At 33.7% G+C, this 53,385-nt stretch overlaps 4 protein-coding genes across 7 annotated transcripts; 3 read left to right on the forward strand and 1 right to left on the reverse strand.

Annotated features, from left to right (window-relative positions):
- The first annotated feature begins 24,462 nt into the window (after positions 1-24,462).
- LOC123913393 (60S ribosomal protein L10-like) lies at positions 24,463-26,095 on the forward strand. The gene is made up of 4 exons (XM_045964116.1): positions 24,463-24,599; positions 24,908-25,409; positions 25,607-25,688; positions 25,865-26,095. The coding sequence occupies exons 1-4, from the start codon at positions 24,590-24,592 to the stop codon at positions 25,940-25,942; spliced, it is 672 nt and encodes a 223-aa protein (XP_045820072.1). The 5' UTR covers positions 24,463-24,589; the 3' UTR covers positions 25,943-26,095.
- Positions 26,096-29,214: 3,119 nt separating this feature from the next.
- On the forward strand, positions 29,215-33,627 carry LOC123913395. The gene is made up of 3 exons (XM_045964122.1): positions 29,215-29,914; positions 30,688-30,960; positions 33,047-33,627. The coding sequence occupies exons 1-3, from the start codon at positions 29,405-29,407 to the stop codon at positions 33,338-33,340; spliced, it is 1,077 nt and encodes a 358-aa protein (XP_045820078.1). The 5' UTR covers positions 29,215-29,404; the 3' UTR covers positions 33,341-33,627.
- A 400-nt stretch (positions 33,628-34,027) lies between these two features.
- LOC123913394 (probable inactive receptor kinase At5g58300) lies at positions 34,028-39,096 on the forward strand. Of its 4 annotated transcripts, XM_045964120.1 has the most exons (4): positions 34,779-35,286; positions 36,016-36,111; positions 36,486-37,850; positions 38,276-39,096. In XM_045964120.1, exons 3-4 carry the CDS (start codon positions 36,554-36,556, stop codon positions 38,893-38,895), a joined length of 1,917 nt encoding a protein of 638 aa, XP_045820076.1. In that variant the 5' UTR covers positions 34,779-35,286; positions 36,016-36,111; positions 36,486-36,553; the 3' UTR covers positions 38,896-39,096. The 4 variants fall into 4 exon arrangements, with proteins under 4 accessions (XP_045820074.1, XP_045820076.1, XP_045820073.1 ...); XM_045964118.1 differs by lacking the exon at positions 36,016-36,111 and having other exon boundaries at positions 34,028-35,286; XM_045964117.1 differs by lacking the exon at positions 34,779-35,286 and having other exon boundaries at positions 35,926-36,111.
- Positions 39,097-42,446: 3,350 nt separating this feature from the next.
- On the reverse strand, positions 42,447-46,232 carry LOC123913396 (methylesterase 17). The gene is made up of 4 exons (XM_045964123.1): positions 45,880-46,232; positions 45,486-45,626; positions 43,468-43,602; positions 42,447-43,011 (listed from the first exon to the last, which is right to left on the reverse strand). Exons 1-4 carry the CDS (start codon positions 46,156-46,158, stop codon positions 42,727-42,729), a joined length of 840 nt encoding a protein of 279 aa, XP_045820079.1. The 5' UTR covers positions 46,159-46,232; the 3' UTR covers positions 42,447-42,726.
- Between the last annotated feature and the right edge of the window lie 7,153 nt (positions 46,233-53,385).

The raw sequence follows: 53,385 nt of genomic DNA on the forward strand, positions 1-53,385 counted from the left end.
TAAAACCAAGTTACAATACAATAAGTTATCTTATGAATATATAGTAAAGCATAATTGACAAAACTACCCTTAGCCCAAATACATCCAGAAAGCCCAATTACATATTCCCTAACATCTCCCCTCAAACTCACATTGCATTAACATGTAGCATTGAGAGTTTGTCAAAACAAGAAACAAATACGAAAATTTAAGAAATCAAACCAAAATTAACCAAATCAAATAATACCACAATCATCGGAGAGCAGAACTAAATCAAATTGATCCAATATCCAATCCAAAGCATCTGAAACCGAACCAATCGAACAACTCCAAGCTAAGCCAGACCAAATTGACCCAATACAAATCAAACATAATCCAAACTATCAGAAAGAAGAATCATACCACCAAACAGAAGAATCAGTCAATGGAGAGAAGAGCAACCAAGATAGAAGAACAAATAGAGGCGAGGAAGAAAACCGAAGAGAAATCGTTAGAGAGAAGAATCAAATCAGCATAGAGAAGAACCAAATCAAACAGAAGATGTCAACATAGAGAGGAGCAATCAAACAAAAGAAAATCAACACAGAGAAAGAGAATCAGCAGAGAGAAGCAATCAGACAGAATTAAGACAAAAGAATCATCAGGGAGAAGCAAACAGAAGAAATCAGCATGGAGAAACAATTAGACAAAAGAAATTAACAGGGAGAGGTAATCAAACAGGAGAATTGACAGAGAGAGAGTCAATCAACAGAACCAAATAGACTAATCTAAATGGAACCAAGCAGAATCAAATCAAACATATTCAAAAACAACCAAACTACAAAATCAAACCAACAACAAAGAGGAGATGAACTAAAGAAGAAACAATCAAAGAGAGAGACCACATGCCAACAAGAAATCCAAAATGCAATAAACAGAACTCTTCGGCACAACTAAAACATAAAGTCCCCAATCTACGGCATGTCCCAATCAGACTCCTGAATTTCGGCCATTGAGGAATTAGATAGAGTCAAACCTTTTACAGAGGAGGCAGACATAACATGTGGCTGAGTTGAAAGAAACTTTTGGAATTGCTCGATAAGGTCAGATGCTTGTGAAGTAGTCTGATCAGGAGAATGAGCAACAACATTGGATGATGGAGCCATAAAATTTGTTCTACTTGCCCACAACAATTTTGGACATTGTGCCTTCCAATGACCTTTCTCCTTGCAAAATGCACACTCATCAATACCAATCTCAGCCATCCTTCGAGGTTTACCTTTGTGAAAAGGAGCAGCAAAAACAGATGGAGGATTTGAGAGAATTCCTTTTCCTGAATGCATATTTGAATGAGACTTAAGTCTAGTTTCTTCTACCAACAACTCACTAACTACAGAATCAACTTTTGGAAGAGGAGTGTGATGCAAAATACTTCCACGAAGTCCCTCAATATCATCACGAAGAGCCATCAGAAGTTGAACCAAACGTTGTTCTTCTATATGATCAGTGTATGCTTTGACAACTTTTAATTCAGGTGATTCCATAAGAGCCAACTAATCCCATAAATTAGTCATGGCCGAATAGAATTCATGACGTGACGTCCTTGCAAGGACGCAAGGCTATTATAAGTTGGATTTTGATGAGATAGTTGTCATGTTTCACACGCATGGACGCAAGGACGCACGCGTGCACGCACGCACGTGCGCACGCACGCAGACATATATAGTACTATGATCGGAAAAGAGTAAATAAACAGTGATGGTAAATGAACATTAATTGGAATAACAACTTTGATAGTTCTGTTAATGTCGTCTCTAAATTATAAAAATTTGAAAAAACTTATTTTATACGGAATAAGTTCTAACTTATATAAATTTCAAATTAACTATCTGTACAAGATAAATTCTAAATGATAAAATTGAGAAATATTTATTAAATGTGAGACAAGTTATAAATTTTAATTTTTTTTAAAAAAAATACTTTATACGGGATAATTTCGAACTTATATAAATTTAAAATTAATTATCATATACGAGACAAATTCTAACTTATCTGACCACCCAAATTACTTTTGAACTTTTTTTAAAATAAAAACTTTTGACCTTTTGAGTTTATGTTATTCAAATAATATTTAAATTTGTTTTGGTTTGGTCTAAGTGAAAAGAAATATAAGCAAAAAGTGAGAAAGTTTGGGGGTTCAAAATAGGAAAAAGTAGATGTATGTATCGGAAACCACCATGCATCCATGTCTGTCTTAATTGTTCTAAAAACAGAGAAACAATTAAAATTAGTGGAATTCACTTTCCTCACCCAACTAAAATTTTATAGCCACTTCCTCTCTCTCACTCACCTCACCTTGTTAGGTAATCTCATAGCTATTTCTCCTTCTATAAGAAGGCTAAGCATCACAATAGCTATTTCTCCTTCTATACCAATACATAACATCTCTCTCCTCTCCCTTCATTTTTTTATCACCATTTCTCTAAAAAATTGTAAAAGAATTTTTTATGCATTCACAACAATTTTGATAACCATTTCTCTACTCATCCTTAGTCTTTATTTTATCATCAAATCTAAACCCAGATCATTCCATCCAACAAAGCCCGAATTCTCTCTTGAACACATTGACATCCGTAGAGTCTATAGTTGAATTAGAATGTAATTTTTATTTTATTTGTTCCTGCAAAACAAACATATGTATTGAGTTAGTTATTATTATTATTATTACTATTATTATTAATATTATTATTATTATTAGATTTATTCTAGTTACACCCAGGGACGGATCCAGACGTTTAATATCAGTGTGGCTAAACATAAAAGAAATTTTGCAAACTAGGTTACTTGTTTGTCCTGATTCCTAAAACAATTTTTTTCTCTTATTAGAAGACTTTATGAAATTAACAAGCATATTGATCTTACCAAAAAAACCACTAACATCTTTGTAATTCTTAGCACAAGCAATAGGTGTCAATTGAAGTTGATGGGAAAAACCATGCACATAATAAGATGGATTCTCATTTTGGATTAAAGTTCTAAAACCACCAAACTTACCTCGCATATTGCTAGCTCCGTCATACACTTGCCCCCTAATACTAGAGAAACTCAAGCCACTAATAAACAACAACTTCTCAAATGTCTCCTTAATAAGTGACTTAACACTTGTTTCTTTTAACACTTACAATGCCAATAAGCTAATTCAGTGAGGTCAGTGAGGTCTAGTGCAACTCATATCAATTCCTTAGAATTGTTCTATTCTCTATTCTTAACAAATTGGGGCTCTTTAGTTGTGATTTTAAATTGAGTAAAGTCAATTTATTTTCCCATTATTATTGTGATGCCTATGTTCTTTTATTGTTGAACTCATGCTAAGGAAACATTACAACACTTGCATAATATAGCAGGACACTATCCAAACAAATAACCATATCATCAAACACCAAGGCAGACTATCAAAGCTAGAGGAACAAATTCAAGGTATATTAATAATACAAAGTAATGCAATCATACAATAACCTACTGAACATAACAGATCAAAATCACAACTAAATAACTATTGTTCTTCACACCAATTGATTATAAAGGTACCCATTTATGAGAAATTGAGAAAATTGAAATTTTAACAAATTGAGGTTTTGGGATTCAGCTGATAAAGGAGAAAAGAATAGGAGAAAATTGGAATACTCACCTTTACCTTAGATTTTCAAACACTCCTAGAAGCTTACAATTGAGGATTTGAGGTAGAAACTTCTGATCTTGCTTATTTGAGAATTTGAAGAGGAAGAGAGAAAGAATATGTGATTGTTTGAGGTTAACAACTCTGTACTTTTTTATTTCTTTTCAGTATATAAAAAAAAATTGGAAAAATCTGGTGTGGCTAAAGCCACACTCAGCCCCTACATGTGTCCGTCCCTGGTTACACCCATAAACTTCCGGTTACACCCCAAGTTGACAAAAATACCCTTCAACTCTTTCCAAATTTTCAACAATTACAACTCGTCTTTCTCCTTCCTCCCAATCTCATATCTTCCTTTTAATCTCAAAAACATGAATCAACAACAACACAATCACCTTTCCTATTCTCCGAATCAAGGAATTACAGCAAAAAGTTGACATGTGTTGTTGTTGTTGTTGTTGTATCCTTTTCCCTTTATCAATATCTAATTATTGAGTTTTTGAACATATTCACTGCTCAATACAACTGTATTAATTTAACATCTCGCACGTGTGAATTCAACGAATACAAATACTGTTGTTTTTGTAGTTCTTGGTACTAAATATGGCTTTAAGATTGTTTGGATTTTAACTCCATCACTTTCATGGGAAAGAAGGAAGAAGATTAACTTCCAGAGAGTGAAGTAAATTCTTGGTGTGACATGTGAATTCAATTTGCTTAAAAAATAGCCATACGTGAATTCAAATTACAGTGGCATATGTGAATTGAATTTTGCGTATGAATTAATTTTTCTTGGACACAACACAAGTAAAATAAGTTCACACTTTTCAAATACAAAAACCACCAATAGGGTATTTTTGGTATTATGATTAATTTTTAAATGAATTTGGGTGTAACTAGATATTTTTGGGGTGCAATTAGAAAAAATCTTATTATTATTATTATTATTATTATTTATCCAACTTTTGTGTTTTTTCTTTTATTCGTTGTAATCTTTTGTTTTGTTTTCTATGTCACTGTGTGAATCAATGTTGCGATGCTAAAACTAAAAGCATAGTGACACATTATACTATTGATTATGCATTTAAGCTTTAAGAGTAAAATTGATAGTCTTTAAATCGTTCCTTGAATGTAAAACAAAGTTCAATTAGTTTAAGTCCTTTTTTTTTAATCAGCAAAACTTTATTATAAGCCAACATAGTACAAGAAGTACCATAAATTGGAGATGCTAAGTAGAACATGGAAAACAAGCAGGAGAGAACACCTAAAAACAAACCACAACCCACCAACACTCAAAAATCAGCTTTTATGCTCATCAGCGCTCAAAACAAATACCCGAAATATTCATTTTGTATGTCTCCATTCTTTTTCTATGTGTTGATCTAAGATGGAAAAATCTTTTTACTAAGCAGGCTCATATGGTTAGGTTATCCAAATACGAAAATCAATTAGTTAACCTAGAGATCCATATCCAAAACCAATTTTTTAAATGGCCTAATTTTTCAAAGAGAATTACTTTTGCAACCCTACTGATTCTGGGGCGCGCCATACGAAATTACCAATATACCCCTGACCGCGACTTAGGACGCACGCATGCATGCACGCACGTGCGCACGCACACATATATAGTACTATGATCGGAAAAGAGTAAATAAACAGTGATGGTAAATGAACATTAATTGGAATAACAACTTTAATAGTTCTGTTAATGTCGTATCTAAATTATAAAAATTTGAAAAAACTTATTTTATACGGGATAAGTTCTAACTTATATAAATTTTAAATTAACTATCTGTACAAGATAAATTCTAAATGATAAAATTGAGGAATATTTATTAAATGTGAGACAAGTTATAAATTTTAATTATTTTTTTAAAAAAATACTTTATACGGGATAATTTCGAACTTATATAAATTTAAAATTAATTATCATATACGAGACAAATTCTAACTTATAAAAATTTCAAAAACTTATTTTATGCGGGATAAATTCTAACTGATAAAATTGAGGAATATTTATTAAATGTGAGACAAGTTATAAATTGTAAATTATTTTTTAAAAAAAATACTTTATACGGGATAAGTTCGAAATATGATATTAGGAAAATTGGATTTTGAGTTATAAATTGTAATTTTTTTTTTAAGCTCCCTAATATCACTCTCCAGCAATTATATCATTTTGCAAAATTGGATTGCTCATACAAACATTTCAAATACTCCCAAACCTCCTGAGCAGTATCAAATTTTGCCAATTGCATACATATTGACTGAGAGACTGAATTGTTTATCCAAGTAATAACCTTTGAATTATTTTTATTCCATGTTTTCAAAAGCTCCTGCATATTTATCAGCATCCTTTTTATCTGTTGGCTTAACATAAGTTCCATCAATATAACTCCACATATCTTTTCCTATGAGAAAATTTTTCATTACATAACTCCAATAAGGATAATTTTCTCCATTCAATTGGACACTAATAGATTGAAGAGAATCATCTTTATCACTAGCCATTGCAAACAAACAAGAGCTAAAACACTACAATAGCACTTATAACCGAAATGAAATCAAATACGTAATCCCAAACTTCAAAGTTAATACACCTTTAATTTTGTTGAGAATCAGTGCAAACAAACAAGAGAACCAAACAAATTCTAAAACAACCTAACACAACAACAGGACAAAATTCTACCCACAAAATCCAAATATTGACTAATAGTTAGAAATAGCCAAGTAACAAAGGGGATAGGAAACTGATGAAGTATCAAAGTAAGTATATAATTATCGTATCCACAGGGATTGTTCCGAATCAAATAGGGGTAAATTGGTATCATACGAGAGTAATTTGCAATAAAATAAATAGGGGGAAGTGTTCAGATTTCAGACTTGAGAAAGTAAATGACAAGAAAATAAGGTTTTCTTTCAAGATGCTAAGGCGATTGGATCTTTTCGGTTCATCTGGTCACTATTGTCTCGGATATCTCATGCGTATTAACAAATTACAAACTTAGTTCCATGATTCGATTAAAATAAATAACTATGTCCAATGTCTTGGTACATAGTCCTCTCAATTGATTATCAATCCCTAATGTCTTAGGATGACCTATAATCAATTGAGGTTTGTTTCCCTTTAATCCTTGAATTCACAATTAACAAACCTATATGTCTAAAGAATAAGTTAATTGTACAATTATCTCTAGGTCAATCAATTCGTTTCTAATGTCTTAGTAAACAAACAATTATAATCATCAAACAATTCGCGACGTTGTATAAAGCATTAAGAACAAGAGATAAAAGAATGAAACTAACTTCGTAATTATATTAAAACATCATATGAAATTCATGGTTCAAGACAATAATAACTAGAATCCCCTAGGATCCAATCATAGAGTTTAGTTACTCATAATCATAGAAACAACAATAATTAGAGTGAAAGAATTCATTACAATGAAGAACAATGAAGAAATTCGTGCTCTGATCTTGATCTCAAAAGTGCCTCTGTCGCCGTCAAAACTGTCCAACCCTAATTCTGAACAGAAAAAGTATATATATGATGTAATCTGCGTACCGGCGCCCCGCGCCAGCCCGTCTGCGCTGCGCGTAGACTTACAGAATCTTCAGACAATTCCAGCATCATTTCTGCGCGGCGCGCCAGCTTGGCAGAATCTACAGACACTTCTAGCAGCTTCTGGGCGCGGCGCGTGATGCTTCCTGGTCTAGGCGCAGTATACTTCTATTCCTTCACTTTTTAGCCTCAAATCCTTGTGTTCCGAGCATTCTTGTCATGATTCTTTTCCTCTTTATTCTTGCATGAAAACATACTAAATGCTATCTAGAAATGCCCTAAAATGTGGTTAAAACATAGTAATGACGTGAAGTCATCAGAAACCAACCAAACACATATGAGAGTGATCATGAGAACAACACCGATCCAAAATAAAATAAAATTGAGAGAGACAACAAACAGAACTAAAACTTACTGCATAGATCAAGGAGCAGTTGCCATCAAAATTCCAACACCCTAAAGGAATCGACCAAGCTCTGATACCATGTTAAGAGAAGAGATTATTCATAGAGAAAGAGAAAAAGGAGGCTAGGGTTTTTACATTAGGATAAAACCAAGTTACAATACAATAAGTTATCTTATGAATATATAGTAAAACACAATTGACAAGACTACCCTTAGCCCGAATACATCCAAAAAGCTCAATTACATATTCTCTAACATTTATAAGCACAGGTTATATATCGAATTTGTATCACTCGAAGTTCAAATTTCTTATCACTTTGACAAATTTAGTGTTGGGAGTTGTACATGTATTTATTTATTTTTTTGGTACATGTTGTACATGTATTTTCATTGTATAAAATACAATTTCAATGTATTTGGTATCCGAATGGGAAGACAAAAACAGTATAATAGTTTTTTTTTTTTACGCAAACAAACTTAAAGACATTTCATTTATAATAATAGTTACAATAATATAAAAAAAAACAACAAAATCAACGTGAGCGGTTAGGCTTATGTCTCTACACATCATCCACCACCATCTTACAATCCATTCAAATATTATCGTGTTGAAACCCATCAAAACAATCCATTCAAGGCCTTTGAGTAATCCCGATGATTTCGCCTCTGTTGCTGTAAATATTCCACTGTCATGGCACGAGAATGTTGTTATAGACTCACCATTTTCGTTTCTAAGACAAGTTCTCATGCTCACCTTTTTATCTATCGTGAAAATAGTTGCATCAGTATTGCACTTGAGGAAAGTTGTTGCTCACGGTGGTTGCCATGTTACTGGCTGAAACTGTTGCCTTGTTCCTTCATTATTTGCTATAGTCCGGTTAGCACATTTCCAGCTCTGCAACATGTTATTTGAGGGTCCTATTACCTCAATAACAATCTCAACTTTATTCTTCCACATATGCACATGTCTTCTTCCACAAACTCCACGTCCTCATTACGAAAGACACCAATTGATCCTCCACTACAAGAAAATATCAGATTAGCTACCACAATTTCGCTACAAATCATATTTGCGGTTAATTTCAAGTTACAGAAGTGACTTTTTACTACCAAAATAGTTGTAACAGTTATTACTTTACTATTATTTAGGAAAATTCTAAAACACCTTTTTCCAACAAAAAATATTAAATAAAAAAGAAAAGAAAAGAAAAGAAAGAATCACCCTCTCGACTCTCGAGAACTCTCTCCAACCCAACGATTTCGGAAACTCTCCCTCTCTCACTTCACTTCACTTCACACAGTTACAGAGAGCTTCCACCGCCGCAGATCGGAAATGTCTCCGCCGGAATCACAACGCAATCCAATTCCCTTCCTCCATGAATAATCCTGATACCTCTTATCACTACTACTCCATTTCGTCCATTTCGTTGCTTCGCTCTCTGATTCTCCTCTCTCCGTTAACAGTAACGGACTCCTAACTCCTTCCGTTACAACAATTTTCGCCATCGCTAGGTTTTTTCTCATTTCACTTCAACGATTCAACTCCATCTAACTCCGAAAACGCAATTCGATTTTTTCAATTACTGAAGGTACACGAATTTTCGGTTTAATTTAACTGTTTAATTATTTATTTTGATTTTGTGTGTTTTTCCGGTTGTTGATTTGAGATTTTGGTGATAGAAGGAAGAGATTCGAAACGACTTGCAATTTGTGATAAAGTTCCGGAAAATTTCGTCAAGGTATTGTTATTTATCATGCTGCTTTGGTGTTAAATTGAATGTTTATGAACTTAGTTTTTTTTTAAAAAAAAATTATACTGTGTTTAGTTGAATATTTTGTGTGTTATGCGCATAGAATCATATGAATTTGTTGTTGATTTTGAATGTTACTTGATTGATATATGACACTGATAGTGACAGTGCGTTACGGACCGCAGAATCACAGGTACATTCTTATGTTTATGTCAAAAACATTGGTTTCTCCTTTTGTATTTGATTTAAGGAATCAAAGCCACTGTATCTGTTGGATGGAAGCTTTTCAGCATTTTAAATTGAATATTTCCTCTAGGATTATAGTGAATTGTAATGCAGCCAATGAACTTAATTTGTTTATCATGCAGCCATTTAACTTGTTATTTGAAGCAGACACCAAATTTGTTTTAAGCAAATATGATGGTTAGAAAGTATGCTTATAGCCTCAGTTTCGATTTTTTAATAGACGATAAATAATTGATAATTAGCTTGGATTTTGGGCATGGATTCATAATTAGCATTTTATAATTATAATTTTTTTGAAAAGCTTGGATATTGTTGCGAAATTGCTAGGATATTTAGCTAGAGATTTATTGCGAAATCGTTGTGACAATATCCTAGCGATTTAGTTAGGAAACACAAACTTTTGAACACTATTTAACTAGGTATTAATTGGGAACTAGCTAGGATATTCTTTATATTAGTTGCAAATTAGCTAGGAAATATTTTGATAGGTGATTTGCCGCCCAATCCATGCTACGCCCTATATGACAGCTAATTCACAACAAATCGGTAGCTAACTCTGTTTTACTAGAGATTAGCTACGAATTAGCTAGAAACGCCGTCGTAGCTAATCCCGTATTTTCTTGTAGTGCTCATTGATTGCGAAAGACACCAATTGATTCTCATTGAATGTCTTCAACATGTTAATAAAAAAGTCCTTAAAGCATTCAACATTTGCAATTAGATTTTCTATATGAGGCCATATATATGTTGATGCTTCCAACATAATATAATTTCCGCACAACACAAAAAGAGATGCCATACAACACAATTTTCTTCACAATCAACTCCTTTTCTTGTTAGTTTTGTCTACTAGGAAGAAAATCTCTTCCAAGCCTTCGCATAAAATGTTTTACCTTGAGAGGAATAGATAGTGCCCACAATTTATTCCAATCACCTTACCTAAGCACTCCAATCTATCGATATATCAAAGTAACCAGAATACATATGCATCTGGATTTGCATTGTTGACGAACTTAGTCACTGTATGAATCACTAATTAACCGAAGCGGATATGTCAATTCAATCAAACAAACACCGCACGAAGACGAAAAATCAAACAACGTTGCACTGAAACGGCAAAATTACAAAAAAACACAAGAAAATCTTAATCTACGTGAAAATAACTTATTTAGATTAAAACAAATAAAAAAAATTCATAGGGATAATTTTAGGTAAAAAAACCCAAAATCACCATTTTTATTGAAATAAGATGGAAGAAAACTTGAAGAGAATGAGGAGCTTGTCTCTCTAAAAAATCAGGGCCGCCTCTGTAATCGTGAAACTTATTATATTTAGTTAAAATTATTATTTTAAATAAGAGTTAGGTTAGAAATCATGATAAGAAGATAAATTACTAATTTAGCCCTATAAATATAATTTAAAATATGAAAATTGAAATCTAATAAAAATAATAATTTATTTATGGGTATGTTTTTGGTACCTGAAATCATGATAAGAAGATAAATTACTAATTTATCCCTATAAATATAATTTAAAATATGAAAATTGAAATCTAATAAAAAATAATAATTTATTTATGGGTTAAATATGTTTTTGGTCCTATGGCTATGGTTTCCCAAAATTTTCATTTTAGTGCCTGAAGATTTTTTCACACTTTTTAGTCTCTGAAGTTTTTTCCGTCAATGTTTTTATTCCCTACTTTTCATTCAACTCGTGTATACTTTCACATTTTTTAATGATTTTTGGTATTCGTGTTTATAATATCATAAGAACATCTCCGATAAAATTTTTAATTTTTTTAACATAAGATTCAAATAATGTGCAAATTTTTTTTTGTATTCATGTTTATGAGTTTTTATGTGCAAAAAACTAAAAAATTCATATTTAATTCATCTTTTATTAAAAAAATTTAAACTTTTGTAACGAATATTCAAATAATGTACTAAACATGACCGCAGAAAAAAAATTTAAAATGATGTGCACAAGTTGAATGAAAATTAGAGACTAAAAACATTGACGAAAAAACTTCAGGGACTAAAAAGTGTGAAAAAAATCTTCCGGGACTAAAATGAAAAATTCAATGAAACTATAGGGATAAAAAACTTATTTAACCCTTTATTTATTTTTCGAAATTAGAATATTTAAAAATAAATTTCTTATTAAAAAACCATATTTCATATTTGCTTTCATGGTTGATAAATGGGATTTGAGCACTTCTTCTCATCTACTCATCTCTATTATTAAGCAAGTCACATACACATTCTTTCTCCCAGCTTGCCGAACTTGTGGAACTCACCATACAGCCTCCCATGTTGTTTAAGGGGGTGGTGATATAAGGATTAAGCTCATTCCTCAACCATGGAGTATTCAAAGTTGAGATTGAAGAACCATGGCATATTTTCCACCGGTAATCATGCTTCAATAATATTTGAGATGACCAGACGTTACGCCAACGACGCTCCTAGGAAGTCCCCATTTGGAAAATATTTAGCTTTGAATTTTTTTGACACCATAGCACCCGGGTTGGTTAAGAATGAAGAGGAGTTTGACACACACTCAGTTTCTAATCGACATATGCCAAACAATCAATTCATTCAGAGAGTGCATTTGATTTGCAAAAAAATAAGGGACAAAAGAGAACAAAAATAGTTATCCAACGTTTGATTTAAAAAAAAAAAAAAAAAAAAAAACAGCACAAAAAAATCATGAAGGACAGGACAACTGTCCACTTTTTTGTTACCCACTAAAGTGGGGGATGTAACGACCCATTTTTCATATTCGTATGTTTTATTAAATGTTATTTTATTTATTAATTGGCTTTTATTATTTTAGTGAGCGGCGAATAATTATTTAGCCGAACGTAAGTTATTAGGCGCGAGAACCTTGTTTTGGGCTTAGATGGGCGTGAGAGGCATGGGCCTAAGCCATTTGGGCTTGGTTCATGACAAATGAGAAGTAGTATAAGTATCAAGTCAAACATATGAATAGTTTCACAATTCATTTTCTTTGAACTTTGAGTGAGTAAGAGCAAGATAGAGCTAAGCTAGGGTTTGATCAAGAGAGAAAGCTTGAGCAAGAGAAGGCTTGAATCATCACCAAACTTAAGGTAAGAGATTAGAATTCATGATTCTTGAGTGGTAAGGAGAGGGGAGATTGTCTATGTCTCCGTTCCCGAACTCTCCCACTCAATTTCTTTTAGATTTTGATTAAGCTTTTGTATGTGAGTATGATGTTCTTCATCATCACTTTGTATGTGTTAATCACTAGCTTGATTCCATGATGAATATGTATGTGTTTGGATCATTTTTGGAAAGTTTATGAAAGTTACTTAAAACTCAAGTAATTGGCTTGATTTTGATTGTTAGAGGTATTTGGATGTTTGGAAGGGATGATTAATGTTCCTTGATACCATATATGTTTGAAATGACTGTTTATATGAATTTATAACATGTTTGGATGAATTTTTGAGTTGATTTAAGGTTAAACCGCCTTAGATAACTCAAGAACAGATATTCTGTTCTGGTGTGGTTCGCTAAGCGACCAGGAGTTCGCTGTAGCGAACAGGTTCGCTGGATCTCGCCGAAGCTCGCTATGAGCAGGTGGTTCCCGGGTGTAGTTCGCGTAGGCTCGCTAAGCCTTCGCTCAGCGAATAGTTCGTTGAAGCTCGCCAATGCTCGCCATGAGCAGGTGACTTCCTGGTGTGGTTCGCCATGTCTCGCTAAGGCTTCGCTTAGCGAAGGCCTCTGTGACAGCAATTCTTGTTGATGTTTGTAAGTGTGGTTAGGCACTTGTAACATGGTTTAAGAGTATCCTTACATGATTGTTGATACATGTTGATACTGTTAATGCTTATTGTTAATCGTTATATGATTGATAAACGTGTATGCAATAAGTTGTAGCTTAATGTGAGCAAATGTTATGTTTTGGCATTAATTTGCAATGTTAAGTGAATGTGTTAGGATTGTGTTCCCGCATTCATAAAAGAGTAGCTTCGAGCTAGAGAAATATCATATTGATGATATGTGTAAACATACATGCATTCATGTATATATATGTTGAATTGGAAACTAGGGTTCCAATAGATTTAAATGGATTTTTGAGTCCATAAGGAAGCCGAGGATCGGATTAGATGAATCCATAAGATCTAGAGCTGCTATCCAGCAGGATATAAAACTGTTTAACTTATCCATGAGGGATATGAAGGTTTGGTAAGTTCCGAACAATCCGGCAAGATGTAAAACTGTTTAACTTATCCATGAGGGGTAAAAGGCAATTGGTACCACATGCATTAGTCGTGTCTAGGGATGGCATGACATAGAATGATTGGCATTAGATACATTAGGGTAAATGCGCATATATTTGATAAATGGTATGTGACATTATCTGGTTGAACTGTGCTAAACTTTATTAATTGATAACTGTTTGGTGCGATGTTTTGACGTGAGTTAGAATATGTATGATGTAGTTTGAAAGTGTAAGACCTTTCTTATACTCGTATGATATGCGGTTATGTTTTCTAACTCTCTGCTTTGTGTTATTTGCTGGACCTTTGGGGGTTCAGATATTCAGGCTGAGGACGGTGCCGACGTTTAGACTGCGGTTTTAGCGTGGTGTTGAAGTACCTTTTGGTGAGGAGACTTAGAATAGATTACTCCTCTTAGTACTAGCTTTTGACTAGAGTATGTAAATAGTAAATGCTCTGGTAATGTAACATCGAGTCGGGGTTTACGCTTGGATTTCATCGTATATCGGTGTTACCTTTTGATATGCTAGTTCTTGTATAAGTGACATCCTTAGGGATGAATTTGGCTTATGTATATATATATGTATATATATGCATGCTTGGTTTGATTGGAATCCGCTGTTGCTTTTCATGTTAAATTTCATGATGCTCTGTGTGTATGCTTGTGTTTTAATTACCGCGTGGCACTCTGCCTTTACACTTGTTGAAAAGTTTTTAAAATTACGTTTTTAAGGGTAGTATGGGTTAGGGTGTTACAATAGTGGTATCAGAGCAGGTCGGTTCGTGTGAACCAATTAGGACTTTTCTTTTCCCCGTATGAGCATGTGTAGGGAACACTGTTAGTACTTTCTAACGTCTAGTTGTGATTCGTTCAGGAATCATGGCTGCTGCAAGAACGAATGCTCAGATTGCGGAGGCTTTGGCCGCACTCACCAACATAGTGGTTAGAGATCATCAACCTGGAAGAGAGGTAGAGATGAGGTTGGAACGGTTCATGAAGCAGAAACCGCCAACATTTACCGGAGGTTACAACCCGGATGGAGCTCACAAGTGGCTGGAGGAACTTGAAATAATTTTTGAAGCAATGGATTGTTCCGAGGAAGGGAAGACAACCCTTGGGACATATGTGTTGCGCGAGGAAGCGAATGTGTGGTGGAAGAACGCCAAGTTGAGGCTAGGACCCGGTGGTATGGCTATACCATGGGCAATGTTTAAAAGAGAATTTTTGGTTAAGTATTTTCCTGTGGATGTGAAGAATAAGAAGGTGGTGGAATTCATGGAGTTGAAACAGGGAAATATGACGGTAGCTGACTATGCCGTCAAGTTTGAGACTTTGTGTGCATTTAGCCCGCATTACAACACTATGGAAGCGGAGAACGACAAGTGTGTGAAGTTTGAAAGCGGTCTACGTCCAGACATTAAGCATATGATTGGATTTTCACAGATAAGGGATTTTGCGACCCTTGTGAACAAGAGTAGGATCTGTGATGAAGATGGTATGGCAAAGGTGAACTACTATAAGGTTGTGAACGACCGAAAAGGGAAAGGACAAGAGCGCGGAAAACCTTATGATAACCGCGGTAGGGGTAATACAAGTGGTGGTAAGAAGCCGGTGAATGGAAGTTGTTACAAATGTGGAGAGCGGGGTCATATGTCGTATGATTGCCCGAAGAAATTGGACAAGTGTTTGAATTGTGGGAAGTTAGGCCACAAAACCGAAGTATGTAGGACAAGAGTGTTTTGTTTCAACTGTGGTGAGGAGGGCCACAAGAGTATAATCTGCAAGAAGCCCAAGAAGGTGATGGGCAAGGTGTTTGCTTTGAGTGGAGAGGATGCTGGCCTTGAGGACAATCTCATTAGAGGTACGTGTTTCATCTATGACACTCCTTTAATTGCGATTATAGATACGGGAGCGACGCATTCTTTTATTTCTTTGGATTGTGCGAAGCGTCTTAGTATTCCTTTAACGGATATGATGGGTAGGATGGAAATAGAAACTCCTGCTAATGGTTCAGTGATTACCCGACAAGTATGTCGTAACTGCCCCGTAACCATTTTTGGTAGGCACTTTGGTATGGATTTAGTGTGTATTCCACTTAGTGGTATGGATGTGATTTTTGGTATGAATTGGTTAATCTTCAACCGGATTCATATCAACTGTCGTGAGAAGGCCGTTGTTTTTCCGAAGCCGGAGGAGAACTTGCATTTGATGAGCGGGAAGGAAGTATCGGAAGCGTTGAAAGAACATGCCGAGATGTTCATGATGTTTGCATCATTGAAACTCGAAGGAGGAGTTAAGATAGAAGAGTTACCGATCGTTTGTGAATTCCCAGATGTGTTTTCGGATGATATATCTGATGTGCCTCCAAAGCGAGAGGTAGAGTTTTCTATCGACCTAGTACCTGGAACTAGTCCGATATCGATGGCGCCGTATCGAATGTCAGCGTCTGAGTTGAATGAGTTGAAGAAGCAACTTGAAGAGCTGCTTGAGAAGAGGTTTGTTCGACCGAGTGTTTCGCCATGGGGAGCGCCGGTATTGCTTGTAAAGAAGAAAGATGGAAGCATGAGATTATGTATAGACTATCGTCAGTTGAACAAAGTGACGATCAAGAATAAATATCCACTCCCGAGGATAGATGATTTGATGGATCAACTAGTTGGAGCTTGTGTGTTTAGTAAGATAGATTTGAGATCTGGATACCATCAGATTAGAGTAAAGACGGAAGACATACCTAAGACTGCATTTAGGACGAGGTATGGGCACTACGAGTATTCAGTTATGCCGTTTGGTGTGACCAATGCACCTGGAGTTTTCATGGAGTATATGAACCGAATTTTCCATTCATTTTTGGATAGATTCGTGGTGGTGTTCATTGACGACATTTTGATTTACTCAAAATCCGAGGAAGAGCACGAGGAGCACTTGAGGATTGTTTTACAAGTCTTGAAGGAGAAGAAGTTGTATGCCAAGTTGTCAAAGTGTGAATTTTGGATGAAAGAGGTGAGTTTCCTGGGGCATATAATTTCAAGTGGAGGAATCGCGGTAGATCCTGCGAAGGTTGACGCTGTGTCACAGTGGGGAACGCCGGAATCTGTTTCAGAGATTAGAAGTTTTCTTGGTTTAGCCGGTTATTATAGAAGATTCATCGAAGGTTTTTCGAAGTTGGCTTTGCCGTTAACCAGGTTGACGAGGAAAGATCAAGCGTTTGTTTGGGACGGTAATTGTGAGGAGAGCTTCCAAGAGCTCAAGAGAAGATTGACTACTGCACCCGTGTTGATTTTACCTGATGCCAAAGAGTCGTTCGTCGTGTATTGCGATGCTTCGAAGTTAGGACTTGGTGGAGTGCTTATGCAAGGGGGTAATGTAGTAGCATATGCTTCAAGGCAACTGAAGGTTCACGAGAGGAACTATCCAACGCATGATTTGGAGTTAGCCGCAGTGGTGTTTGCTTTGAAAGTGTGGAGACACTACTTGTATGGATCGAGGTTTGAAGTGTTTAGTGATCACAAGAGTCTGAGATACTTATTCGACCAGAGGGAGTTGAATATGAGGCAACGAAGATGGCTCGAATTCTTAAAGGACTACGATTTTGAATTGAGTTATCACCCCGGAAAAGCCAATGTGGTGGCCGATGCATTAAGTAGGAAAACTTTGCATATGTCATCATTGATGGTGAAAGAGTTAGAGTTGATTGAAGAATTCCGAGACTTGAGTCTTGTGTGCGAGGTTACTTCTACGAGTGTGAAGCTTGGAATGTTAAGATTGACGAATCCTTTTCTTGAAGATATTAAAGAACGTCAGAAATCGGATAAGAGATTGATGGAGAAGATGGTACTCATCAATGAAGGCAAGGAGACCAATATCAAGATTGACGAAAGTGGAGTCATGAGATTTCACGGAAGAATTTGTGTACCGGATGTACCCGAATTGAAAAGAATGATCATGGAAGAAGGTCACAGAAGTGGTTTGAGTATTCATCCTGGAGTAACCAAGATGTATCAGGATTTGAGGAAGTTATTTTGGTGGCCGGGAATGAAGAGGCAAATTTCTGAATTTGTTTATTCATGCTTAACTTGTCAGAAATCGAAGATTGAGCATCAGAAGCCGTTTGGTTTGTTACAACCAATGTTTATACCCGAATGGAAATGGGATAGCATTGCAATGGATTTTGTGGGAGGTTTACCAAAGACCAAGAAAGGTCACGAAGTGATTTGGGTAGTGGTAGATCGTCTGACGAAGTGTGCTCACTTCATTGCTATCAGGAAAGGTACTTTGGTGCCTAAGTTGGCCGAGATTTATGTGGAGCAGATTGTGAGGCTACATGGTATTCCAACAAGTATTATTTCGGATAGAGATCCGAGATTTAGTTCTAGATTTTGGGAAAGCTTGCAAGAAGCTTTAGGAACGAAGTTGAGGTTGAGTTCAGCTTATCATCCTCAGACAGATGGTCAGTCGGAGAGAACGATACAATCCTTAGAGGATTTGTTGAGGGCTTGTGTTTTGGAGCAAAACGTGAATTGGGATTCTTGTTTGCCGTTGGTAGAGTTTACGTACAACAACAGTTACCATTCTAGTATCGGAATGGCACCGTTTGAGGCTTTGTATGGGAGAAGGTGTAGGACACCTCTGTGTTGGTATGAAACTGGAGAAGGTGCAATTCTTGGACCAGAGATTGTACAAGAAACAACAGAGAAGATTCGGATGATTCGTGAGAAGATGAAAGCGTCTCAGAGTCGACAGAAGAGTTATCATGATAAGAGGAGGAAGGACATTGAATTCCAAGAAGGGGATCATGTATTCCTACGAGTTAAATCGACTACTGGAGTAGGACGTGCATTGAAGTCAAGGAAGTTAACATCGAGGTTTATTGGGCCGTTTGAGATTTTGAAGCGAGTTGGGAAGGTTGCGTATAGGATTGCATTACCGCCATCATTGGCGAATTTGCACGACGTTTTTCATGTATCACAGTTGCGCAAGTATGTGTCTGATCCGACACACGTGATTGAATCGGACGATGTTCAAGTGAGGGATGACTTGACCATCGAGACTGTGCCTTTGAGAATCGAAGGGAGAGAAGTGAAGAGGTTGAGAAACAAAGAGATTGCATCCGTGAAAGTCGTGTGGGGAGGACCGGCTGGTGAGAATGCGACGTGGGAGTTGGAAAGCAAGATGAGAGATTCTTATCCCGATCTATTTCTAGGTAATTTCGAGGGCGAAATTCTTTTAAGGGGGGTAGGATTGTAACGACCCATTTTTCGTATTCGTATGTTTTATTAAATGTTATTTTATTTATTAATTGGCTTTTATTATTTTAGTGAGCGGCGAATAATTATTTAGCCGAACGTAAGTTATTAGGCGCGAGAACCTTGTTTTGGGCTTAGATGGGCGTGAGAGGCATGGGCCTAAGCCATTTGGGCTTGGTTCATGACAAATGAGAAGTAGTATAAGTATCAAGTCAAACATATGAATAGTTTCACAATTCATTTTCTTTGAACTTTGAGTGAGTAAGAGCAAGATAGAGCTAAGCTAGGGTTTGATCAAGAGAGAAAGCTTGAGCAAGAGAAGGCTTGAATCATCACCAAACTTAAGGTAAGAGATTAGAATTCATGATTCTTGAGTGGTAAGGAGAGGGGAGATTGTCTATGTCTCCGTTCCCGAACTCTCCCACTCAATTTCTTTTAGATTTTGATTAAGCTTTTGTATGTGAGTATGATGTTCTTCATCATCACTTTGTATGTGTTAATCACTAGCTTGATTCCATGATGAATATGTATGTGTTTGGATCATTTTTGGAAAATTTATGAAAGTTACTTAAAACTCAAGTAATTGGCTTGATTTTGATTGTTAGAGGTATTTGGATGTTTGGAAGGGATGATTAATGTTCCTTGATACCATATATGTTTGAAATGACTGTTTATATGAATTTATAACATGTTTGGATGAATTTTTGAGTTGATTTAAGGTTAAACCGCCTTAGATAACTCAAGAACAGATATTCTGTTCTGGTGTGGTTCGCTAAGCGACCAGGAGTTCGCTGTAGCGAACAGGTTCGCTGGATCTCGCCGAAGCTCGCTATGAGCAGGTGGTTCCCGGGTGTAGTTCGCGTAGGCTCGCTAAGCCTTCGCTCAGCGAATAGTTCGTTGAAGCTCGCCAATGCTCGCCATGAGCAGGTGACTTCCTGGTGTGGTTCGCCATGTCTCGCTAAGGCTTCGCTTAGCGAAGGCCTCTGTGACAGCAATTCTTGTTGATGTTTGTAAGTGTGGTTAGGCACTTGTAACATGGTTTAAGAGTATCCTTACATGATTGTTGATACATGTTGATACTGTTAATGCTTATTGTTAATCGTTATATGATTGATAAACGTGTATGCAATAAGTTGTAGCTTAATGTGAGCAAATGTTATGTTTTGGCATTAATTTGCAATGTTAAGTGAATGTGTTAGGATTGTGTTCCCGCATTCATAAAAGAGTAGCTTCGAGCTAGAGAAATATCATATTGATGATATGTGTAAACATACATGCATTCATGTATATATATGTTGAATTGGAAACTAGGGTTCCAATAGATTTAAATGGATTTTTGAGTCCATAAGGAAGCCGAGGATCGGATTAGATGAATCCATAAGATCTAGAGCTGCTATCCAGCAGGATATAAAACTGTTTAACTTATCCATGAGGGATATGAAGGTTTGGTAAGTTCCGAACAATCCGGCAAGATGTAAAACTGTTTAACTTATCCATGAGGGGTAAAAGGCAATTGGTACCACATGCATTAGTCGTGTCTAGGGATGGCATGACATAGAATGATTGGCATTAGATACATTAGGGTAAATGCGCATATATTTGATAAATGGTATGTGACATTATCTGGTTGAACTGTGCTAAACTTTATTAATTGATAACTGTTTGGTGCGATGTTTTGACGTGAGTTAGAATATGTATGATGTAGTTTGAAAGTGTAAGACCTTTCTTATACTCGTATGATATGCGGTTATGTTTTCTAACTCTCTGCTTTGTGTTATTTGCTGGACCTTTGGGGGTTCAGATATTCAGGCTGAGGACGGTGCCGACGTTTAGACTGCGGTTTTAGCGTGGTGTTGAAGTACCTTTTGGTGAGGAGACTTAGAATAGATTACTCCTCTTAGTACTAGCTTTTGACTAGAGTATGTAAATAGTAAATGCTCTGGTAATGTAACATCGAGTCGGGGTTTACGCTTGGATTTCATCGTATATCGGTGTTACCTTTTGATATGCTAGTTCTTGTATAAGTGACATCCTTAGGGATGAATTTGGCTTATGTATATATATATATATATGTATATATATGCATGCTTGGTTTGATTGGAATCCGCTGTTGCTTTTCATGTTAAATTTCATGATGCTCTGTGTGTATGCTTGTGTTTTAATTACCGCGTGGCACTCTGCCTTTACACTTGTTGAAAAGTTTTTAAAATTACGTTTTTAAGGGTAGTATGGGTTAGGGTGTTACAGGGGACAACTTTTTGTCCGGCGGACAAATAAATGAAAATACGCTTTTGTTCAGCAGATAATTGTCCTCTTCCTTCTTGTTATTCTCGAAACTTATCCGTTCCCTTTTTTCATTGCAATCTTATATGCTACCCAGTGCACTGCAATTCATGTCTATCACTATACACACAAATTCATGCAACAATATTCAAAAGATTAAAACTTTATGAAACTTAATTGATATAAAAGCATAAACTGGATAATGGGAAACTCCAAAACCCGTTTAAAAACATAATCAAAACCAAACATCAAACAAACGAGAAAAATCCTTGACCCAACTTTTCCAATATCTTTAAACCAACGCAACCTGAGTAAGTGGACGCGATAGCAAAGAGGAAGAAAGTGAGCGAGAGCTTGAGATTACGAGGGAGGAAAGGGTATTACAATAAATTTTGTATTTTTTTCTTGTCCTGTGCACTAATCATCAAACAGAGTACAATATAAAAAATTGTCCTGTAACTCAGTCACTTATCCAGTACTGTTCTGTCTAGTAACTATTCTTTTACAGATCAAACGCACCCAGAATGTCATACAATTCGGACGAGCTTGTGACACAACTTTTTGGATTAGAACAACGCCTAGGTCAAGTTTAAAGGCACCAATCTTAGACATATAATAATTTCCATCAAAATTTGGAAGAGCAAAAGATGGTGTTTCAATCACAACTCTCGTCAAAAAAATCGTAACTTAAGTTTGTCTAATTGTATACAAATAGTTTGGGTTGGGTTGTGTTGCGGTTATTCATACAAAGATTTTTTTCTTTAGAGGGGTAATCTTGACAAAAAAAATATTCTTTTTATTAAATCATTTTTTTAATAAAAAAACGTTTTTTATTCTTGAAAAAAAAAATAAAAAACAAAAAATCTCAATTATTAGAGAGATTTGATTGGTTAAAAAACGTTTTAAATTGGTAAATGAATTATTTTAAATTCATAGAACATTTTAAATTGTGAGAGAACATTTAAAAAAATTTTGTTTTTTTTTTCAAGAATAAAAAACATTTTTTTTTAAATGATTTAATAAAAAAAAAATTTGGTCAAGATTACCCGCTCACCTCCCTTTCGGCAAAAGTTAATATGCATAAGGGGATGTTTATGCATGGTGCATAAGCCCAGAATTTCTCGCGCGCCCCCCAGAAATTTCTCGCACGCCCCCCCCCCAGCCCCCCCAAAGGCTCGCTATCCCCACCCCCTTTCTGCTGATGCACACGTTTTGTTTTTATTTTTAGCCTACTAGGCCTGAAAGCCCATATTGCTACGCGCGCCCCCAATTGCTACGCGCCCCCCCATTTTCTAGCCCCCCAATTTCTAGCGCACCCCCAGGTTTTTTTTTTTTTTTTTTTTAGATTTCTAGGCGCACCCCTCAGAATCAAATTTGAACGGCAATGAAGAACGTATGAATTAGAATCGAATTGGGTAGCTTGGTTTTTCTTTTTGTGATGAGGTTTTTTTTAGTGATAAAATATTTGTGTTTTTGCTGAATGGAGACAAAGTAGAGTGATTAATTTTTTTATTTTTTTTTTATAATTGTTGAGTGATTATTGGTTAGAGAATCTTGAGATGTTAATTTGGTTCAGTAATAGTAATAATAATGAAGGAATATTATTTCAATAATACAATAAATTCAATATTAAAAACACAATATTGATTTCAATAAACACATAAAACCATTTTATAATACAAATGGTTTCACTTTTTAACTCTCTGAAACCATTTAACCAGCATAATGGTTTCCAGGATTTTTAAAACCATAAAAACACAATATTGATTTCAATAAACACATAAAACCATTTTATAATACAAATGGTTTCACTTTTTAACTCTCTGAAACCATTTAATCAGCATAATGGTTTCCAGGATTTTTAAAACCATAAAAACACAATATTGATTTCAATAAACACATAAAACCATTTTATAATACAAATGGTTTCACTTTTTAACTCTCTGAAACCATTTAACCAGCATAATGGTTTCCAGGATTTTTAAAACCATAAAAACACAATATTGATTTCAATAAACACATAAAACCATTTTATAATACAAATGGTTTAACTTTTTAACTCTCTGAAACCATTTAACCAACACAATGGTTTCCAGAATAATTGTAACGAAAATTCACTGTTCATCTTCTCTTACGCGAAACAGTGAAAACGTGATCACTGTTCATCCGCGATCACTGTTCATCTTCTTCACCTTCTCTCACGAACTCACACATTCTCTCACGAACTCCGATTCCAATTCATCTCAGAAATTGCAAAACTCCGATTCCGATTCCGATTCATCTCAGAAATTGCAATTCGTTCTCGTTTTCGTTCGATTCAAGAGAATCGATTTGTAAGATTCCGATTGGAAAACGAAGATAGCGAGAGCGAAGAAGATTGAAGAGCTTGCAGCGGTTACATCGATGATGGTTTGACATGATTTTAGTTTAAAACTAACTACTAAAATAATTAACCATACATAATACTCTGAAATTTATCCCTAATCAATAAAATAAAATAAAATTCAATCAATCAAAATTAAAAGCGTGATAAAAAAAATTTGAGGGGTGCGCTAGAAATCTAAAAAAAAAAAAAAAACCTGGGGGGTGCGCTAGAAATTGGGGGGCTGGAAATTGGGGGGCTAGAAAATGGGGGGGGCGCGTAGCAATTGGGGGCTAGAAAATGGGGGGGGGCGCGTAGCAGTTGGGGGACGCGCATAGCAATTATGCATGGTGCATAAGCTTGGGCTTATGCACCTTAACCGGACCCCTCCCTTTCCTCCTCTCCATCTACTTCGAACCAAACACACCCTAAACCACTTAAACTTAATTACATTCCTCTTGGACATTAATTAATTTTTTTTTTTGGGCGATAATAATAGTGTTTGATATCATATAGGATTCACATTTTAACAGTATAAAATTATAGAATGTTTAGTAAAAAAAAAGAAAAGAAAAACAAGATGAAGATTATAGAGGTTGTGTGATTGATGGTACTTGTTGTTGCAAAGGGGTAAATTTGTAAAAGAACATCAAAACAACGAGAAGTAGTGTATGTTAAGAAATACCGGGAGGTCCAGATAGTAATATTTTAGTAAGCCCAATAAGCTTAAACCTCACTGTCGAATTTGCACCCAAACAAAAACCCGAAAGCCTCAAAGAAAGACTATATATACACATAATCGTTTTAGGGTTTGGGTCTCGGTTCCTGGGTCATACGCGCTGCTCGAAGACTCGCAGCTATGGGGAGAAGTAAGCATTTCCCAATCAAACCCTAAAAATCAATGTTATCTCAATTTCTCGTCTCTGATTTTATCTTATATATGATTTTTTTTTCATGAATTTTCCTCTTTCAATCGATTATTTTCTGTTGTTAAGTTTTCAGTTGAAATGATTCATATATCGTTATTAAAAATGCTTAGATTTGTTATGTCATGTTGTTTATCAATCCATGTATGAGTTGTTATAATAGTATTATTGATTTCAATTTGGAAGTTTATTATAATTTTCATTGAATTTGCATGATAGTAATAATGAATGATGTATGATGTATGATTTAGGACCTGCAAGATGTTATCGTCAGATCAAGAACAAGCCATACCCAAAATCACGGTTTTGCCGTGGTGTTCCTGATCCTAAGATCAGGATTTATGATGTGGGTATGAAGAAGAAAGGTGTTGATGAGTTTCCTTTCTGTGTCCATCTTGTTAGTTGGGAGAAGGAGAATGTTTCCAGTGAAGCATTGGAAGCTGCTCGTATCGCATGTAACAAGTACATGTCGAAATTTGCTGGAAAGGATGCTTTCCACTTGAGGGTTAGAGTTCATCCTTTCCATGTTCTTAGGATTAACAAGATGCTTTCGTGTGCTGGAGCTGATAGGCTTCAGACTGGTATGAGAGGAGCTTTCGGAAAGCCACTTGGTACTTGTGCTAGGGTTGCTATTGGTCAGGTTCTTCTTTCTGTCCGTTGTAAGGACACCAATAGCCATCATGCACAGGAGGCTCTCCGTCGTGCTAAGTTTAAGTTCCCTGGTCGTCAAAAGATCATTGTTAGCAGGAAGTGGTAAGTATTACTTCTGTTGATTCTGTTTTTTTAATTGAACCCAACTAACATGACTTGATTTTAAGAATTTTATATTATAGTATATAGTTTTGGTCTGCCTCCATTGTATTTGAGTATTTGAATAGATTTTGTTCTGTTTTTATCATAGGATATCTATATTTGCATTGGTTTTACATTCATTTTATATGTTTGTTCAGGGGTTTCACCAAGTTTAACCGTGTTGATTACCTCAAGTACAAGTCTGAGAACAGGATTTTGCCTGATGGTGTGAATGCCAAGGTAATTGATGCCCCTGTGGATCTACTTATACATGTTTGAAATTTCATGGCACAGTTGTTTTCTTGATGGAGACATTTATTTATTTTTAAAAGTTTGGATCTGTAGTAATGTGAAACTCTTTGCAATTGACCTATTTTTTGAGTCATCAAATTTACAAGTTTCTCGTGGTTTTGCAGCTTCTTGGGTGCCATGGACCATTGGCTAACCGTCAACCTGGAAGAGCTTTCATTGATGCTAGTACTCCTACTGCTTAGGTGGTCTGTTATTTGGAAACAATTGTCTTTCATCAGAATAGTTTTGGATGATTAATTTTAAGTTTCTTTTTGTTTTGTCTGTAATATTAAACCATGTGAGATTGTTTCCGGTTTTGCGAATTACTTTGAATGAATGGTTTTTAATTGTTTTAATCTGTTGCCTTTGATAGGTGTTTGTTTGTCGTTTGATGATGGTTGTTAAGTTGCTTCTTTGTTGTTCAGCTAACTTTGAGCTAGGCATATATCTGTTTAATCTTCCTTTTACACCTTGAAATTTTAACCATATATAAAGAGGTGGCCAATTCCAGTTAACGTGCTGGTCTTGGTTGTTTGTGATGTATCAAAAAAAGCATACAATTGAGTCCAGGGTTTCAAGAAAATGTTATTTTGAATAGTTTTTAGGTGACCCGATTGTAAAAACCTACCCAAAGCCTTCTCCTTTAGGCAAGCTGGTGACCCAGCCGAGACATCAACAAGGATGTCAAATTTTCGTAAAGCCTAGATCACGTTACTGAAAGTCTGAAACCCTTCTTTCTTCATCATCTCCCTCACTAACCTCTATTGTATGTAATTACAGCAATTTATCATCTTAAATGTGAGAAAATAATTTTGATAGTTATAACATTCAGCTAAGTAAGAGGCTCTTACTAAGAGCCATCAAAATTTAGGTAGGAGATTAATTGATAAGTTTTGTAGGATCTTTCAAACTCGTCATGCATTAATTTAGTTCTCAGGGCATCAGAGTATCTCAGTTGAATTGAAAACGAACTTTGAACTATTGTCTTACAAGCATCAATTTAGTTCTTATGTTATGGACTCTCCTATTGTATTTGAACTATTTCTAAAGTATATAAAACTTATCAATCCTTATTATATTTGACAGCTTAAAAAAAATTTGACAAAAAAAGAGACTACTTATTATATTTACTTTAGAGATTTTTAAATTGAAAAGAGAGTAATAATTTAAAGATTAAAATTGATAGTTTATTCTTGTGTGCCTCCTGTTAACACCATCTTTGTGACATTTTCATCATTGTTCCTCAATTAGACTGCGGAGAAATATTCTCTACATTTTATTTTTCCATGTTCTAGATTTGACCGAACTCTCTTTTCACTGAAGATGATCCAGTTTTAATATTTAGTGACATGCTAACATTAGACGTTAGGCACTTTAGAATCTTTAATCGACGAAGTTAGCTACAAATTCATATATGCCACAGAAATAGCTACATAAGTCAAGGCTGGCGACGAAATTTAAGAAACGGTGGATCAAAATGAGATGATAACTTTTTGGAAGATCAAAAGCAAATTTCACAATATTTTGAGGACATGAAGACATACTCAGTTTTAATCATTGAAATTGTTAAGTTTTTAGCTTGGTCTTGATTTGAAACAATTTTTTTTTATTTGAAACAATCATTGAAATACTTTTTTTTCGTTTGATTTTCTCCATTGAAATATTCAACTACTCATTTTAATGTTTCTTGATATTCATTTTATGCGTTTTGTATTGTTCATATCATGTATTATTATTATTATTATTTTTTTTTGGCACCACAAGTTGAATCTGGTTCGGGGGTCAGTTCTGGCATCAAGTGGTTCCAGCCCCTTCCGATCGCAGTTGCGGGGAATCGAACCGTGGTCCTCCATACCAAGTTCAACGCCAATCACCACTGAACCAACTAACGATTGATTATTGTTTTGGTGTCCTTTGTAATTTTTTTCCTTAGCATTTATTTCTTGTGATTTGGATCAATTTTGTTAAATATATTTCTTCTTTTAATTTTTTAGGTTGATTTATTGATTTTCATTTGGGTTAAGATGAAAAAAAAAAACTCATATTTTTATAAAATCACATGTTTCACAAAAATCACGAGTTTTAGTTAAAATAAAAAACAATATATTGATCTAATTGACAAAATAAACATATTAACCACATATTTGATAGAATTGGAAAAATAAATAGATTAACCACATATTGTTTCATTTTTGAGATAACCAAAACAAATTATAAAGACCTAAAATCGATTTTTTTGCATGTTGAAGCTCTATGGGAAGACCGACTCTAGGTACACATAAAGACCAAGCTAAACCAATTTCATATCGAAAACAGAGAAATTCCTATCGAGAAGACTAAGTCGGGACAAGCTCTTACTTAGGGTGTGTTTGGTTGTGAGAAGAAACTGAAAAGAGAGAAATAAGTGAGAAAGAATATGAAGAGAGAGAGAGATTGATGAGAAATATAGGTGATTTGATGTATTGTTTGGTATAAGAGAAATATATAAGAAATAGAGAAGAGAGAAATGTTGATTACATTTAAAAATACTAAAATACCCCTAATTGAAAAACCTTTTATCAAAGTTAATTTAATTTTTAATTTATTCAATTATTGTAGTTTAACTAATTAATTAAAATAGTAACACACAAACCCACCGCCATTAGTGCTACCCATTCCACCTCCATGTATTTATTACTAGTATTAATACTCCCTCCGGTCCTTATTATAAGGAACAATTTGGAAAAAACACACATACCAAGAAATCTTATCTTTCTTAATAAAAATTCTAAAATTTTACAATCTATTCCAAAACTAACCTTGGTGTATTAATTTATCCTTAGGGAATATATCACTCTAATTAATGCATAACTTTGGAATGGATACAATTTAATAAGGGTAAAAATGGAATTGTAAGAATAAATTTAATGATTGTTTCTTATAAAAAGGACCAAATTTTTTTTCCAAATTGTTCCTTATGAAAAGGACCGGAGGGAGTATTAACAAAAAAGAAAAAAAAGAGAAGCAAAATCCCAATATTACCATACATGATTTTGAAGAAACACAATAGAATTATAACTTATATTGGTAAATCGAACCAACACCTATCTTACACCAACAAAGAATCACTTTTGTTAAACAGTTCGAAAACTTAAGTCTTCCTACATATGTGGACCCATCAATTTAATGAGTCTTCTATCCGGACTCCCCCTAAACCTCTAGCCTAGAGAACTTTTATTGAAGCATATGGTTAAGATTGATTTTAAATTTTTTTGGTACATAAGATTTTAAATTGAAATTATGATTGTAGTTTTTTCTTCTAAATATAACTTTTATGTTCAAATTTATTTTTTAATTCATTTTCACTCTCCGAACATAAATTATTTATTAAAAATTCACTCTTAACTAAAGTTAATTTTAATAAAACCAAAAAAATAAATAAATTTTTAATAAAAAAAAAACCAGTTTTTTTATTTACATATTCTTCTCTTGTGACTCGTGAAATGTTGTTCCTGCGTAGCGTTGTATTACTAAAAATTCTCAATTCTCGCTCTTTTCTCTTCCGAAGATGACAATGACACAACATTCAAAATCAAATTAAACCATTTTTTGCAACAAACGGGTCGACCCGACCACAATTTCAATCAACGGTGGTCATAGCGGTGGTTTCCATCGCAGATCGGAAAATGCAAATGTCAAGAGCAAAATGCAGCAATTGTTCACAGAGAATCACCCAACTCCAACAACTTTTCCTCCGTCACCCATTCACTTCTTCATCACCACCACCACCACCACCACCACTTCACCACTCTTTACTATCCACACCTCACCCTAAATCCACCCTCACCTCCTTTCTCAACTCATCGCCGATTTTCTTCCCTACCGCCGGTCGTATCGGCGCTTCTAGATTCTTCTCTTCAAAGCCACCGAACATCGGATTCAATGCTAAGAAGGTTCTGGAAAAACCTACTGCTGCTTTGACATCTGCTTTCTCTCGTTATCGTGAGGCTATGGTTTTGCAACTTGAGGCTTTTTTCAAAAGGAATCAACTTTTTTTGTTTGGTGCTGCTGGGGTTGTTTTTTGTGCTGTTCTATGGAGGATTCTGTTTGGTATTGCTAATACTTTTGTTGTTCTTTCTGAAGGCATGGCTAAGTATGGTTTTCTTGCACTTTCATCTGCTATTGTTGCTTTTACTGTAAGTTCTTTTTCTTCATTTGTTGCTTTTCTAATTTCCAATTTGATTATTTCAATGCAAATTTGTAGATTATATACTACTTCTGATTATAGATTATGATCCTGTTTGGATAGATAGCTTAACAATGCTATACGCTAGTTCTGATTATAGATAATGATCTTGTTTAGATAAACAATTTGTAGTATAATGTATAAGCTATTTCAGTTTAAAAGATAAAATAAAGTTAAATTGTTTTCATATAAGCTGATTTCATAATCCACCAACAATATATATGGCACAAGTGGTAGATACTTGGCTCCCTTAACCATTTGGTCCAAGGTTCAATCTTGGCCGGTGCGTCTGAAAAACATTTGCTGGTAGAGGCTAACCCCTTAAATGGATCTCAATTAGCTCGAGGGATTATACATTGGTTTTTATCCAAAAAAAAAAAAACTATTTTCATAAGCTATTGTTGAGAACTTGTGGAAATAAGCTGAAAAGTGAAAACAACTTATGGACATGTCATGAGCTGTTTTCATAAGTTTTTCCAAACAGTCTTGCAAGTGTTTATGCCAATAGATTAGTTCAAATAAGACAATCCAAACCGGCTTTATGACTTTTTATGTGAATTGTGATAATATCTAGTTCAATAATGTTTTATTTGATTGGGATGAAAATTGTGAATTTTCCTTTTCAATTGTATGCAGACTGCTTCAGGTGGAACCTGTCATTAGTGAATTCTGCATTGATATATGTATAATTGTCTAATAATTTTATTTTGTAACATCTTTAAGGGTTTGTATATCCGCTCAAGGTTCACAATCAATCCTGATAAAGTTTATAGAATGGCAATGACAAGACTTAACACATCTGCTCAGATTCTTGAAGTCATGGGTGCCCCTCTTACAGGAACTGATTTAAGAGCATATGTGATGTCAGGGGGTGGCCTTACATTAAAGAAAATCAAGCCAAGTCTTAGGAGCCGACGTTGTTTTCTCATTTTTCCCATAAAAGGTTCCGAGAGAAAGGGTCTAGTCAATGTTGAAGTCAAGAAAAAGCAGGGCAAGGTAAATCAAGTCCCCTCTCGTTTATATCATTAATCACTTCATAGAATTTGTGTTATACATTGAAATTTGTTGCATCTCATATTCTGCCTCAACATCATCTTTTCATTCCGCGTCAAATTCTACTAACATTGTATAAACCATGTACATTTTGTTTTATCCATGTCATGGGATTTCTTAGCTATCCCCAAATTTGTTTTCTTGGAAGCATTCATTTCTGGTGAGTGGTTCTTCCAACTTTATCAGTATGATATGCCTTCCAGAGTTATGTCCTCCTAATTCTTAAAATAACAACAGATTGTGTTTAGTCTACAAATTGCAGTGAGTAATAAACCCCCTAACCCAGGATATATGTAAGCATTCAAATGGAAACATACCAAATATCATGATCTGACCATGTACGGTGTTTTACTTATGGTTGTATGCTACTTAAATTACGGTTTACCCCCATTGCAAAACTTGACTTGACTGGGTGGGGTGGGTTCTTCCTGTGATGGAAATATGCAATCCATGTTCCTTTTGGCACATTTCATTGAAACATAACGCTCACAATTGAAGGAGGTTTCTATGGCATTGCAGCTGATATGGCTAAATTAGAGGTTTAACTTCTATTTGGTGTAAAGCACATGGTTTTTGTAATTAACCATCTATGCCAAAAGCGTAGGTAAAAGCATGTAACGGTGCTCACACAAGGTTCATTTGAAATTGAAACATGGACATTCAATGCACATGCCTAGTCGCCTACAATGCCTAGTGTTGAAATTCACATTTTTATTTAAGGAATAGGGGGAAAAAGGGGGCAAACTCTTCACTACAGTCATTTTGAGGCTTTGGATACCATGCCATTCCCATGACCATGATACAACTATTGTTGGTGGAGACTTGAGAGCACATGAATGATTTATATCTTACAGTTTTGTTTAACAGCGTTTCCCTAACATATATGATGAGCGACTCGGTGGGGGTACTAGGTCAATGGGTCAATGGATCACTGGTCGAACTAGTGAGTCACATGAATTAGTAATTATTGTGATTTCATTGTTTAATATAGAACATTATTTATAAGTTTTAGTATTTAAGAGAATAAATAACCACCTAACAAAATTAATAATTCTTAATAACTTTTGTAATTTCATTGGAATAACATAATTTTGCTTGCAATTATATTATGATAATGCAAACTTGTAGAAATATTAAAAAAAACAAAATTTAAGCTGGTCTGGTCACTAACTCAACCACAAAAACCAGAGTCAAACTGGTTTTCCACTGGTTTAGAAGCATTTTCGATCCTAACAGTGGCTCAGATCAGTTATGTGACTGGTTTTCCAGGCGGTCTGGGCTGATTTATATAACACTTCCGAGGGATTGAGCTACTTTCCTTTGTTGATTTTTTTATATTAGTGGCTCATTTTCCTTGTTTGTCAAGGAGGATTCCTTTTCCAATAAATAGAACTAGAGGAATATTAAAGAAAATTGTTGGTAGAGTTAGTAGGAGAGATTTATTGTTAGGGTAAAGAATGAAAGTGACTTAAAGTAGTTAGGGTAGTTGGTTAATTAGAGGGGACGCCGTGTATGGAGAAAGAAGGATAACAAATATAATTCTGTACGTTTGATACTGCGAGTGAAAGGAGAGCCCAAGGGGAGACTTATATTCTTCCTTTTCTTTTAGTTTTTCAACAGTACACTTCCTATTCTTTTGATTGTTTATGTCTTTTCTCCACGTCAATTCTCTGGTTTCTGTATTTGACACTGGACTGATTTTGAGAAGGAAATCATTGGGTTGTTTGATCTATATAGCTGACCCCTCCTAGTAGGAAAAGGCTTTGGTGGTGGTTGTTATTAAGGAGAATCCACTTATCCTTGTAATTTCCTCCTCCTCTCTTCATCTCTTTCTGTGTGTGTAATATAACATTTAGGATAGGCAGAAGCTTCAGCTATGCAAAGAAATATTTGCAAGAGTTGTTATTTATTATGTGTGAAATATTAGCAAAATTTGATTCCCTAGAGGAAAATAAATGTATAATGCAGAGGGGAAATTTCTGCTTCAAAGTTTGCTTACTTAGCCTTTTCATGTTATTTTCATATGCAGTATGATATGAAACTGCTAGCTGTTGATGTTCCCATGGCTTCCGGCCCAGACCAGCGTTTGTATCTGATTGGAAATGAAGAAGAGTACAGAATTGGTGGGGGACTGATATCTGATCTAAGAGATCCTGTGGTGAAAGCAATGGCAGCAACCAAAGAATTTGATGATCTTGATGAGATTGAAGATGAGGAGGATGCTGAAAGAGAACGTCAAAATGCTGAAAGAGAACGTCAAGAGGCTGAAAGAAAGCACCGTGAAGAAATTGAAAAGATTGAAAATAGTGGTACCCAACAATAATTGATGATTACGGGAGTTGTTTTGTTGTTTTTAACACATTAGATTTTGTACCGATTTGAGTTTTTGCCAAGGCTTACAGTACCTTGTAACACAAACTGTGGAGTTTATCTGAACCAAAGTTGATAAAATAAAGATGACAGACATCGACATACATCGGGATGGACTCAGCATTTGTTGGTTTCGATGTTGCCTTGTCTTGAGTGTACAATCCTTATCTATGACATGGTTAAGCAGTGAGTAATAATAGACATGGGCAAATGCTGAATGTCAAGGACTGATTGGATAAATTGTTTTTTATGTCAATTAATTTTTTTTATAGCTTATAAAATGATAATTATCAGCTAACATGGTTTAATCTTTTCAAGTGTCTCATCATGAAATCAACTTTTTGAGACATCATCCTTACCAGGAAATATAAGCTAAGAGGAAAACAACTCCATGTTACATCTAATCACTAACAAGGTAAAACTAATGTTCTATTTACAAAATCCAAAAACAGAAAGTGTCAATGATGGTTAATCTTGTACATGATGAAATATAAGTGTGACATCCCACCTATATTATATGCCCAATTGATGACACTTGTGAGGAAGTATTTCTATTGGTTCTGTAACAGCCAAGCCAACTACCTTCTTCGTTCTTATATGAATAACTCATTATACAGTTGGCCCCATTATGGTCTGGTCCCTCACAAACCTAGCCAGTATGTCCAATTTTAAATGTCTAGTTTCTGTTTACACACACACACACATGACACACCCACACAGGCACACACACTTAATTCATGACCGGTCTCCGTCTTCGTATTCGTCTCTAGTCAAACCACATAGTTAACTTGATCACGAATATCCGAGTTTAAATTTTGAATGAAACAATTATAGACTAGACTTTATTTATCTCTCGGTTGAACATCAAGTTATTAGAATCTCTTACTTTTGAGAACAAGAGGGTTGATGACTACTAACTAAGCATCAAAATTTTGAAGTTAACCAATGGACTATGGTAAGTGTTGATAAATGATAGTAGTAGCTAGTTAACATAAATAGATCCGTTTTTATTGACTTTTGAGCTGAACTCAGTACTTTGTAAATACTAAATGACTATGGTTCTATAAGACGAGTATAGTCGGTACAATATGATCATCATGTTGAGTATGGGGGGGACCACTGTGATGAATTTTGATGTTGAATATGAAATGAAAACACAATCATTGTCCACTTTTTGAATCTGTAATTACTAGTAACTAGTAGTAATTACTCCTTCATGAAAGGTTTACAGCTACATTATGATTCATAACCATTGGTTGGGACAGTTGTAAGTTCTGACAGACTCACTAGCCAAAGACTGAGAGTTTTACCATATATAGAAATATAAGAGTTAAAATTTGAGTATTGTTGAATGCAATAATCATGGAGTGATAATAGGTTGGTTGGTGTTGGTGCCTCATTGACATGTCAATTCAAATCCTCATTCATGCGCCTGCACACTTAGTACTTCTTTCCATACTATGAGATTAGAGCCATGCACTGTTCCTTCCTTTTATGCTGGACTAGTTTCAACAGTAATAGGTGAATATTAATACACTGGTACTAGCAGTAAGTTAGATTAATGACTTTGATGTTAAACTCCCTCTTTTTTATTGCTGTCATTGTAGTTAAGAATGATTCTTTTTCTATGTGAATAATTTAGCCACCAACTTCAACGGTTCAATATCTTTTAGAGAAACCAACCTTAATCTTAATGTTAATGTTTTTCAAGTCATTCAAGTGTTCAATGCAATAAAAAGCTACAAGTCCTAATCTCCTATCATGACATTTTATTTAGATGCGAAAACGGTAGATAATTGTGCTTTTGAACTTCCTTTATTCTTGACCACAATGATATCTCCTTGCTCTTTTTTGTGATGTGATGCTTCACTCAATGATGTGTTCCAATTTCATACCAAGGTAATTTCTCTTACTGTTGTCAAATTTCCAATTTGATTACTAGCAGTCCCTAACTTGAAACATTTACTAGTAGTTTGGCTTTTCTTAAGAAGCTTAGTTACCTCTTTTGCTCATAATTGTTCTTGGATCTTGATCCCTAAGTTGTTATCTCTGTGCGCGTGCATTTATATCTCGTGGCATTGTAACTTTTAATGAATTCTCTGATATGGATGACAGATAAATATTAATCAACAAGTTGTCTTTGCTGAAATGCTTTTGATATGCTTTCTTTTAGTTGTTTAGTACAATAATTATCGTTTGTTTAGTTACGTGTCGAATAAATTTGGTTCATCAAATAGTTTTAAGTACTTCTAAATGATCTTTCTGCAGTATTCACTGACCAGGTATGGTAGCAAAATTGAGAAATCAACACCAATGATTTATATTGCTCTTTTTAAAATTATGAGAATATAGTCCACTTTTGTTAAAGAATGCTTTTTCTTTATAAAGTACAAAGGAGAATCAAACTTTAGCTTTTTCTTTTTTAGTTCTATTTTTCCTTGGATTCTCAATTATCACACTGCTACTTTTTTTTTGTTCTCCCTTCTTGGTTGTTTATGAAACATATAAGCACTATTTAAGAGATGATTTCTGTATTTTTAATAAAAAGTGCACTTTAGTCCCTCAGAATTTAAAGTTCACAGCTAAACCTTTGGCTTTTTTCTTTATCTTTTTAAATGGAAGAGTCAGCATAACACTTCAAGCATTGAAATAATGAAAATGCTTAAACTTATTATGCATCTGACAGAAGGAACTTCCTTTCCTTACTTCAAAACCATCTCAAAGGTAAGAATTAATAAGACTGTGTAATTTAATTTATTTTTGTTTCTATGCAAAGCTGCAATAAGTGATGTCATCTCATGATCAGAAACATTTCTTACTAAAATTCAAATTTTCAGAGAAAAAGTTGGTTTACATTGTTTGATACCAATTCTGTAAGACTACTAAATTCATGGTGTATATTGTTTGTTCCTATCACTTTCATCATGTAAACTTACAAAACCATCACTTTCAGTTTGAATTTTGTTTCACTAGGATATGATTCTAGGCCTGATTCATGCAATCATATGCTTAGATCATGAATTTTGTATATGTTAATGCTATACTTTTTCCTAGCTACATGACTAACTAACGGCTTGTATCTTTCGAAACCAAATCAGGAAAGGACGATGAAGAACAGTTAAGCTCAAAACTTGGAACAAAGCCTTGAGTTCTCACCAAACAAGACATGAAGTTGCAATTCTCAATTGTTGTTGCTCTTGCTCTATTAATCTCTCTACTCTCTCTCTTTGGCTTGATTGTAGCCGCTTCTGACTTGAACTCCGACCGTCAAGCTCTATTGGAGTTTGCTTCTGCTGTTCCGCACGCTCCAAGGCTAAGTTGGAATGACTCTTCTTCAATTTGTACCTCATGGATTGGCGTTACGTGCAATTCAAACGGAACACGTGTCATAGGTATCCATCTTCCAGGAATCGGATTAACCGGTTCGATTCCTGAGAATACTATAGGAAAACTAGATGCTCTAAGAGTTCTGAGCCTTCATTCCAATGGTCTTGTAGGGGATCTTCCTTCTAACATCCTCTCAATTCCATCACTTCAATTTGCACACCTGCAGAAAAACAACTTCTCAGGTCTAATTCCTTCTTCGGTTTCGCCTAAACTAACTGCATTGGATATTTCCTTTAACTCATTCTCTGGAAGTATACCACCTACATATCAGAATCTGAGAAGACTCACTTGGTTGTATCTCCAAAACAATTCTATATCAGGAACTATCCCTGACTTCAACCTTCCAAATCTCAAATACTTGAATTTTAGCAATAATAACTTCAATGGATCGATTCCAAATTCGATCAAAACATTCCCTTCTACTTCTTTTGTTGGAAACTCTCTTTTATGTGGTCCACCTCTTCTCAATAATTGCTCTTCAATCTCTCCTTCTCCTTCTCCATCTCCTTCTCCTGCATCCACACAAAACCAAAAAGCTAAGACCCCTCATAAGAAAAGCTTTGGCATAGCTTCTATACTTGCTTTAGTCATTGGAGGAATTGCATTCACCTCTTTACTAGTTTTAGTGTTCTTTGTATGCTTCTTGAAAAAGAAAAACAATAAGAGAAGTGGCATACTTAAAGGAAAGGCTTCTTCTTGTGCTGGAAAGGTCGAAGTTTCGAAGAGTTTTGGGAGCGGAGTGCAAGCTGCTGAAAAGAACAAGTTGTTTTTCTTTGAAGGTTCCTCTTATACCTTTGACCTAGAGGATTTACTAAAGGCTTCAGCTGAAGTTCTTGGGAAAGGGAGCTATGGCACAGCATACAAGGCTGTTTTGGAGGAGGGAGTGACAATGGTAGTTAAAAGGTTGAAGGAAGTTGTGGTAGGAAAGAAGGAATTTGAGCAACAGTTGGATATTGTTGGGAGAATCGGACGCCATCCCAATGTCATGCCTCTTCGAGCTTATTACTATTCAAAAGATGAGAAACTTTTGGTTTACAGTTACATGCCAGCAGGCAGCTTGTTCTTCTTGTTGCATGGTAAGTTTTTCTAACTTCTAAGCTAGATAGCCCGATTTTTTATTTTGTGTTCGCACATGCATGCATATTCACCAATGTCATTCGTAATGTATGCTACAATTAGCCTGTTTGAATTGACTTATTTGAGCTTATCTACTGGCATAAACATTTGTAACGTTGTTTGAGAGAGTTTATGGAAACAACTTATGGCATGTTCGTAATTTGTTCTCAGCTTATTTTCACAAGCTCTTCAGGATAGCTTATAAACATAATTTATAGTTTAAAAGAAACCAATCTGACTTTATTCCATCTTTTGTTATATAAATAGGTTATATATAAGCACTTATATGATAAACGCTTATGCTATAAGCTCTTTATTAAGTTGTTTATGCAAACAAGATCGATATTATCTTCGCCTAATTGTATTGTATCACTCCGAACAATAGGAAACAAAGGCGCAGGAAGAACACCATTTGATTGGGATTCAAGAGTGAAGATTGCACTTGGAACAGCTAAAGGAATTGCTTTCATTCACACCGAAGGTGGTCCAAAATTTACACATGGAAACATCAAATCAACCAATGTACTAATAACAGAAGAATTCGATAGCTGCATTTCTGATGTTGGATTACCTCCTTTGATGAATGCACCAGCAACAATGTCTAGAACAAATGGATATAGAGCTCCAGAAGTAACCGATTCCAAAAAGATCACACAAAAATCCGATATATACAGCTTCGGCGTACTGCTACTCGAAATGCTAACAGGCAAGATTCCACTGAGATATCCTGGTTATGAAGACGTTGTCGATCTTCCAAGATGGGTTAGGTCTGTTGTGAGAGAGGAATGGACAGCTGAAGTATTTGACGAGGAACTTCTTCGAGGACAATATGTTGAAGAGGAAATGGTGCAGATGCTTCAAATTGCACTTGCATGTGTGGCTAAGACGCCAGATACGAGGCCTAGAATGGACGAAGCTGTTAGAATGATTGAGGAAATCAAACATCCTGAGTTTAAGAACAGGACATCGTCCGAGTCTGAATATTCTAATGTGCAGACACCATAAGTTAACTCACTCTTTTGCTTCTGTCAACAAATATCTTCAACCAATAAGCACATTTCTTTGTAAAATAGTACTAATCTTTGTATTCATGTTGGTTGTTAAAGTTTTCATGTACCTTATTTGTTACCTTTTGAAATTTTTGGCTAATTGTTGTTTAGTCAATGCAAATAATTCAAGTTTTAGTGTGTATTGCAGACCACATAATCCTGTTGACTGACATTTTTGCACTCTTCAATCTATGGATATGTATGATCTTGTAATTGAGTAATATCTAGAACATGAATGAAAAAATTGAAAGTCATAACTGCAACATAGTACTCTCTCCGTTTTCGAATATAAGTAAAAAAAAAATGTTTGCGGTTCAAAATATAAGTAAAATTTATATGTTTTCACTATATTTAGCATATAGATATAATTTTTGAAATACATATTAATTAATTTAGATTTTTCAACAACACTTCTATTCTCTTAGACAAAATTCTTGTACAGGTTTGAATCGAAGTAGCTCGAACCTGCATAATACATTTTTTTTTTTTTTCTTTTTACTTATCTGCATTTTTTCGAAGAAAAAAGGTCTAACAAACACGATTGAGATATTGCGTATAAAAATACAAAAAATTCAATGAAAAAGCCTAAATTTGTCTTAAAACCAGAAGACTTAAGCACCATTTTGAGATTCATAATTAAGCTTGGATAAACACATCCGATAAAATGGTGTAAACATTATTCTGGATGTACACATTCGGAAAAAATACAAATTGTGTGCAATCCAAAAGTACAAACATATGTCGTTACAAAGTAAATTTTACAAATTTGTGTTGTTTCTTTTTTTTGGTTTACAATGAGTGGGAATCGAACACATGACCTATAACATACTACCCAAACCCATCACACCACTAGACAAAATCTAGTGACTTAATTTGTGTTGTTTCTTAGAGACGTGAGGGTGGAAAATAGCTACTATTAAAGTCAAGCTTCAAGAACAAAAACTCTTAATTTGTGTTAACTCTCCATCAAATTTGTGTTGTTACTTATATGCTCAAAACATTAATTTTGTGTTAACTCTCCAATATGTTCGGAAATTTTCTCATCCACCCCATATGTTTCTTTTCTATCCCTTGCGTTTTCATTTTTGCCCTTGTTAAAAATTTTGGAACACGTTTTTCGAAAGTTTTCTAGTTTAAATTCAGAAAAAATTCGGAAAACACATTCCGAAATTTTTTTCAAGGCAAAATAAAATCGGAAAACGCGTTTTGAAATATTTATCTGAGGACAAAAATAGAAATGCAGGGGGTAGAAAAGAAACATAGGAGGTGGGATTAGAAAATTTCATATTTGTCTTGTGAGCAGGGCCAGCCCAAAAAATCTAGAGGCCTAAAGCAAAATTTCAAGATGAGACCCCTTAAAACTAATAGATTTACTTTTGTCACTCTATCCATTTCCTCGCACGCTCTATGAATTTACCAAAATATTCTCTTCCACTACCTAGGTAGCAGACATCCCAAAAATACCATACCTTTATAACGCCACTAGCAGATGATATTTTTCAAAAAACCTCTTTTTTATAACGTCCGCTACTTAAGTAGCGGAAGAGTAAAATGAGAAATACGTAGGGCGCGAGAAACTGATATGGTGGTAAAAGTAAATCTCTAAAACTAAAAACAACAAAATTAGATAAATTTTTAAGCAGCACCTTAAACAAAGATGGTTTAAATCCTAAGATAAGAATTTTTTTCAATTTTGTTTTCAGGAACTAATGTGACATTGCATTACATTACACTTTTAAAATGAGGGCTGCATAGTGTGGCTCGTGTTGGGTTTCAAGTGTGAGTGTTTAAGTCTCACATCGACTTATAAGAGAGGTGACCTATTAACCTAACACTTTAAAGTTTTGGGTTGGGATGTGGCGTCTCCCTTTCTTGTGTGGTCTTGAAGCATTGACACATTGTTTCTCCCGAACTCTCCCGAACTCCCCAACAGCCTGTTCTCTGATTCGCTGGCCAACACACAACGTGGACTATGTATGTATGGATGTATTAGAGCAGAGGGCACTAAATTGAAGGAACATATCTTTTTTCGTCACAAATATAAAGCTGCAGGAAGTAACATAGCACCCCACCAAAATATAACTTTGGAACAGAAAAACAAAAATAAAACTGTACGAGTTTTTACTTATTTTTCATGTAAATATTAAAAATATAGCTTAATTGTACTTTTGGTCCCCTATTTTGCAAGATATATCTACGATTTAAGTTGAAATATCTCCTGATGACCTGATTGGTTCACCTAATTGAGAACTTAATTAAGCAGCTCTTTTCAAAAGATGAGAATGTAAATAAAAAACATCTCGGAAATAAGCTTCGCAACTTAATTAGTGCTCTTCGTAATAGAAGAGACACTTGGCGATAAGCCTGTGCTTATTTGGAGAGGTCATTATGAATAAGAGGATTGCTATCTATAGTGAAGGGAAGTATCACGGAATCATCCCGAATAAAAATTGATCAAATGAAAGTGCAGAATTCACAATGAAATTCGCGTGAATCTTTTCGCTGTAACTAGCATTTTTCTATGAATAAATGGTTAACGTGTGACGTTCACGTCCATAAAATATTCATCCAGAACTGCTCCTGTATAAGGCGTGAGGTATTGCAATGTAGCGAGATAATTTGCTTTTTCAACCACTATAATAGTATATTCCATTGCTCCTCTTTCTATAATAGATAAAATAAAAAACAAAACATATAAAATAGAACATATTCTCAAAGTGACAATTTTTTCTCTTTCGCTATCCTATACGTGTGATGTAGGAGAAGTACATGACAATGCTATCTTGCAATCCTCGTTTCATCATACTTCACTAAATTTGATAGGCATTACTTTTTTCACATGGTTAGTATGAGTGGTACGAGACTTTGACAACTCACGTAAATTGTCAATAGTTTGAGTCCATACAAGAAAATCTAGTTGAGAGAGAGCTATCTATTTGTGTCCAACATCTCCTTTGATGAAGATTAAATCACTCGAAGTGTTTTCATATGTTTAATTCAATTGGTAGGAATGTCACATTTTATATATAGGTTGAAGTTCAAATTTTGAACACTTTACTTATTCTCGATGAAAATTAGGCGGTGAAAAATTTGTACCTATAACTATAAACAAGCAAACAAATCTTTTTCCATGACCGGAGGATGCAGTAGTAATCTCAACCACTGATTTGACCGTAATAGGCTTGATCAAATTCAATAAAAATAATCGAATGTGGCGATTTTCACTATACCTTCTCCGATGAAAACCCATGGAGAGAATCTCAATCCATGGACACCCATTTTATTCCACAACTCTTTTGATCTTCACATGATAAAAGAAGAATAACATAGTGAATTAGTGATGGATAGGTTTTAGAACAACTTTTTTCCACAGCATCCTGTCAAATATGTCATATCCTATATGGATCTACTGGTTGCTTTTTCACTTGTTTGATGCCAATCATTTCAATTTATCCATGTGAGATTATCTTAACAAACCAAAAAATTTCGAAAAGATACTAAATGAGTTTGAGAGAATCATTTATTATTCTTTTATTCAGTGACAAATTAAATATTTAGCAAATCGATTACTATCTCAAACAACAAATTACAACCTCCTGTCTTTTTTATAAGAAACAATTGATTTTTAAGTTCATTTAATAACTAATGTATTTTGTCCATATTATAAATCATGATACATTAGTATATTTAATGAATCGTTTCTTATAAAAAGGAACGGGGAAATATTTTCTTAGAACAAAAGTGGGACAAAAATAAATGTGGTAACTGTTTCTGCTGTCTTCTATAGCTAGTTGCATCCAACATAAGAAATTGCAGCTTCCACAAGAAAACCAAAGAGTAGAAATGGGGCTGAGAAGAAGGGACTGTGATCACTGTCCAGTTCATAAACATTACTTGGTGGCCATCTATTTATCATGGCTTCCTGTTGCTTTGGTTTGACCACATTGTCATGACTTGTCCTTATGTACACACGTGGCACCTTCTCCACTTCAACATTATCTACTTTGAATTGTGCACTGATTATTGCTAGTAATGGTCCTGGCCTCAATAGCATTGCTGCCAGGGTTGAATCCTGATCAACCATTATCAACATTTCTAATTTTGTCATTGCAAAGCATTATAAGAAAGCACGAACACAAACATCTAACACATAAATATTAGTATATTTTTTTTTTAAAAGTTATATGTACTAGTGTTGTGTTAATGTCGAACACAGCACACCATCAAAGTGTTCGTGTTACATAGCTATAGCTACATGTGACAAAAGCAGAGGATGAAATGAAGCATAAACTAAAGTATGGGTGTGCATGGTCATGAGCCATGTGGGGTGTACCCTACGGTAGTACGGTTGAACAGTTTTATATATAGAGATTTCATGCACATAAAAAAAATCCTTTTTTTGGTACAAGTCATTTTCTTTTTATTAGAGATATAAATAAAAAACAAACTCTTAATTTAGCCTCTAAAATAATAATAATAATAATAATAATAATAATAATAATAATAGATATTGTTGATAAAAATGTACCTCATGAGGGCTCAAAGAATATAAGATTTTGCGTTGTAAGTCTTTCTTTATCAAAGCACTTGTTGGAGGCTTATCATGTCCCAATCCAAACCCCAGCTCATAGACATCACCAAACTCCGATAAATCAGGTACTCCCTATTTGCCACAAACCATAAACAATTCTAAAAAACATTAATATTATACATTTATTTATCCAAACAGAGTCACACCTAATACTAGTAGCTACAAGCTAGCTAGTAGTATTTTTGTTTTTACTTTTCAATCATTGGATTGTAGTCACATTGGTTTAGAGTAAATCTTTAATTTGATATTTAAAGTATAAAGTATATAAATAAAATAAATAGTTCTCAAGTTAAGTTTCTCAATTACGTTTATTAATATATATTTTATTTTGGCTTGTTAAAATAAAAAATAAAAATAGAAGTGTAATTTGATATGCTGTGAATAGTTTATTCACTATTGATTTTTATATTTCAAATTTGTTGAGAAATTCGGAGAAGCTCGAGAGAAATATCCACCCAAAACTTGAACACCTTAGGTTAATCATTGAGTCATATTTTTTTATAAATCTAATAGTTATCTTATTTATAGTCGATGTAAGATTTAACCAATAAATCATTAAGTGATTAGTTTAAGATGAAAAAGAAGGTTTAATCATTTAACATGAGTTTTTTTTTGCTATTGTAGGACAAAATGGAATGGTGGAAAAAAGACAGGGCTGTCGGATTGAATTGGATCCAGTTGAGGGAAAAGGGAGGAAAAAGAGTTATTATACTGTCTATAGCACAATTTTATGTCACTAAACAAGAAAACAAGATGTTACCAATGAATAATGATTAGTACAATGATTGATATTTTATAGGGGTTTGAATGGCACAAACAAATTATTGGTAACGAATAAGATTGGAAGGGAAATAATAGTAGTAAAACTTTACTCCATAGATTAGATTGAAGTTACTATAATATTAATATAATATTAATGATTGTGAAAAAAAAAAAAGGCAATTGGCTTTGCTCGTGCACATTATACTTCTAGGCTCTAAGAACTCGAAAGTTTGGGCTATAGTTAGATTCATTTTCATCATTTTTTAAGAACTACTAAAATCTAATTCTATAATCTATACTATAAAATACTAAGTTATTTGCACACATGGATCAGAAAGCATACCCATTTTATTGACTACTATATTAATAAATTATTGTCAAAGCCTGAAAATTGGTATGCGAAGACCATTGACTAAATTGAGAATTCTAATAATAAGCTAGAAAAATATTAACTACTGTTTCGTAAAGTCTGAAAATATGCAGCCAACTCTTTAAAAATTTAAATCAAAATTTTATTCTTTTGATTTCTTAACGGACTTATATCTTAAAAACATTTTTTAGCACGACTCAAACTATGTTACATAAAGAAAAAGAAGAAATTTCACATTTTTTGAAAAATCTTTTGGATAAACATACTCTTTTATTGCAAAACAACTACTAATTAATTTGTCAGGGTCGGTTCAAAGGTAAAACTACTAAAACCCTCGTTTTAGACCTCTAGTAAAAATATATTTTTATCAAACAAAAAAATCTTATATACATAAAAGAAACCTCATATACGTAAATAAAAAGATTTCATATAATAAAATTTGTTTTAGGTCTCGTTCACTTTAGAAATTATTGGGCAGGCCTTATAATTTGTATGTTTGTATATGACACAAACCTTAGGACAAATGTGAGATTAGGTAACATAACATAAGCACAACTCTAGTGAGACTGAGTTGCCTAAAAACTAGTAATATGTTTATTTGTGTGAAGACAGTTGGCAACCAAATTAATATGTCACCAACAACATCATCCTTGCTGGAAACCTTGAAGATTTTTTGAAGACAATAATACACATCACTATAATATTCTATTATGCCACTACTTGGCATTATGAATTCATATCAATCATAACATACTAAAATTAATTACAGAACAAGACATTCAAACAAATGAAAAACAGAACAGAATTTATGAAAAGGACTCACATCTTTAAGATCTTCATCAGTTGTGTATCCAAACTTAAGCATAGTTGCTGCCACATACACTGCTAAACTAACCTTATTAGGAAATTTGTGACAGGCCTGTGTAATACTCAACCCTCCTGCACTATGCCCCACCAATATAACCTATACAAACCAAACATAGTCATGTCAAATATTATTAAGGTGAACACTCCGGAACACATCTTAATATATATTGCTATACTGTTGAGGTGAATAATGCTGATAAGTCCATAAGTAGTGATTAATAAACACTAGATATGAATCTATCAGAATTGTCTAACTCAGTAGGTATACCGGTACATATTCACTTGATAGTAATTGATATATAGTATATGGTAGAGAAAGGGAATAAAAATAAAAATAATAATATACATACCTGTTCATTATCTGGTAAAGAAGATAAGAAATCAATGAGAGGTTTATTATAATCATCAAAAGTTAGAATAGAATCAGCATCAGATTGATCAATTCCACCACTTTTAAGGTCTATACATGAGACTTTATACCCAGAATTTTCCATAAGGCAACGAATTTTGTACCAACACCAACTTCCACCACTTATTCCATGTACAAGAACAAAGTGTTGTTTCAAAGGAAAAGTATTAATTTCTCTAGAATTAGAGTCAACTCCTTCTTCTATCTCTCTCACAACCATGGCTTCTTCCTCTGCAATATGGTTTTGTCAGCTTATTTGGTTTCAATGTTGTTGGTGAAAGGCATATATATAATTTATAAGATAAGTTTAATTTAAGGTGTGACGTTTACCTTTTTATTTGTCCTAGTCTCATATACTATATAGGAATAGGAATATTATAATTATTATTATTAAGGGGTTCATATAAAAAGATAATAATATAAATGTTTTTCCTTGAAAAAAATAATAATAAAAAAGGAATACTATAATTATTATGGGGTTCATATAAAAAGATAATAATATAAATGTTTTTTCTTGAAAAAAAAATAATAATAAAAAAGGAATATTATAATTATTATTAAGGGGTTCATATAAAAAGATAATAATATAAATGTTTTTTCTTGAAAAAAATAATAATAATAAAGGAATATTATAATTATTATTAAGGGGTTCATATAAAAAGATAATAATATAAATGTTTTTTCTTGAAAAAAATAATAATAAAAAAGGAATATTATAATTATTATTAAGGGGTTCAAATAAAAAGATAATAATATAAAAAAGTTTTCTTTAAAAAAATAATAATAAAAATGTTTTATTGCGTTTTGGGTCATTTGTATTCTATGCATAATGATCAGAACTTTGAAAATGTCAATATGAACAGTTTGTGATATTATAATAACTGAGTGTTGCATAATACTGGCGTAGGATGCACTCAGAAGACCAACGCCAATATAGCTCCAAAATTCCAAATTACTTCACTGTTCTGCTTTTCAGTATTGAGTAAGGTTGCAAAAATGGATGGGAATATGGATTTTTTTCCACAACCGGTATCCAACCTATTGAACCGTCTAATATAGTTTGCGGGTAAGTTCTGGGTGGTTCCAACCCCTACTGGTCAAAGTTACGAAAGATCGAACCGTAATCCTTCCTACCAAGTATAGCGCCAATTATCATTGAACCAATTAAAAGTAATGAGAATATGGATTTAAATGTTAATAATCCATTAATTTATTAGGTTCCATTAAAATTTCTTTTAAAAAAATGAAGTCAATTTATACGTGAAACAAAAAGTAATCCATCTATTGAGAATTCCATTAAAAATCACACTGATAAATATTACGTGGAGTAAAAGAACGACAACCAATATTAAGAGGAATAATAATAATAATAATAATAATAATAATAATAATAATAATAATAATAATAATCATAAATGGTAAAAACGATAAAGAAGAAAGGAAAGAACACACAATCATTTGTTTACTCAGTTCAATATAACAATGACCTACTCTGACGAGAGAGCAGCAATCGTTCCACTATATCAATATGTTTGGTTACGACAAACTTGCTTTAAAATAAAACAAAATCCAAGTAAGATATCCTTCGAGAAACTAATTTTTCCAAATAAATCAGCAATAACCAAACCCGCCTGGTCATAAGCGCGCCTCGCACCCAAAGTAACGTCTCGCGCACAGTCCAGTGGCCAGGCCTATGATTTGGACGCGCCCCGCGCCTAACGCAGATGCCTTGGCGCCCTGCGCCAACGACGGTGTGTCTTCTGATCTTGAGATTTCAAAACATACTTAACACAATCCCCTTATTATATTTTCAACGAATGACTATCCAATATGACATCTATTGTCTTATCGTTACAACCTAAAGGGATACGCTTTAATTCCCAATAACAACTGAATATTAATTTTATGATATTTAATTTTATACTACAAACACCCTAAAGGGACACAATTTAATTCCCAATAACGAAATATCAATTTTATAATATTTTAAATGTCTATTTTAACATATTTTAAGCTAGAAAAGCAGTAACTACTAATTCCTAAAGCTTGAAAATGTATAAGTCTTAAAATTATATTTTTCAACTCAAAATTTTGTCTTTTTATGTTTTAAGAGCATTAGCATGACTCAAACTATTTTACAAAATGAAAAAGAAAAAATTCTCTGTTTTTTAAATATCTTTTTTATAAACAAACTCTCTTATTGTAAAACAAACACATGACAAGGGAGTGGGCTTGGAGTTGTGATCTAACAACTACCGAAGAAGAGGAATTGCAAGCTTTGCAGCAAATTCTCTTGGACGTGTCGCTGAGGACAGCAAGCGAAGATAAATGGCGGTGGATACCGGAAAAATCTGGTATCTTTTTTTTGTCAAATCTGCTTATTCCCTTCTTTTGAATGCCAGAGTTATGCATGAAGTAAATCCAGGTGTGTTACCAGCTTTGAAGGCGCTTTGGGAAAATGATATTCCTTCAAAAGTTGGTGTGTTTGGTTGGAGATTACTTCTCGAGAAATTACCTACCAGAGCAACTCTCGCTTCTAGAGGTATTCTAACTAATTTACATGATTTACCCTGTGTTTTTTCTTCAATGAGGTGGAAGATTGCCCACGTATTTTCGTTAAATGTCTTTTTATGCAACAAGTTTGGAGAAGGATTTTTAGTTGGATGGGTTATGCTTTTAATCATTATGTTGAGGGGTGGCAGCATTTCAACTTTTTTGGAGATATTGTGAAATCTAAAAGGGGACCAAAAGTTAAACACTTGATTTGGCTTGCGACAACATGGTGTGCGTGGAACTTAAGAAACAACATTGTTTTTAGGGGTGCTATAGCTGATTTGGCTTTGTTGGTAATCAAATTAAACTCATTTCTTGGCTCTGGTTCATCGATCGATCAGGTAGATATTGTACTTATTTGTATTCCGATTGGTGTGTTAATCCGTTATTATGTATTCTTGGCATTTAAGGGATATTCATTGTATTGTAAGGATTTGAGTACTCCTTGTATACTCCTTATTAATACAATTTTGTATTATAAAAAAAAAAACATGACAAGGGAGTTTTTTTTATTTTAATTTTTTTAATAAAAAAACATGACAAGGGAGCAAAATTTCAAGTACATTATGGCCCCATTTGGATTAGCTTATTTTTTTAGTTTTTTCAAACAGCTTATTCAATATAAATTAGGTCTTATGCTATTTTATAAGTTCACACTGATGAAAATTGTATTTTTATAAACAATTTTATCATAAAATACCTTAACAAACTTATAATAATACATAAAAATTATATAAACTATTTGCATAAATTAAAAAATAAGCTAATCCAAACAAGGACTTAATTTAATCACTAGTACAAAAATACCTTTGTACAAAGGGACTTAAGTTAGTTGGATTAGCCATCCAACTTAACAAATCACGCATTGTCAATTTTATAAATATTTTTATATTTGTTTGGTTGGTCGCATGTATAACCGATTTAACAAAGATTAAATAAAAAATTATAATTTATATTAAATTTATTAAGTAGTCTGTATTAACTAAGCTATTTGTTAAGTCGGGTGTTGCCCACCTGATCTAACAAGTTTTGTTTACATTTAAAAAATAAAAACTTATTGCATAAGCTGTTTGCATGAGGGAATCGAACCCAGTACCCCTCAGAAGACTAACAAATTAGATTTGTCAAAAATAAAATATAAAGGTTAAATTGTAATTTTGGCCACCTAATTTTTAAAATAACACTTTTGACATCATATGTTTGTCCCATTTTGTAAAAGGTCAATTTTGACTTGTCAAAATTGATGTGACTAGTTACTTAAGTGACTCAGCTGCCATGTCAGCTTTTTTGCCAACTAATATATTTTTTTTTGACTAAATGTCTTGCTCTTACCCTTAAGAACGTCACTCCTTTTTCTTCATATTTTGTATGGTTTTATTAATTTTTACTGAGATCTGTTTCTGGGTTTTGATTTTCTTTGTCACTTGGTGAGGTTTGAATGAAAAAGTTGGTAGCTTTTGTTGTTTATTAGGTGGAAGTTGATGTGACAGCTGAGTCACTTAATTGATGACTTGTTACATTAGAGTTGACTTAGTCAAAACTGACCTTTTGTAAAAGGGGGCAAACATATAAGGCCAAAAATGTTATTTTGAAAACGTTTAACTACACATTTGGTCCCTTACGTTTATTTTAGATTTCAATTTGATTCCTATGTTTAAAAAATATCAATTTGGTCCCTTACGTTTATTTTAAGTTTCAAGTTAGTCTTTTCCGTCAATTTTGTCACATGTGGCAACCAATTTGCATATGTAGTCAGACACGTGGCACTTGAACACACTGACACGTGTACTGTTCAAACGGTGTTAGTGACAAAACTAATAGAAATGACTAACTTAAAACCTAAAATAAACGTAAAAGACCAAATTGATACTTTTTAAACGTAAGAGACCAAATTGAAACCTAAAATAAACGTAAGGGACAAAATGTATAGTTAAGCCTTTTGAAAATTAAGGAGTCAAGATTGCAAGTTTGTGAAATTCATGGGGCCAAAAGTGGTCCATACAATGTCATGTGTCCCAAATAAGGGTAATTGGTATCCCAAAATTTGATAACTGAACTAAAATTACACACCATTTCTAATGGAACCAAGTCATATGAGCCATTTTCTTAGTTTGTGAGTGAAAAAATGTTTTATCAAACCAGTTTTTACATTGTAACTAAGTCATCACTTGAACCATTTTGCACTTTTTGAATGAAAATTCAGTTTGGGGAACTAAGCCATCTAAGCCACATGAAGAAATCACTTTTCAAACTTTTTTTGGGTTCCAAATGTGTCAAATCAAATTTGAAATATCTTTTATTCAAATTTCTACTTTCCCTCTCAAACTCATTTGGTGATAAGTAAAACAATATTTTACATGGATAAATTTTAACTGATATATAAATTTTAATTATCGTATACGGGATAAATTGTCACCGATAAATAATTCAAAATAAATATCATTTGTGAGACAAGTTATAACTAATAAAAATTTCAAAAACACTAATTGACACGAGATAAATTTTAACTGATATATAAATTTAACTATTGTATACGAGATAAATTATCACTGATCAAGAATTCAAAATACTTATCATATATGACACAAGTTATTACTAATAATTTTTTTAAAAAAAAAACTATTTTATACGAGATAAATTCTAACTAATATAAATTTTAAATTAACTATGATATATGGGGCAATTCTAATTGATAAATTTTTTAAAATAATTATCAAATGTGAGAAACTTCTAACTGGTGCCAATTACAATTTGTATAAAAAAAACTATCTTATACGGGATAAGTTCTGACCTATAAAAATTTCAAATTAACTATCATATATGAAGCAATTTCTAACTGATAAAAATTTCAAAATGATATCAAATGTGAGACAAGTTCTAACTAATAAAAATTTATTTATTTTTTTTTAAAAAAACTATCGTATACACTAGATAAGTTCTAACCGATATAATTTTCAAAAAAAAAAAAATCTTATACGGGATAAGTTTCTATTATTGTTTTCACTTTTTCTTAATTAACACAATTTATTATTTTGTTTTTACATATTTAAACATACTATTATTTTTTAATTTATTGAAAACTTCTTTATTTCTTTGGGACTTTGACCATCTTTTGTACCCAAAAAAAATAAAATAATTATTTAACATTCATGCTACTTTAAATATCAAAATTTATTTAAATTTATACCAGAATAAGTTATAACTGACAAAATTTCCAAAAATAACCATCATATACGGGATAAATCGTCACCGATAAAAATAGCAAAAAATTATCATATGTAAGACAAATTTTAACTAATGAAATTTTCAAAAAAACTATTCCACACTGGATAAATTATAATTGACATAAATTTTAACTATCTTATACGTGATAAACTATCACGGATAAAAATTTCAAAATAATGATCATGTATGAGACAAATTTTTGCTATTAAAAAATTTAACAATTTTGGTATCCAAAATAACTATCATACATGAGACAAATTATACTACCAACTCATAATACTGATTAAATAAAATATTTTTTTTCAATTGCACGAGTCTATTACTAGTAAGTTACTGTAGCTTAATTAATTCTTTTGTTAGTTTTTTTTTTTTACAAAATTCTTTTGTTAGTTGATTACAAGCATACTCTACAGCTTTTTATGGTTGTATAATGTTTGAAACTCAACTATGAAATCCTTATCGAAGATGCTATCAATAAACCAATATAATATTTTTAAAAAAACAATATTAATTGATGATAAACCTCGTATATATACTACTCAAATCTCTCTTCCCTACCAAATCTATTAGCTTGATGATACTTGACTCAATTTTAGATATATATTCTGCCACGTCATGATTATTCTAGTGATAAGAAGGAAAAAAAAATAGAAATTATTAGTCTATAAAACTCTTTTATATTTAGTAATTTAGTAAAAAAAAAAAAAACTCCTTTATATATTCCCATCATAGATGCTCTAAGACTAATGTCATTATAACAAACTTTATCAAAAAAGCAAAAACTGAGATTATAACAAACTTGCGATTTGTCAAATAAAAAAACAACAAACTCGCGCAAAATCTGAGCACTATAAACGCTATATTTTGTACTATAAAAACCAAAGTTCTCCTTCCTAAAAAACATCCCTAATTCAATTCGGACTCAGGCGAATCAACTTTGGATTCCATCATCTCTTGTCTCTCGTATTCAAAGGTACCTTAACTCCTTTTAGTTCTTATTTTGACTATGTTATTATAACTAGATATTAATTAAAGTAGATACTTTGTTGTTGTTTCATCGTAATTCCTTTTGCTTGTAATGTTATAATGTATGTATATACATGTGTTCAATCTTTACTGTTAATGTTGCTTGTTCAATCGTATTCACTCTCACAAGGTAAGCAGTTTAGTTGTACCTATTGTTTGTGTTGAAAGAAATCGGCTTAGAGAAAATAAAAATAAAGAACACAGTCATAACATAAAAATATAAGATTCAAACTCTAAACTCTATCTTAGAAAAGAAAAACTATGACTCATGTCAAGTCAATCGAAAACTTGTGGAATAAAACTATGAAAGTTGATACTAAAACATATACACTACTCTTAAACACCTACCTCATGGCCCCCAAGTAAACTCACACTCTTCAACAACACTCTAATCATGGGCGGAGCCAAGGCACAACAAGTCTATGCGGTTGCTGGCTACAATTTTTGGTATTTTTAAGGGTTAGTTCAGGACAAAACTTTTTTTTTTTTAACTGAGATTTTTAGAGGTTAGTTTAGATCAAAATTGAGATTTTTTGTTGAACTATTTATATATCAGACACTTGTAAAATTTTGTCCAGACACCATAATTTTTCTGCTCAGGCACGGACTCTAATATTTTGTTTGCGATTTAGATTTAGGAGGG

The sequence above is a fragment of the Trifolium pratense genome, linkage group LG3, assembly GCF_020283565.1.
Source record: "Trifolium pratense cultivar HEN17-A07 linkage group LG3, ARS_RC_1.1, whole genome shotgun sequence".
Lineage (NCBI taxonomy): Eukaryota > Viridiplantae > Streptophyta > Magnoliopsida > Fabales > Fabaceae > Trifolium > Trifolium pratense.

Bases quoted from the DNA above. Each gene is read 5' to 3' on its own strand.
- LOC123913393 (XM_045964116.1), top strand. The intron at 25,410-25,606 runs GTAAGTATTACT...ATGTTTGTTCAG, and splicing joins ATCATTGTTAGCAGGAAGTG to GGGTTTCACCAAGTTTAACC. The intron at 25,689-25,864 runs GTAATTGATGCC...GTGGTTTTGCAG, and splicing joins CTGATGGTGTGAATGCCAAG to CTTCTTGGGTGCCATGGACC.
- LOC123913396 (XM_045964123.1), bottom strand. From the start codon at position 46,158: ATGGTTGTGAGAGAGATAGAAGAAGGAGTTGACTCTAATTCTAGAGAA. The intron at 45,627-45,879 runs GTATGTATATTA...TGGTTTGTATAG, and splicing joins CTTTACCAGATAATGAACAG to GTTATATTGGTGGGGCATAG. The intron at 43,603-45,485 runs GTGAGTCCTTTT...TGTGGCAAATAG, and splicing joins CTGATGAAGATCTTAAAGAT to GGAGTACCTGATTTATCGGA.
- LOC123913395 (XM_045964122.1), top strand. From the start codon at position 29,405: ATGCAAATGTCAAGAGCAAAATGCAGCAATTGTTCACAGAGAATCACC. The intron at 29,915-30,687 runs GTAAGTTCTTTT...AACATCTTTAAG, and splicing joins CTGCTATTGTTGCTTTTACT to GGTTTGTATATCCGCTCAAG. The intron at 30,961-33,046 runs GTAAATCAAGTC...TTTCATATGCAG, and splicing joins TCAAGAAAAAGCAGGGCAAG to TATGATATGAAACTGCTAGC.
- LOC123913394 (XM_045964118.1), top strand. From the start codon at position 36,554: ATGAAGTTGCAATTCTCAATTGTTGTTGCTCTTGCTCTATTAATCTCT. The intron at 37,851-38,275 runs GTAAGTTTTTCT...TCCGAACAATAG, and splicing joins CTTGTTCTTCTTGTTGCATG to GAAACAAAGGCGCAGGAAGA.